General features: G+C 45.2%; 1 protein-coding gene across 1 annotated transcript; it reads right to left on the reverse strand.

Moving 5' to 3' along the window:
* Nucleotides 1-4877: 4877 nt before the first annotated feature.
* Nucleotides 4878-52715, reverse strand: LOC125455591 (sushi domain-containing protein 6-like). Its single transcript, XM_048537749.2, has 6 exons — nt 52501-52715; nt 45632-45777; nt 14074-14271; nt 11542-11680; nt 10729-11144; nt 4878-8547 (listed from the first exon to the last, which is right to left on the reverse strand). Exons 2-6 carry the CDS (start codon nt 45732-45734, stop codon nt 8522-8524), a joined length of 882 nt encoding a protein of 293 aa, XP_048393706.1. The 5' UTR covers nt 45735-45777; nt 52501-52715; the 3' UTR covers nt 4878-8521.
* Between the last annotated feature and the right edge of the window lie 19374 nt (nt 52716-72089).

Here is a 72089-nt window from a genome sequence, read left to right on the forward strand (position 1 = left end):
GGAGATAGAAACGGGCCGTGCGGGGTTGGGGAACAATGAGGTTGGAGGCTGTGGGTGGGAGGTCCCCTGAGGTGATGAGCTCATGAATGGTGTTGGAGATGATGGTTTGGTGCTCGGGTGTGGGGTCATGATTGAGGGGGCGGTAGGAGGAGGTGTCGGAGATTTGGTGTCTGGCCTTGGCGATGTAGAGGTCAATGCGCCATACTACCACCGCACCACCCTTGTCTGTGGGTTTGATGGTGAGGTTGGGGTTGGAGTGGAGGGCTGCCCGTTCTGTGGGGGAGAGATTGGAGTGGGTGAGAGGGGTGCAGAGGGAACCCCGCCCACGGCTGACGACCTCATATCTCCGCCCACAACCTCCACAGCCAGCAACCCCAGAGAAGACAAGTCACACTGAACCCTGCTGCATCTTCACCATCCCCCCAGACCTCCCACTAATGGAGGACGAACGGTCAGTCCTTAGTAAGGGGCTCACCTTTGTCCGCCTGCAACCACACATCAACGAATACCAGTCATGATTGGACATAGAACACTTTTTCCGCCGCCTTTGCCTCCACGCCTACTTCTTCAACCGGGAACCTAACCCTCCCTCCACTGACCCCTTCACCCGCTTCCAACACCAGTCCTCCTCCTGGACACCACCCCTAGGCCTCCTACCCTCCCTCAACCTCTTCATCTCTAACTGCCGTCAAGACATTAACCGCCTCAACCTCTCCATCCCTCTCACCCGCTCCAACCTCTCCCCCGCAGAACAGGCAGCCCTCCACTCCAACCCCAACCTCACCATCAAACCCGCAGACAAGGGTGGCGCAGTGGTAGTATGGCACACTGACATCTACATCGCCGAGGCCAGACGGCAATTCTCCGACACCACCTCCTACTGCCCCCTCGATCTTGACCTCACACCCGAGCACCAAACCATCATCTCCAACACCGTTCGTGAGCTCATCACCTCAGGGGACCTCCCACCCACAGCCTCCAACCTCATTGTTCCCCAACCCCGCACAGCCCGTTTCTATCTCCTTCCCAAAATCCACAAACCTGCCTGCCCTGGCCGACCCATTGTCTCAGCCTGCTCCTGCCCCACCGAACTCATCTCCACCTATCTGGACTCCATATTCTCCCCTTTGGTCCAGGAACTCCCTACCTATGTCCGTGACACCACCCACACCCTCCACCTCCTCCCAGGACTTCCAATTCCCTGGCCCCCAACACCTCATTTTCACCATGGACGTCCAATCCCTATACACCTGCATTCCGAATGCAGATGGCCTCAAGGCCCTCCGCTTCTTCCTGTCCTGCAGGCCCGACCAGTCCCCCTCCACCGACACCCTCATCTGCCTAGCTGAACTCGTCCTCACCCTCAACAACTTCTCTTTCGATTCCTCCCACTTCCTACAGATGAAGGGGGTGGCCACGGGCACCCGCATGGGCCCCAGCTATGCCTGTCTCTCTGTAGGTTACGTGGAACAGTCCCTCTTCCGCACCTACACAGGCCCCAAACCCCACCTCTTCCTCCGTTACATTGATGACTGTATCGGCGCCGCCTCTTGCTCCCTAGAGGAGCTCAAACAGTTCATCCACTTCAACACCTTCCACCCCAACCTTCAGTTCACCTGGGCCATCTCCAGCACATCCCTCACCTTCCTGGATCTCTCAGTCTCCATCTCAGGCAACCAGATTGTAACTGATGTCCATTTCAAACCCACCGACTCCCACAGCTACCTAGAATACACCTCCTCCTACCCACCCTCCTGCCAAAATTCCATCCCCTATTCCCAATTCCTCCGCCTCCGCCGCATCTGCTCCCACGATGAGGCATTCCACTCCCGCACATCCCAGATGTCCAAGTTCTTCAAGGACCGCAACTTTCCCCCCACAGTGGTCGAGAACGCCCTTGACCGCGTCTCCCGCATTTCCCGCAACACATCCCTCACACCCCACCCCTGCCACAACCGCCCAAAGAGGATCCCTCTCGTTCTCACACCACCCCACCAACCTCCGGATACAACGCATCATCCTCCGACACTTCCGCCATCTACAATCCGACCCCACCACGCAAGACACTTTTCCATCCCCACCCCTGTCTGCTTTCCGGAGAGACCACTCTCTCCATGACTCCCTTGTTCGCTCCACACTGCCCTCCAACCCCACCACACCCGGCACCTTCCCCTGCAACCGCAGGAAATGCTACACTTGTCCCCACACCTACTCCCTCACCCCTATCCCAGGCCCCAAGATGACTTTCCACATTGGCAGATGTGCAGGTGAACCTCTGCTTAATGTGGTATACTGCATCCACTGTACCCGGTGTGGCTTCCTCTACATTGGGGAAACCAAGCGGAGGCTTGGGGACAGCTTTGCAGAACACCTCCGCTCGGTTCGCAGTAAACAACTGCACCTCCCAGTCGCAAACCATTTCCACTCACCCTCCCATTCTTTAGATGACATGTCCATCATGGGCCCCCTGCAGTGCCACAATGATGCTACCCGAAGGTTGCAGGAACAGCAACTCATATTCCGCTTGGGAACCCTGCAGCCCAATGGTATTGATGTGGACTTCACCAGCTTCAAAATCTCCCCTTCCCCCACCGCATCCCAAAACCAGCCCAGTTTGTCCCCTCCCCCCACTGCACCACACAACCAGCCCAGCTCTTCCCCTCCACCCACTGCCCTCCCAAAACCAGTCCAAACTGTCTCTGCCTCCCTAACCTGCTCTTCCTCACCCACCCCTTCCTCCCACCCCAAGCCGCACCTCCATCTCCTACCTACTAACCTCATCCCACCTCCTTGACCTGTCTGTCTTCCCTGGACTGACCTATGCCCTCCCTACCTCCCCACCTATCTTCTTTTCTCTCCATCTTTGGTCCGCCTCCCCCTCTCTCCCTGTTTATTCTAGAACCCTCACCCCATCCCCCTCTCTGATGAAGGGTCTAGGCCCGAAATGTCAGCTTTTGTGCTCCTGAGATGCTGCTGGGCCTGCTGTGTTCATCCACCCTCATTTTTTTTTTGCATTAGGCCTGTTTTTTTTTTGAAATCTACTTTTCAACTTCAATTGCTCATTGTCATGTATAATTAATTGTCAACAACTAATCCTTAGTAAACTGGTTTAAAGATATCATTTTAAGCTTAATAATACAACAGTATAACAACTGTCCTCATACATTCAAACCTCCTATAAGCAGGCTTTTTAACTTCAACTTTTCAGCAGAGGTGTTTTTGTCTCAATCTGTCCTGCTTTGCTTTACTACTTCACATGTTACCTATATATCTTTACTTTCTTCCAAATGTATTTAACCAACTTTCCCTTGAATGCATTTTATATTGTTTTTGTCTCAGATTCTCTATCTTTAACATTCTCCCCACTTGAATACAGAATTAAGGAGACTAGATTGATTTTTGAATTCCACAGTCTATGTTGCAGATGGCAGTTGTGGCTTTAGTTAAATTATTAAAATTGAGGATGCATATGAGACCAGAGGTGGAAGAGTGTAGTACGTAAGAATGTAGCCACTACAAAGACGGGATGTTATGTATATACACCTCTTTTATACACTTAACAACAAAGCGTAGTCCCAGAGGTCAGAAGTGTCCACACAGCCTTCCAGTTACTGTTATTTATGATTGCATTGTGAAGATGCCACAGCCAATATGACAAATGATTTTTTGTATTGAAATTGCATAAAGTAAAAAATTTATTGAAACATGAAAATTAGTTTATTATTAAAACTTCACTTTAGTTTATAATCATGTCATGGGAAGACGGGCCTAGTGGTATTATCACTGGACTGTTAATCCAGAGACTTGGGTTTGAATCCTATCGTGGCAGATGGTGGAATTTGAATCCAATAAAAAAAAATCCTAGAATTAAAAGTCAAATGCCCTTTAGGGAAAGAAACTGCTGTCTGGGCAATAAAAATGGACAAAAGTGCTGAACGATCCTATTTTTTAGATTAGATTACTTAGTGTGGAAACACACCCTCTTGTCCTGTGCATTTTTTAAAAAATTCTCATTAATATAGCTTTTCAGTCATTACATTGATGTAAAATAGTCTGTTGGTAATTTAACTTCTTGCGTATGGACACTCCCTCTCTCTTTAAACCACAAAATGAACTTTTCTGAGCTAATATGCTCTCCCAATGGAGGTCAAATCCATTGTTTTTTTTGTGGGCAGAGCCTGATTCCATTGAATGTACAAGACTGAGAAACTCGCGTATAAATGAGTATGTTGAAAAGCCTATTCAAAATTCCCCAACCTTTTTAGCAGTTTCATCTGCTTCAACTTGGGTTACATAAAGGTAACAAACTGGACAGGACTTTTAGAACAGGAGAGTTTCCTGTGTAGTAATGACCTGAAGAGGTAGGAGATCACCGGTGAATATGGAAAAGTAACAACATCAATGCCAACAGGCTGCACAGAAGATTGTAGTGATGATAACTGATGCACAAAATTGTCGTTTTTACTGAGGAAACATATCCCAAGAGCTAATGTCTTGATTATCAAGGATTACAGGGAGAATGCAGGAGAATGGGGTTGAGGAACTTATCAGCCATGATTGAATGGCGGAGCAGAATTGATGGGCCAAATGGCCTCATTTCTGCTCTTATGTCTTATGCATCTATTATAATAATAATAATTTCTACAACCTCCACAGGGCCCTCCTCTAATTGGATATTCTCACTCATCTGATCATTTTTCTTCTATTTTGCTTTTCCCACACCCCTGAGCCCCTACTCCCTCCACGTCTTGGTGTTGTAAAGATCCCATCTGATGCACTTTTGCCCCTTCTAGTAAAGGAAATCCACGATCCCTGCTTGGTCTGGCTTCTGTGTGGTTACACATAAAAATTGAATAAGAAAATTAAACACTTGATCATTAACTCACTTAGAGTAAATTTTATTTAGAAATGCAGTTATATACATAAGACAATTAAACTTAAATTAACTTTGTACAAATATTAAAATACTATCTTCACACCAATTGCAATATACAGGATTCCAAAGAAATGTGAAAGCAAAAGCCAAAGGTGCACAGGTTGAGTGACCCTGACATTCCACAGCTCTACTCAATTATACTAACAGCCAAGTCACAAGAAACCATGCTCTTGCCTCTGCATCAACAGCAGGATGGCTGTACAACAGCATCCCATTCCTCACTTAGGAAACACCAGAGAATTTTTTTTTATTTACAATGAAACCTAATCATTGACACATGCCTCCCCAGTACAGCCAACAGCCCAAGAAACAGTGATTACAAAAAAATGCACGGGCTAATCCAAGTACACGATTTGGAACACGTTCATTCAACATCTTAGCACGGGCACACACGAAGCTGCAAGGATAGGAAGGTGGAAATCCCAGTAACATGGTTGTGTCATGCTGCTGCTTAGATTCAGTAGCTGTGGATCTGATTGTTAGCTTGCAGCAAGGGTGGACTCATTTCACCTCAAAGAGCTCAGCTAGAAAGTGGCACTCAACACCACAGGGTTGGTTATGGCAAAGAAATATGCATTTAAAGGGAACACTAGAGGTGCGAGACAGGAAACAATAGAAAATTATGTTGCTTTATTGAAATGGTTCATATGAAGTACTATTATAGACTAGGTGGACTGGTGGACTTACAGCTGTAATTTGTTTGTTATTCCTGTGTCTCAGCTGTTTTATCAGAGTCCATTTCTGGTTAGAGATCCATGCCAGTCCTACCCCTGAGAGCTCCTGGGGTGTTGGATAGAGAGAGAGAGAGATTTTCTAGATTTTTTTCCTTAATCATCCTAGTTTTGGCTCTCTAAGAATGTCATTTGGTTGCGGTGTTGTGGCATATTGTGTACTGCAGCACACAAAGCCTCAGGGTTGGTTGGTTGGCTGGCTGGCTGGCTCAGGCTTTAATTAACTCATGTTCAGTCATCCTAAAGGTAACAACTGGGGAGCATCCTCACTTTGACAAAATATATGTTCAGTTCAGGGCAAGGAACAAACCTGGGAAACACCCAACTCATCGCTAAGCCTTTACTGGATCACTGTTGTAGAAAGGGGGAAATGTACAGTTAGTGTTGAAAGTATGGAAGGGATACCCGATGTGAATGTTTTGCTATCTATATGTTCCAATCTCTCCAGCCCCTAGCCTTCTGTGTTGTATCAACGTGCTTGCAATGCTTAGATGTTAAGATTTACTTCTCTGTATTCAAACACCTTAAGACTAGCATCCCTCTTGCTATCCACATTTCCAGCTGTGTTCCTATCCTTTAATACACTAACATCTCACAGAGCTCAGTGTCAAAGTATCTGATAAATTTTACTGTGACAGTTCACTAATTTAAAAAGCTTTATAAATGAAAGTGCTGTTGATTTAATTTGGCCAAGCCTAGTTTTCATTTTTTTGGAAATGTATACACATCACCTTATTAATCTAACCATTGAAGCCGTACCCTGGAATTGCACTTTTCCAGACCTCTCAATAAACTAGATGAAAACAGGAAAATACAGACATATACACGCACACTCGTACACACCCCTTAAACCCACCCATACATACACATCACTCGCATCAGCAAGGCAAAAAAAGAAAGAAAAATTCCACCTCGCCTTTCTGAAGTTTACATCAAGGAGGGGAACAGCCACCAGTATTTGGTATTCCAGCTATGGAGGACTGCAAGCAATGCAGGGTGAATTTCAGATAGTGTAAAGGTTGCAGCCTTTCTATCAGCTTACGTGGATAGATTTTACAGAATCATTGCTGACCCATAGTGAGCCAAATTAGAATGCTGCGAGTTCAAGCCACCCTTCTGAGAGTTGAGTACAAATTCTAGGCTAGCACTGACACAAAGGGAGTGCTGCACTCAGAGGTGCTAATCCAACCTTAAACTACCCCTCTGATCACCATTTTCTGAAGAAGGGTCTCAACCCAAAACGTCAAACTTTCCTGATCCTCTGATGCTACTTGCCTTGCTCTGTTCATCCAGCTTCACACAGTGTTACCTATGATCACCCTCCCTGGTGGATGTGAAAGATCCCATGGCACTTTTTCGAAGATTAAGGGACTTCTCTCCTGGATCTAGGCCAAATAGTTATCCCTCAAGCAATGTCAGTAAAACAGAATCTCTAGTCACATAACTGTCAGACTTTGTTGTGTGCAAATTGCCAGCCATACAACAGTAACTGCACTCCAAAGCTACTTCATTGGCTGTAAAGCATTTTGAGACGCTCTAAAATTGTAAAAGGTGCAATATCAATAAAAGCTATTTCTTTCTTTCCTCTTCATTCACTTCAGCAGCTACCACTAGTGTTTCCTGGTCACAGATGTAAGAGTTGGGGGAAGCCTAGCTTATGTCTGAGACAAGGTAGTTCAGCGGTCAACACTGCTACCTCACAGAACTAGGGATCCGGGTTCAATTCCAGCCTTGAGGACCTGTTTGTGTAGAGTTTGTACGTTTCTTCCCGTGTCTACTTGAGTTTCCTCCCACAGTCCAAAGATGTGCAGGTTAGGTGGATTCGCCAAGGCAAATTGCCCATAGTGTCGAGGGCTATGTGGGCTAGATGATTAGCCGTAGGGAATGCAGGGATAGAAGAGGGAAGTGGATCTGGGTGCTGTTCAGACGGTCAACGTGGACTTGATGGGCTGAATGTCACCTGTTACAGTGTGGAAACTGGCTGCAGAATCCCTAATTTGCCACAGTTAATTTCTCAAAACAAAGTAGTTTGCATGGAAGACAAAGGAGGACCTGGCCCCAATCAGCTTTCTGCAGCAGTTAGCTTTTGAACAATGCATCCCAATTTGTCTCCCATGGCAGATTACATGACTTTCGCCAACGTGTTCCTGCCTGATCCCACCTCAGAGATATATTAGGAGAGCAGCACACCTTATTGACCAAAAATAATCTTTTCTATTATACATGTCTTAGAAAGACCAACAGGCAACTAGTGGCAATGACCTGGAAACCTGCTGCACCCAGTTTAAATAGAATAAAAGGGGCAAATTGTTCATTCTGATGTTGAACTTACTCAGTTGATATTCCAAGCTGGCTTTTTGGCTTCAGATCTGAAGTCTGCACGGTCTGCCAGGTCTGGGGGAATGGATTAAGTAGTAGCCGGAGCCTTCTAACCCATCATAAACTGGACTAGGCAGTGGTGACAGACAGCGGGAACAGGAAATACACTGAAGACCAAAACAGGGTTGGGGAAAGGCAGTTAAGATGTACAGGTCGGGGCACAACCGCCACTCGGCATCTAGTCTATATCCTGTGTCGTGAAGGATGTCAGGTTTATCTGTTACTCACTAGAGGGTGATCATTCCCAGCATTACCCTCCTTATGAAGGCAGTATCTCCATAGCTAGAATGTGCCCAGTGCAGGCTGTAGATGCAACCGAGTCACAGAGTCATGTCCATACCAAGCTTCAGCAGAATGAGGGGAATGTTTTTACTGCAGCTCCTGTTATAGGATTCGAGTCAATTAATTGGAGATGGAGAGCCAAGTGTTGAAGAGGAGGCCGAGGAAGAGAAGAAGAAAGCCACAGGAGGTCCACCTAAGCATCCTTGAGCAGAGGAATATCTGAAACAGAAAGGGAACCGGCCTTGAGTTAAAAATCAACAGGTTAAAAGAGTCAGCTTTAATTCACAGCCTTCTTCGAGCACAGTGACAGCAGCAAGCCCATCTAGAATCTTTAAAATTAATAATAGCTTTCCCCTGCTTATCTCTCCAACTTCCTCCAGCCCAACATTCATCCAAGAGTGCAGTCCTTGAAACAAACTTTTTTTTTGTCACCCGCTCTAGTTCTACTTCTTCCTCTATGTCTAGAAGTTCTCTTACACACAACTGAATACTTTTTCTCCCTTCCAAACCATACTTCTTTTCATCTGTTAAACACCACCATTAAGTCACGGATGTTTCCAATTGAATAATTTATATGCAAAGTCCATTAAGGGTAATGCAAACCATCAAAGGTGGGATAGAGAGGTAGGGTCTAATATTTTGTCTCTAATCTTATGTGGGACATCTTTGGTCATTTTAAAGGTGTTACAGAAATTCAAGTTGTTCTAGTAAGAACATCATATTCCCTCAGAATTTTTCATTTATTCCTCTGGTCTGGAACAGGGACAGCCAGGTAGTGAAGCGTGCAGCATCCTTGGCTTAGTCAGTAAGGGCATAGAGTACAAAAGGAAGGAAGTGAAGTTCAATCTATGGGTATACAAATGTTGAATGTCCAGCTCTGGTCACCATACTTTCAGATGGACGTGAAAACATTAGAGAGGGTGAAGAATAGGTTAACAAGCATGATTCCAGGAATAAAGATCTTTGGGGTGGTATGGGGGTTAGCACTGCTGCTACAGAGCATCAGGGATCCAGGTTTGATTCCAGTCTGTGTGGAGTTTGCACGTTCTCTCTGTGTCTGCATGGGTTTCCTCGGGGAGCTCCAGTTCCTTTCAGAATCCAAAGATATGCAGGTTAGGTGTGTGTGTGTGTGTGTGTGTGTGTGTGTGTGATGCTATTCAGAGGACTGTAAGGATTTTATGAATATGACAATAGATTGGAGAACAGAAGGGTAGAAGAAGATTTGGTAGAGTTCTTCGAACCATTTGAAAGTCTGAGACAGAGAAAACAATCTCCCATTGGCGGAAAGACAGTATACACTTAAGGTAATTGGAAAGAGAACCAATTGTAATAGGAGGAAAATACTTTTCACACAGGGTTCAGGATCTGGAATGCAGTGCCTGGGAGTGTGGTAGAGGCAGACACAAGTGCAGCATTAGGAGGGAATTGGATTATTATCTATGAGGGAAGAACATGCAGCATCAAGGGGAGTTTAGGCAGGAATGGCACTAAATGAATCGCCCCATTCAGACAGCTAGCACAGATTATGGCAGGCTGAATGATCTTCTTCTGGGTTGTAGCCATTCTAAGTAGACACTTCAGCAGTATTCAATTCTGAGTTGCAATTGATAAAGGTAACAAATGGAATGAATTTCCTGAGGAAGTGGTGGATGCGGACACAGTTACAATGTTTAAAAGACACTTAGAGAAGTACATGAATGGGAAAGGTTTACACGGATATGGGCCAGGAGCAGGCAGGTGGGACTAGTTTAGTTTGGGATTAAGTTCAGCATGGACTGGTTAGACTGAAGGCTCTGTTTCTGTGCTGTATGACTCAATGACTCCAAGTGACAGAAATGATAAGGTACAACATTGAGAACCTGCTCTCAGGAGACCAAAGGGTTAAGTCTGCATTGCTGACCTTCCTGTGACGAGTCTCTCTCTCTGTGAACGGGAGATTGGAGATTCTGGGCCATGCTTTTGTCTGGTTTGAAGTCATTGCCCTGCTTCCAACCCAATGGGACAGGGAATTGCTGCTTAAAGAAGAACTCTTTGCCAAAAGGCCCAAACACAAACAAAATCATACAATAGTTACATCTCAGTCTGCTGTGTTGAGGCTAGCTCTCTGCATGCACAATCCATTTGGCCCCACTCCATAATTCTGTTCCTGTCCCTGTAACTCTGAAAATGCCTCTCTTCAGTAATTATTGTTTGAGCAAATGAGACAGAAGGTACAAGTGCGTGTGCAGTGAGGACTGAAAACTGAGGTACAAGGAAGGAAACAGATATATATTTACATGCAAATGTATGCTGCAATGCAAACCCATCCCATTCTAGGAATCCCCACATTGCAAGTTGAATTATACACTTTGTCAGTCAAAGACCTACAAAACATCAAGCCCTGTAGGAGGCACTGCTTACCATCAGTAGATCCCACAGGGGAGGAGAGAGATAGAAGACTCTGGACGTCACTGCTCTCGGAGTCTTGAGTATCAGAAGACAAAGACAGCCTCATCACCAAACTATGGGGGTGTGCGGGGGACGAGAAGGCGGGCTGATGAATCAGAACAGTCTCTGAGCGGTTTCCACTGCCATGGGCCTCAGAGTCACCAGGACCTTCTGGGCAGTCATCAGCACCTCTGGTGCAGTGGGCACCTTCCTCTGGGGCGTCCTCACCTGGGACTGGTCCTTCCGCCATGACGATCTGTACTCGTGAGCCAGAAGGCGGGATGGCAGCTCCTGAGCTGCCGTACACGGCTTCCTCATAGGATGGCAGAGATACAGGAACCCCATCCACTACGATGGACACCTGTTCCCCCGACACTCCCTGATCTCGCCTGGGGACAGATACATACATGTGGTTAAACATAATGTGACTAGCTCATTGGCTCAAACCTCAGGAGACTGTGAGGAAAATGAAGAACAGAAAGGGGCCATTGTTATCCCCTCAAGTCTATTTAAACATACAATTAGATCCTGGATGACCTGCATCAATCACACCTCTCCTATAATCACAACCCCCATAGTGCACAGTTACAAGGTCCCAAAGCGAATCAACCCCCCCAAGCCACCTTGTCCTAGACTGACCATGTCCTTGCCTCCTAGCCACAGACACAGCTCCCAGAGATGCAGTTGCCCCACCTCCAGTTTCCCAGACAGACACACGACGCAACCCACCCCGACACACACACACACACACACACACAAAATCTGCTTTGATCATTCTTTACCCACCTACTGTGGTGAAATGACTTCAACTTTGGTTGCAACAAAACAAATAAAACTACCAGGAGGAGGATCAAAGCAACAGAGCTTGCAGTCGATGCAACTATCGATAGTGTTGGAACTCCAATTGTTGCCCTTGTGTCTTTATCTAAATCGAAGAAATTAAACAGAATGAGCCTCAACATCAATAAATTGCATTAATTCTTTCAATAATCTGAGATACTCACAGCCATTACTGAAATTGCCAACACACCTGTTGTATACTTTATATAACTCAGAGAGGTGCATGGCTGTGAGTGTATAAGAAAGATTATTCGGTGCGTTAAAATGTCTGCTCCATACTTTCAGTTCTAGCTTCCAGTAACTTATACAATTTACTTATTCCTTCCAAGTTCACATTCAGGCTTAATGAATGAAACATAATGAGCATCAATACTAAACAGGTTCTCATAACCAAAGATAATTGAACACTATAATAACCAATGCAGAGATAGAAAAAGTGTGGTTTCTGAGCATCTAAAATACTCAGAACATAAATACCACCCTTGCCTCCAATGTGTTTTATAGGAAATTGATTCCATCACAGCAAAAGCCTAGAAATCCGGAACTGCCTGTTTTTGACATCACGTGGGGTTAGCATGAAGAGGGCAGATGGAAACAGAGCGGCAGACAGACAGAAACACAGATTGAGAGATACAGAGAAAGAGAGATATGTGTACACAGAAATAGAGGAAAAGAGAGAAAGACACGGACAGAGAAGCAGAGGGACAGAAACAAATACAGATGCACAACTGGAATCAGAGAAGGCACACATACAATGACAAAACAGGGAGAAGGAGAGAGAGAGAGAGACAAATACAGAGCTACAGTGAGAGACAGCAGGAGACACAAAGAAAGAGTGAGGCTTCTGCATGCAGAGGAAGAAAGAGAAGTTTTTATTTAGAAGGTCAATTTAAAACAAAGTCACCTAGAACAGTTCATAACCAAAAAGAATGAGACTTCATACCTTTAATTGTTAATTTTCTGAGCCAGAGAGGTTGCTTGGTAATCATTAACAATTATCATGCTATTAAATAGGTACTTGTATTATTACATATCAGGCATAGAATTCTGTGGCAAGGTTAATGCGTAAATGAAGGAATTTTGTGGAACTCACTAGTGCCCTGTCCTGTGCTGCCCTCATGCAATTGCAATCCCACACCAAAATGACTGCTTCCCTGAACACCATAAGACCATAAAGAACAGGAACAGGAGTAGGCTGTTTGGCTTCACAACGGTTTTTCTAGCCCTTTCTGTAACCCTTGAGTCCACTTCTTATCAAGAGTCTATCTCAGCCTTAGATGCATACAAGGACTCTGTCCCCACAGCTCTCTGTGGCAAGGACTTCCAAAGACTCTCAGCTGTCTGACAGAAGAAATTCCTCTCCATCTCAGTCTTAAATTTACCCCTATTTACTCTGAAACCATGTCCTCTGTTACGAGACTTTCCCACAAAGGGAAACATCTCTAATAATTTAAACATCTTAAGAATCCTGTACGTCCCAATGAGATCACCTCTCATTCTTCTTTATATTACAATGAGGAAAGTCCTAAACTGTTTAACCTTTGCTTATAAGACAATACTTGCATACCAGGACTCATCCTAATGAACCTTCTCTGGGCTGCCTCCAATAAAATGACATCTTTCCTTAAACAAGGGGATCAAAACTGCCATCGGTATTCCAGGTATGATCTTACCAGCACCGTGTACAATCGCAGTAAGAATTTCCTACTCTTACACTCCAACCCCCTTGAAATAAGGGGTAATATTCCATTAGCCTTCCTGATTACCTGCTGCACTTGTTTGCTAGCTTTCTGTGTTTCATGCGCAAGTCCACATAAGCCCCCTTTATGTTGCAGCTTCCTGCAGTTTTCCACCATTTAAATAAAGCTCTGTTCTCCCTTCCCAAATTAACAACACATTTCCCACATTGTACTCCATTTGCCAACTTTCTGCCCACTTACTGAACCTTTCAATATCTCTCTGTTTGTATCCCTCTCAAAACTTTTCATTTTTTTTTGGTGTCATCTGTCAACTTGGAGGAGTCCTAACTCTGTCCAGTGCACTTGGGCGGCTGAGGACAAGCAGTAAATATTGGACTGTCCAGCAAAGTCCAAGATCAACTGAGGAAAATGTCTCCCCTCTAAACCCAACACCAGCACCGGGGGTTCAAGCCCCTGAGTTCTGAAGGCATGGACACAGTTCAACCTAACAGTCCTGATGCAACACCAAGTGAATGCTGCATTGCCAGGGGTGGTATTAAAAAAAAGAGACTGTCTTCCACCAAACAGGTGAGTGTAAAAATTCCAATGCACAATAGAGTTCAAAAGATTAAGGGTGTTCTGCCCTGTGCCTCATTTATGTTTGGTAGAGCTTACTGTCCACAAATTGACTGCCTCATTCCTTTCACGACTTTTATAAAAACATTTATTTGCTCTGAGTAATCCAATGGCCATGAAAGGCACACGATGAATGCAATTCCAGGTTCCAACACACACTGACCAGGGTTCAGCCTGCAGCTGATCTCCATCGCGGGTTTCCATTCTCCATTCTCACAGGTCAGGTACTTGTAGTCTCCCTTCAGAGTGTAGCCTTCATCACAGAAGTACTCGATGACCGTGCTGGGCACAAAGCTGGCACATGGTGAGGGGTGGCACGCAAAGCCTCCATTTTCGGGTTGCAGTGGTTGCTGGCAGACTGCTGGGAGTAGAAACAAAGAGTCACAGATTCAGAGAGATGTACGGCACAGAAACAGGCCCTTCTGTCCAACTCGTCCATGCTGACCTGATTTTCTAGTTAAATCTAGACCCGTTTGCCATCATTTTCCCCATACCTATTCACATACCCATCCAGATGTCTTTTAAATGTTGTAATTGTACCAGCCTCCACCACTTCCTCTGGCAGCTCATTTCATACACGTGCCACCCTCTTTTACATGATTTTATAAGGTCACCCCTCAGCCTCAGGTGCTCCGGGGAAAAACAGCCCCAAGTCCATACAGCCTCTCCCTACAGGTCAAAACCTCCAACCCTTGGCAACATTCCTGTAAATCTTTTCTGAACCCTTTCATGTTTCACAACATCTTTCCTACAGCAGGGAGACCGGAATGACACGCAGTATTCCAACAGTGGCCTAATCAAGATTCTGTACAGCCACAAAATGACCTCACAACTCCTATCCTCAATGCACTTATCAATAAAGACAAGCGTACCAAAAGCCTTTTTCATTATCCTATCAACCTTAAAATTTGCTTTCAAGGACTATGAACCTGCACTCGAAGGTCTCTTTATTCAGCAACACTCCCCAGGACCTTGCCATTAAACGTATAAGCCTTGCTCTAATTTGCCTTTCCAAAATACAGCACCTCATATTTATCCAAATTAAAGTCCATCTGCCATTCCTCAGCCCATTGGCCCTTCTGATCAAGATCCTGTTGTACTCTGAGGTAACCTTCTTTGCTGTCCACTACACCTCCAATTTTAGTGTCACCTGCAAACTTACTAAACATACCTCCAATGTTCACACACAAATCATTTATATAAATGATGAAAAGCAGTGGACCCAGCACCGATCCTTGTGGCACACTGCTGGTCACAGGCCTCCACTCTGAAAAACAACCCTCCACCATCACCACTTTTTGTCTCCTATTTTCGAGACAGTTATGTACCCAAACGGCTAGTTCTCCCTGTATTTCATTTGATCTAACCTTGCTACTATGTGGAACCTTATTGAACACCTTACTGAAGTCCATACAGATCATGTCCACTGCTCTGTCCTCATCAATCTTCTTCATTACTTCTTCAAAAAAAAAACCCAATGAAGTTAATGAGACACGATTTCCCATGCACAGAGTCATGCTGACTATCCCTAATCGGTCTCTGCCTTTCCAAATACATGTAAATCGTGTCCATCAGGATTCTCTCCAACAACTTGCCCACCACTGATGTCAGGCTCACCGGTCTGCAGTTCCCTGGCTTTTCCTTAACACTTTTCTTAAAGTGTTAGCCAACACCAGTCTTCTGGCACCTCACCTATGGCTATCGATGTTACAAATATCTCAGTGAGGGGCCTATCAATCACTTCCCCAGCTTCCCACAGAGTTCTAGGGTACACCTGATCAGGTCTCAGGGATTTATACAACTTTATGCGTTTTAAAACATTCAACGCCTCTTCCTCTGTGATACGCACATTTTGCAAGATGTCATTATATATTTCTCCACGCTTTATCTTCTATATCCTTCTCCAAAGTAAACACTGATACAAAATACTTTCCTCTATCTCTTGCCATTCCACACATAGGCAACCTTGCTGATTTATAAGGGGCCCTATTCTCTCCCTAGTTACTCTTTTGTCCTTAATGTATTTGTAGAATTCCTCATTGTTATGAGCGATCGCTGCACTTCTCCAATTGTGAGTTTGGTGTTTCCCTGATTTGGAATCCTCCACCATTGGCAACAATGCATTCAGAGGCTTTGGCCCAAAGTTCTGACCATCTAAAGTTCTGACCATCTAAACTTCTTCTCCTCTCTACCACACTCTCCTCCTTTTAAGTTGCTCCATAAAACCCCCCATGTCTGACCACACTCTCGCTCACATACACCTCCTGGGTGGCAGTCAGGTAGGCAGCTCACCACCACCTTCTTGAGGGGACTTTGAGATGGCCAGTAAACACTAGGCCAGCCAGCAATGCCCGCTACATTCCATGAATGATGTTTTAAACAAAAACATCAAAGGAAGGCAATAAAAATTGTCTGATTCAGGAAAGATTGAGAACATGTGGACAAAGAAGTGGGTTTTACAGAGTGGTTTTAAAAGGGCAAGAGAACAACAAACAGCGGTGGTTTTTTTTGAGTGAATTTTTACCCAAGCTAATAGTACTATACAAATGCAAGTTGTTGTTGATGCAAGTGTGCATAAACTACTGTAGCTTTGATGCTCAACTTTCACCTTCAGATGATCAACTCACACAATGAGCTAAAATCCTGTTTGGCCAGCTGACGTGGAAGATGTATTTAAACAAGCAACAGTTGTGTTTTCATAGGTGCCCAATGCATCAAAATAGCTACAAAAGGCCACAAAATTGATGACTCCAATAAGGATTTATGGTGTTGGCCACATTGATGGGACACAGCAGAGTCAACCTTGCCACAGATATACTAGTGGTCAGGGAACTAGTGGAATTTGACATATTGAGAGGGAAGAATGGTTCTGAAGTTCAGAGCTAACACACCTTCGCCTTGGTGATAATACCATCAACTAAAGAAATACAACTGCTTTTGGGTCAGACGTATGGTAGATCCTTCATGAAGCTCTGAGCTATGCAGTCAGATAACTAAGCAAAGAGGGACATTAAGTTGCGTTGATGGGAGCAGGAATTACAAAGTTACGTTAATACTATGTAGCACACGCCAACCTGAAAGAGGCTTGCTGTGGACTACGGAAAGCCCCTCTATTCCTGCTCCAACAGATTGGTCCAACTCAACAAGCGATTTGGGGTCCTACAATTTAAACAGGACTCTGGCTGCCAGTACAAGTCGGAGCAGTTGACGCTTGTAGCGTCTTTACTCCAACCAATCCCAGGAAACAGTGGAATTAATGATGCAACAGCAATAAATTTGGGAATAATTTTTGACAGTCTTGGGGGGAAAAGAGTAAACAGCTGCCTACCCAGTGACAGCAACCTGTCCAACTGAAACCTCCCTGCACGGCTTGTTCCATTACCCTGGAAGATGATGGCGGCATGAATCAGCCTTGGTGGTTCTCTGTAGACCACCCACACCATCTGAGGACAAGGCCAGATCCTCGGATTCATCAGAGTCAACTAATGGGCTCCCCCTGAGTCAAGTGCCGTGGACCCAGCTGACAAGTCAAACTGTTGTGCAGAGCAGGGGGATGAAACGGTTCCGGGAGATTACGGACACGAGGGGAGATCTGCCAGGATTTCCCAACCAGTCCTCCCATCAAAACCAGGGCTCAACTTTGAAGGAAAATAGGAACATTCTTTGCAATGTCCTGGCCACCATCTCCACCACAACGAGGTGACGTGGCTGGCATCCAGTTGTTGTTGAGGGAGCTTTCTGTGTGCAAATTAACTCCTGTGTTTCCTTCAATACAGCTTCAAAATTAGTGCACTTGACTGTCAAGTGCTTTTGGGAATCCTGAGGATGCAAACAGCACAATATGATCGAGAGCCCCGTCACACTGCAGATAGTAATCAGCAAAAGCAGTCATGGTGGCAACAGCCAATAAACTCATGCTGCTCTGGTATTGTTCAATTGTGTCAGCAATCCAATGGTATTCATTAAGCATCAAGAAACTAATCCTCACTCCACCCACAGGACAATTGTGTTCAACACTAAAAGGCAGCAAGAGCTGCAGGGGCAGGAAAGTCAATGTTTCAGGCTTAGATCCTTCACTGGCAATGGAAAGTGGGGGGAAGGGAACTGGGAAATAAAGAGTGGGAGGAGGGTGGGGCTGGGGGGAAGGTTGAATGGTGATAGGTGGATGCAGGTAGGGAGTGGTGTGAAGGGTGGGGCAGATAGGTAAGGAAGGAGATGTAGGGGTTGTGTCAGATCAAGGAGGAAGGGCTGAGGCAGAGGGTTGCACATGGCATGAGGCCGGGGGTGGGGAGATTTTGAATCTGGTGAATTCTAGTTTAGGCCATCAGGCCGTAAGCTCCTAAGGCGGAACACGAGGTGTTGGTCCTCCAGTTTGAGGGTAGCGTCATTGTGGCACTGGAGGAGGCACAGGATAGACATGTCACCCAGGGAGTGGGAGGGGGAGTTAAAATGGCCCACGACTGGATGGGTTTGTTGATTATAGCATACAGAGCGCAGATGCTCCATGAAATGGTGGTTTTGGAGCCTCCGCTTGGTCTCATTGATGTAGAAGCCACGTCGGGAACAGCGGATACAATAGGAATCTAATCTAATCTAAAATCTAACCACATTAGCAGATGTGCAGGTCAACCCCTGTTTGACATGGAAGGTGTTTTTGGTTCCTTGGATGGGGGTGAAGGGGGGTGGTGGTGGTGTAAGGGCAGGGGTGGCACTTCCTGCAGTTGCAGGGAAAGATGCCCGGGGTGGTGGGGAGTGTGGAGTGGACGAGGGAGTCACGGAGAGAGCGGTCCCTATGAAAGGCAGATGATACGGGTGGGGAATGAAATTTCTCTTTGGTGGTGGGGTTGGATTGCAGGTGCTTTTGTTTTTTTATTTCTGTTGGGGGGGGGGGGGAGGGAGACAGAATCTCCCTTGTCCTCACACACCATCCCACCAACCTCAGTATCCAACATATCACTCTCCGCCACTTCCACCACCTATAGTCCGACTACACGACCAAAGAGATATTCCCCTCCTCACCTCGATTTGCCTTTCATAGGTACCGCTCACTCTGCAATTCCCTCATCCGCTCCACACACCCCCGGCATCTTTCCCTTCAACCGCAGGAGGTGCTATACTTGCCCCTACACCTCCTCCCTCAGCCCCATCCCAGGCTCCAACAATCTTTCCAAATCTGATAGGGATCCACCTCCAACCTGGTCAACTGTATCCACTGCTCCCGATGTGGTCTCCTCTACATCAGTGAGACCAAGCACAGACTCGGGGACAGATTTGTGGAGCATCTGCGCTCTGTATGCTATATTCAACAACACTTTCCAAACGTAAATCATTTTAACTCCCTGGGTGACATGTGTATGCTGGATCTCCTCCAGTACCACTATGATGCCACCCACAAACTGCAGGAGCTGTACCTTATATTCCACCTTGGGAGCCTACAGCCCAATGTGGATTTTACTAGTTCCAAAATCACCCCACCCCTGGCCTCATCCCCACCTCGTCGACCTGACACAACAGTTCCATCTTTTTCCCCACCTATCCACCCCATCCTTCCCACTGACCAATCTCCACATCATCTACCTGCATCCACCTGTCACCATCCCACCTCCCCATTCCCAGCCCCACCCTCCTCCCTCTATTTATTTGCCAGTTTCCTTGCCCCACTCCAGTCCTAATCAAGGGTCCAGGCCCGAAATGTCTCCTGCTCCTCCACACTGCCTGACCTCCAGCTCCACACTGTATCATTATATTCAACAGTAGTATCAATAATGAAGCATTAATTGTGTTAACGCTGATTTATTGGAAATGATCTTCACAGAGAGCACCAACCAATGACCAGCTGAACCTCTCTGGTGCCACACACTGACCGTGATCCTCCTCAGGTTTTCTCAAACAGCACCCAGTGCCATTTTAATCCAGCTCCCTCACACTGTCACTCAGTAACCCCTCTCCCCCAGCCCCCTGTGTTACTGGCTGTATCTCTCCCGATGTTAATCCAGCTCCCTCACTCTGTCACTCAGTAACCCCTCTCCCCCAGCACCCTGTGTTACTGACTGTATCTCTCCCAATGTTAATCCAGCTCACTCACACTGTCGCTCACTTACCCCTGCCCCTCTGATCCTGTGAGATTTTGATTATTTGTATTAATCTTGTTCAGGTACACCTGTAGATCAGGTGACCCGGGGCCTCCTAGCTCAGTAGTAGGGTCATGACCACTGTATCACAATAGTCCTCCTGTGAGACACTATGATTAAGTTTATTCCCAACAGAAAAAGCACTGTTGGCAGGCAGTGCAAATTGCTTACTCCCTTGTCCCAATCCTCATTCTGTACATACACACACTCACTCGCTCACATATACACACATACATACACACACACACACACACAGCTCATACATGGTGGAAACCCTGGGGCAGTCTCATTATGTTCATGGTCATTTCAGAGGCAGAAACACACTCAGACTGGACAAATCTTTCCTCCCCATTTCCTCCTTGGGTTCCTATGAACCCTTGGCCAACATTTCCATCTCACTGTTGATACAACTCTGTCCTGCTTGGCCACATCACAGTAGCGTGTTTGTCTTCACATGTAGACCAGACTGGATAAAGGATGACAGATTTCTCACCAGAGTACACTCAAGGAGCTTTCCCTGGGCTTTCCCTACAGCTCAACACCCCTAAGATTCTCAGTCAATTTAACCTATTGATTTTAAAGTTTTACAGTTACCACTGGCTGGCTTCCCCCAGAAGTTGGGATCTCCAAATTACTCAATCAGCAGCATTGTAGCTATGGTGCTTGTTGCAGACAATACAACAGTAATCTCAGGCAGCTGCCTGAACACTTTCTGAGTGCCAGAGCGGTTATTAATAGCAGCAACAGTAGAAATGCAGACAGCTGCTACATTCCTCTCCAGTTTCTGCCCTTAGCGGAATGTCCATTGTTACAGGAATGATCAGAACGGACAAACCATTGTTAACAACAGAACTCACCCTGATTTTAGGGGTAAGCGTGTTTGGGAAAAGATGCAGAAGAAAGACTGAACAATGAGAAAAGGAGCGTGAGAAAGAAAACACAGAATTGTGACAGACGCAGATTTATACACATGGGAAGGGCAGGACATGGACATAAAATAGACAGAGGCAGGGCAGAGAAAGTGTAGGAGACTTTTAGACGTGCGCAAACGCAGACACCGACACTCACACACACATATATACACATACACACACCCCTAGGTGGCAAGAATGTGATGGAGAAAGAGACAAATACAAAGGAGAGATTTACAAGACCAAGGTACAGGATGAAAGACTGAGCATGACAAAGGGTGAAAAGAGATAAAAACCAAAAGAACTGAGGACGTTGAAAATCAGAAACAAAAATAGAAATTGTTGGGAAGTCTCAGCAGATCTGGGAACACGGCTCAGAAACAGCCTAGTTGCTTCACATCCAATTCTGAAGCACAGTTACTGTTGCAACATAAACATAAGGGAGAGATAATGGGAACTGCAGATGCTGGAGATTCCAAGATAATAAAATGTGAGGCTGGATGAACACAGCAGGCCAAGCAGCATCTCAGGAGCACAAAAGCTGACGTTTCGGGCCTAGACCCTTCATCAGACCCTCTGATGAAGGGTCTAGGCCCGAAACGTCAGCTTTTGTGCTCCTGAGATGCTGCTTGGCCTGCTGTGTTCATCCAGCCTCACATTTTATTACCATAAACATAAGGGAGACAATTTGTATTGAGCAATACCCCACAAACACGAACATGAAAATGATCAGATAGCCCGCATTTTGATAACATTGGTCAGGGGTTAACCATTGACAGGATGTCAGGGAGAGTCTCCTTGTTTTTTTAAAATATAAAGTCACATATCACGCAGAAGGCAGGCAAGCGGCAGCTACACACCAGGGGCACTGACCCCAGCCAGAGTGAATGAGAACAACAATACAAAACTGTCGTTTGGTTAGTTTTGTGACTTGCATCATCTGAGGATTACACAAACGACTTTGTCATGAAATAATGGAAGTGGCTGGATTACTACATTGTGTAAGGATAATCAGCTCTTTGTACTGGCTACACAGGGATCGCAATCGCTTCCACCATTTAAACCCAACTTCAGTAAAGTCGGAGAGAACAGAGAAGAATGGGCTAGGAAGCAGAGATCCTGTGGCAGAGAAGCAAGCCATTTATTTCCCCCAGGAAGAGTTTCAGTAAGAAGAAAAGGCTGTCTGGGAGTAATAGAGTCGAACAGCATAGAAACAGACCCTTTGGTCCAACCAGTCTGTGCCAACCATAATCCCAAACTAAACTAGTCCCACCTGCCTGTGCTTGGCCCATATCCTTCCAAACATTTCTTATTCATGAACTTATCCAGATGTCTTTTAAACATTGTAACTCTACCCACATCCACCACTTCCTCTGGCAGTTCATTCCAGGCATGAACCACTCTCATTTTTTTTAAATTAAAAAAAGTTGTCCCTCATGTCCTTTTTAAATTGTTTGCCTCTCACATTAAAAAATATGCCGCCGGTCTCTAAATCTCCCAATCTAGGGAAATCAAAATCTGCTATTCACCTTATCTATACACCTCAGTAAAGGTCACCGCTGTCCAGTCTCTCTAAAAACTCAAACCTTCTATTCCCGACAACGTTCTGGTAAATCTTTTCTGAACCCTCTCCGGTTTAATAATATCCTTTCTGTAACAGGGAGACCAGAATTGAGGCAAGTAGACACTAACTCCCATTTAAAAGCAAAATACTGGAACAAAACCCCTGACATTCCACTACAATATGAAGGCCCAATGGGAAATAAGGCAGCTTTAAGTTTTCCAGCCTGTTCTCCTTCCAGCCCCCACCACTGAAAGACTCAAAGGGGCATCATGTCCTTATGGAAGGAAAGGATCCGTCAAGGCAGGAAGCTGAGAAATAGTGAAAGCAGATAAGCACCAAGTATCAGACAACAGCAGAAACAATAACCAATTACATTTACATAGCACCCTGAACTTCACAACATCGTCTCAAGGGTCAACATGGTATTCACAGCAAAGTTCAATCTTGAGACACAACAGCTTGGGCAGAGGCTAGGGTTTTGACTTTTGATAAATACCACGACATGATCAGCTCATAATTAAGACATGTAGTCAGAATACAAGCAGGAGAATGGACAGCAAGCAGGCTACACTAGAAAACAGAGAGATCAAGTCAGGGCAAAGGATTTTTCATCTTAATCAATTAGATTTAAATTTAAACACACTAAGACATTTTCAAAAGCACTTGGCTTAAACTCGTCATTCCAGCTAGTGGAATTCACAGAGCTAGGAAGTGAAAGACTATTGCCTTAAAAGGCGAGGGGGAATGGATGAGTTTAGGAAGGAAATTCCATAACTTAGGTCCTCCCACTGCTGAAGGCATGGTCAGTGAAAATTACCAAAAAGGTGAGAAATAGACTCGGAATGTTCTGAGTTTCAGAGATCTGCAGGGATAGAAGTACAGATCTATTTGGGAGCCAGCTACAGGCTGGAATACAAATCTCACATTCTTAACTTCCAAGCCTGGCATCTGTCGAAAACTTCAGAAATTCTGAGTCAGTGCCAAGGGTAAGTCTCCTGCAGGCCTGTGCGGATCCCTCTGCGGATTAAGCCGCTCGAGTGAGTACATCAGGCCCACTTTAGGACAAGAGTTCACCTGGCCCACCATCCTGTTTGCATTTTGTGCCAGAATTGCCACGGCAAAAGTGGCGACACATCAAAGCAATCCATCTGGTGCCCAAGGCATCCCCCAACATGAAAGACACAAAATAAGTTTGCAACTTCTCTCTCTTTTAACTCTCCCTCAGACTCCTGGCTTCGAAGCACAGTTTTAAACAGACTCAGCCCCACTTCATTCTCAACAGCAGACAGAAGCACAGGAACTACAGAGGCCATTCAGCCCTTGAGGTCTGCTCTAGCTTTCAATCAGATGATCTGTACCAAAGCTCCATTATCCTAACCCTTCAATAGCCTCATTGAACAAAAATCAAACACATGAACTACCTGTCTCACCTCTGCCATTTTCAATAACTTAGCTTCAGATTTTCTGTCAACCTTTGAGTGAAACGAAAAATTAATCCTAGGATCCGGCACATCCATTCATTTATTGCAAATCCTGCTTCCCGCCAACCCTAATGCATCCCCCTGTTTTAAAGTTCCAGCCCCACCAGCCTCCAGAAGAAATTGAGGAGATAGGGAGCAATTATCAAATACTCTAATGCTTTTAAACACCTCGATTATCTCACTCGCCAATCTCTGGATCTGTCTACTCACACATGTTAACTGCTTACTGAGCATGCTCACATTATTAAACAGAGTTTTGTAAATTAAAAGTGCTGTACTTTTGTTTGATAGTTTATTTCACTATATATTGACTCATCAAAATTGTATCATTAATTAGTATTTGTTACTATTTATTTTAAATATCACTATTAACGCCTTTCAGCCTTAATCTTTTATACTGAAAGAAATACAAAGCTAGTCTTGATGAACCTGACCTTATAATTTAAGATATTTATGAAGGTATAGGATTTATGGATCTCTGGTTCTAGACTTCAGTCAAACACATGCAGAATTGACACATGAACTATGGTCACTTGGTACGAACGTATCAAATAAAAACGGTGCTGCTCATTGGGAGATATATAACTGGGAAATATCAGGGTGTACTATCCACAAAATACAGTGCTGCAACATAGTCAGGCATTTTGACAGCACTTGGCTTAAACTCATCATTCCAGTCAGCACAAGAACAGGAAGTGAAATGGAACACCAGCACCTCAAAGTCACACACCATCCTGTCATAGGAACGTACACTCCTCCTCAACGCTCTGCAATCTAACCCTCCTTTTCAAAACTTCCCCACTCTTTCACACCCATCTGATCTCTGGAACCTCCTGCAGTCTCACAGCTCTGCGAGATCTCGGTTTTTCGTTAACTCTGGCATCTTGCGCGTTGCTGGTTTTAATCACTCCACCCTTGGTGGCCATGCCATCAGTGGTTTAGTCTATAAACTTTAGATCACCCTCGGCTTCTCTATCTCTATTCTTCTGTTAAAATGCTCCTCATAACATGCCTCCTTGACCGAGCAATATCTCCTTATGAGGCACATTTTATTCTATAAATGCATTGTGACACTCGTCGGAATTTTTTCCCCTATTTCCTAGCTGCCCTTGAGAGGGTGAGCTACCTTCTTGAACACCTGCAGTTCTGGGTGCTGGAGGCAGATCCACAATGCCATGAGGGAGGGAATTCTGGGATTTGGACAGTGAAGGAACAGCAATATGTTTCCAAGTTGGGCTGGCGAGAGATCTAGTGGGGCACTCGGAAGGTGGTGGCTTTCCCATGTACATGCTGCCCTTGTCCTTCTAGCTGGAAGTGGTCGTGGACAAAAACAGGAAAGTTGTTGGAAAAGCTCAGCATGTCTGGCAGCATCTGTGAAGAAAATAATTAGGGTTGACGTTTCGGGTCCAGTGACCATTCCTCAATGCCCTTGGGTTTGGAAGGTGCCGAGGATTTTGGGTGAATTTCTGCAATGCATCTTATAGATGGTACACGCTGATGCTCTTTGAACATCGGTGATAGGAGGTGCTGGATGTTTATAGATGCGGTGCCGATCAAGCAGGCTGTTTTGTCCTAGATGGTGTCAAGCTTGCTGAGTGCTGTTGGAGCTGCACTCATCCAGGGCAAGTGAGGAGTATTCCATCACACTCCTGGCTTGTGCCTGGGCAGGCTCTGGGGAGTCAGGAGTTAAGTAAAAGTGCTACCCGAATATAAGTTGTTTGGTCAAAATGTGGTTCTCCCACCAGCCACCATTGCAGAGGTATCTAACCCCCGCAGTCTGTGTGCTGTAAACAGGCAGCTCACCATCACCTTCTCAAGGGCAACTGGGGAAAAGAGAACTGTACAGGCCCTTCAAGCCACAATGCTGTGTGGAACTTTTACCCTGAAAAGCGTAATAAATGCTGATCTTGCCAGCAATGTAGCATCAACATCCTGAGATCTATTTAAAAAAATAAATCTATACTTATGGGTTGTTTCCCACAAATTCAAGGAGTCCCATAGTTATTTACAGAAGTGCAGGTTCAACGTGTGGTCGCCTTTGTACGTTGAGAGGCTTAGAAACCATCTCAACGCGCAAGGCTGAACCTCTCATGAGCGAATTATAGCTCCTCACCCTCAGCGGTGTATCGTCCAGAGTAACATGTTTCAACCATTCCTCAAACGAAGAAGGGAGGGGGCTGCCCGAACTGCTCCCGAGTGAGGAAAGCACCAGGGAAGCCCCATGGCAACTCAGGCCTCGGGCCTGGTGAACAGATGAGGAAGCAAATTCAAAGCTGAGCTCACAGCTTTCACAATGACGAACGACAACAGAATCCCATGCCAACTGAGAAGCAGATGGAGCACTTCCAGCCTCATTAAATGATAAAAGATTCATTTCAGATGTGTTGGGTGGGGGCGTGTTTGGAAGAGCTGCACTTGGCTGCAGTCTATCAATTATTAATCAAGTTGCAACGAATTAAAGCCAAGCTTCAGTCACAGTTCACATTGCCATCTGCACACTTTCTAAGTTGGGCTCAGGGGCAGCCCTCTTATAAATGACAGAATGTGTGTCCAGGCTGAAAGGTCTGAGCATTGGTGCAATCCGGAAGGTTATGCGCTGGCAGCTCACCAGGCTGTCTCCTTTATAAACGTATGCCACAGCGATAAAGAACACATCTCACTCAGCAACAGGGGAGTCGGCACTGAAGGGTTGCTAAAGTGTCGGGGTTTGGGAGGGGTTGCCATTTAGGAGACTGTAAACTGGGGTCTAGCCTGCTCTAACAAGTAAAAGATCCCAGAGCATCATTCGAAGCAGAACAGGAATATCCCACCCAGTGTCCTGGCCAACATTCTGCACCCCCCACCGCTGTATCAAAATCGTGGAAACAGATCATCACATCTGGGATCCTGCTGTGCACAAACTGGTTGCTGCCTTTCTCACCTTACCACAGTGACGAACCTTTGACAAGTGGTTTATTGACTGCTTTGCATTTGGCGTGATCTGATGTTCTGGGAAGGGTTCTGTACAAACACATATTTTTTCATTAACCCTCTCCCCACCTCGATACGATACAACACTGCATAGTTTGACTTCAAATTTATTAGCGGCACGTCTTCAGGCCCCACTCACAGGGGCCTGTGTAATGGAAGCAGGAGGGTGCAGAGTCAGTCACTGTCATTCACTCATCACCTTAGGACAAGTGAACCTTCTGTTCAGTGACGGTTTGAACAGCTTGCATCAACTAACGTGAACCAAAAGGCAACATCCTAATGACCCTCGACCTCCAACTTCTGACATTCTCATAGCAACTGCTGACAAATGTTGGATGACAGGCTGGGAAATTAAATTCAAGCCGGGAATGGCAGGTTGGTCAGCATTGGGGACTGGGGCACAGGCAGCAGTGAAAGTTTTGATGTTTGCTTTAGAAGAATGGAAGCATATAAAATTAGGAAGGAAACAGATAAAACAGAAGCAACGAGGATGTTTGCGCTGGCTGGTGAAACTACAGCGAGGGGGCACAGCCTCAAAATAAGGGGGAGCAGATTCAGGTCTGAGTTGAGGAGGAACTTCTTCACCCAAAGGGTTACGAGTCTGTGGAATCCCCTGCCCAGTGAAGTAGTTGAGGCTACCTCGTTGAATGTTTTTAAAGCTAAGATTGATTTTTTTTTAAACAGTAAAGGAATTATGGGTTATGGTGAGAGGGTGGGTGAGTGGAGCTGAGGCCACAAGAAAGATCAGCCATAAATTGAATGGCACAGCGTGTTCGACAGGACAGACAGCCTACTCCTGCTTCTATGTTTTACAGCTGTTCTAATCGCATCACAGGTCTTTTCAAGTTCTGGAAATATCAGGATGGAGTGTGCATCCCATGAGCAGGCCTGGTGACGTTCCCAATCTGATAAGTCATGGCCAGACTGAGTCAGATTACAGTAAACGGAATGAGGGAACTGTCTGGAATGTTGTATTTGGAAATAATGGGGAAGAAAGGTCAAACACTAAATGGCAGTTTGAATTTTGGAAGCATGAGAAGGAAAAAGACAGTGCAATAGAAAAAGAGAAAGCGAGAGAAAGTATTTTTAAAAAAGCAAGAGAAAGTTTTTTTAAAAAGCGAGAGAGAAAGAAGAGAGTGTGAGAGAAAGAGAAAAAGAAAACAGGGAAAAAGAAAAGGATAAAAAGGGAAAGAAAGAGAGACAGAGAGAATTTTCTTATTTTGTTCACTCAGCGTGACAATGTCCTATCTCTACAGAATTTGATCCCCTTATCATGCAGGCAGTTATGATGTTGGGATGTGAGTGACACTGTTACTTTCCTCACTCAGCAGCCAAGAGCAGCTCTTTGCTGAACAAGGTGCCCCACAGAGAACGAGGATTGGGGGAAAGAGTTGATTTGTACTTTGAATCTCGGCCGGAGCGGAAGCCTAGGTTAATGATATTTCACTCCCCGGTTTCAGTTGCGTCATTAACCAAAAGGTCTGTATGTGGGAGCAACAAAAGGTCTCACACCAGGGCAGACAAAGCCACATCCTGTCAGCAGTTGCTGCAGGCCTGAGATACGGCCTACTCCCCCAAATCCCTACTCCTCCAGCCTTCACAGAAGGAAAAAAGGGCCAGCAGCTGGTGCCAAAGGCAGGCTTACAGCTCTAGGCTGGGGATTACACCCAGCTGCCCCATGGCAGATGGACCTTCCCTTCAGACTCTTGACAGCCGTCCTATTATATAGCTGTGCCCCTTCACACATGGCATGTGCCCAGTCCAGCCAAGGTGGGGGATAGCATGGATCAAGGAGACTGATGTAGAATGCTCAAAGGCAAAAAGCACTCTCACTAACCCAGTGTATAAGAGACTACCCACCAGCCTTGTCCTACACAGGGAAGGTTGCACTGCCATCTCATTGGCACAATGCCAATCCTAACTCTTCCTGCAGCAGGATCCTGGGTGGTTATTTTGAAGGACACATGGTCAGTTCGCTCACGTGGGTACAATATTTATCCCTCAACCAAACCTCTAGGAATGAAAATGGTCATCGTGGTGGTGATGTTTGTGGGACCTTGCTATGCACGTTTCTTCAAAAATAAAAATCTCACAAAACCCCCCCAAAAAATTACTCAATAGGATAGACAGGGCTGGGGATGTGGAACCAGGTGCACAATTGAAAAATAAGGGGGATGCCAAGTAGGCAGATGGTCTGGTAGTGGTTCATTGGTCTTGGGGTATGATTCTCAAAGAGGGTGCTGTACATTGTAGACGTGCGAGAGGTCCTAAGTTCAGATCCCGGCTGAGTCCAGATTTCTTAGGGCAGCCTGGTGGCTCAGTGGTTAACACTGCTGCCTCACAGCGCCAGGAACCTGGGTTCTATTCCACCCTCAGGCGACTGTCTGCGTGGAGTTTGCACATTCTCCCTGTGTCTGCGTGGGTTTCCTCTGGGTGCTCTGGTTTCCTCTCACAGCCCAAAGACATGCAGGTTAGATGAACTGTAATGTCAGATGGCCCACAGTGTCCCGTCTAGGTACATTAGCTGTGGAAAATGCAGGGTTACAAGGATAGGGTGGGTCTGGCTCGGATGCTCTTTGGAGGGTTGGCGAAGACTCCATGGGCCGAATGGCCTGCTTCCTCATTGAGGATTCTAGGACTGAAATAAGGAAGTTTCTTTTTTGTAACTGAGTTTTGAAGCTTTAGAATTGTCTACTCCAATGATTTGTGGGAGCTCAGTCTAGGAGATTGTTAAACGTCAGTTTACTAACAGTGTAAAAGCTTGTGTGGATAAGGGACAATAATGTGCTCAATCAGTCGTGATCCTGTTGACTGGGTGGAAAAACAGGCTCGATGGGCTGAATAGCGTCCTCCTGTTGCTACATCACAATAGTAACGAATCGTATAGGAGCCAGAGTGACGTGGGCTACGGCCACGCTAGTTAGAGAATCGGTCAGGCCTCTCTCAACCCTGCAGGCAGCTCGCTGCATTTTTTTTTTCTTTTGCCAATATAAAAAAAAAGCAAGTTTCTCACTGGGTGGCAATAAGTTGCCCATTTAATACTGCTTGTAGACCATTTAGCAAACATTGCCTTGCATCGCAGGGTATACCAGAAACCAGCACCATGACATGACTGCAAAGGGCACTGTGCACACAGTGACAAGCTCCCCTGCTCACATCTCAGAGCTGCTTGCTCATTTAGTGCCAACTGGCATGATCTCAGCACCCCTGCCGTACCATGCCAGTCCACACTTTATCACTTCAGTCACAAGTGAAGTCCAATGAAGCCATATTGATGTACTGTTTTGCACAGATGCACTGTTATCATCAGAGATCTGCCCCAGGCAGAGAGGTTTGTTTACGAAAAGCAAAGAGACATCAATCTAATACTTCCAGCAGATGACAGCTGCCCACATAGCAAACACACTGCACCTTCGCTCAACCAAATGGTCTTGCTGGAAACTGAGCAGTGGGGTGGGGGGCACTTGATTTGGTCAGGCAGGGGCCCTGGTACTGTCTGCATGGGTGCACAGTCCACACACACACACACACACACACACACACACACGGTCAGTTGCCAGTTTGGGCCACTCACGGTCAGAGCAACAGGCCCAGTACAGTCCGGCAAGCAGGTCACGGTCAGTCCTGCAGAACCGGTAAAAGGAAGTGCACATCATCACTGGGGAGCTGCAAACACAGTGGTCAGGTGTCTGGTCAGTTATGTCTAAGGGCTTCTTGTCAACATAAGTCAGAGTATGGACAAATACTGTCCTGGATGGCTGTCCATTGAAAGTCTAGGAGGTCCAGTAGGGGGGCAGCAGGGAGCTCATTGTTGACTGGGTATTACAGGCAGAGTAGCAATGACGGAGAGGGTGTTCACAACAGGATATAACTGTGAGCAGGTAAAGCATCAGGGTACAACGGGGAGAGGGCTGGGGATTAAACAGTAACTGGAATCAGAGAAAGGTGGGTACACGAGTGAAGGGAGTCATCCATGTGTCCTAAGCAGTGTGGAGGTTTTGGCTGCTAATTAAGGTGCCAATGGTGGATTGCCCACAATTCTCGGGTGCATAGCAGTCTTTCAATGATGGCAAGGGATGCCAGTCTTTCAGCAGATACCATCTGAGGGCAGACCGCGTCAGGAGATGGTGTGTGGATGGAACCAGGCCGTAGAAATGGGTTAGGTAATGGTGAGTTTGGTGAGTTTGGGGAGGTACGGTGAGAAAATTGTACTGAGCCTCACAGTGAAAAACCCTTCAAAATAAAAACTCAATGCAACTTGCACTTAGCTGAAAAAAAAACACATGGGGTGGGGGGAGATTCAATGCAATGTTTTGAGAGGTAATTAAGTGGCTGTGAAGAGCATTGGGACATCTGGAGATCTGGAACCACACAAATGCAAAGATGGTGTCCTATTTTCTTGAGAGACAATAAACTTGTGGATTTCATTAGGGGTGCAGAGGGGAGGATTGGTTTGTTGACAGTACACCAGCTTTGTGGGAAAGGAACACTGACAGACAGAGGAAGTTGTGGGTAGTGAGGGGAGTGAGTTGATGCAGTGGGAACTCTGCATTATTATTATGTCTGCTTGTTTTTTTTTGTTATCCTGTCAGCAGCTCAGGCTCCTTAGGTAAACGCTGTCTGTTTTGTGTCAGGTCGTGGTTTCAAGTCTCACTCCAGGCACACACAGATGTAATCTAAACTCACACTTTCAAATGGTGACATGAGGCCATCTGATGATTTTTAAAAAATTATAGATACGCAACAGTGTGGAAGCAGGCCATTCGGTCCATCGACACACACACACACCCTTATCCCTTGCACATCCCTGGCCACTGTGGGCAATTTAAAATTACCAATCCATCAAAGCTGCACATCTTTGGACAGAGGGAGGAAACTGGATCACCCGGAGAAAACCCACGCAGACACGGGGAGAACATGCAAACACCACACAGTCACCCAAGGATGGAATCAAACCCGGGCCCATGTGGCGCAGCTGCGCTGACCACTGAACCACTCCAATTATATTTCTTAAAAGAATGAATAATATTAACCAATAAAAGACCAACTCCTTAAGCCTGGTGGATGAGTAAGCTGGCATTGAACCTGCCATTGCACTGCCATCTGGTACCCACATCCAGTGCCGACCATGCTCAAATCCAGCCAGACAGTACCAGTCATATTAACCTCAAGGACTCAATCTAGGGCCATCCAGAATTTGGGGTTGGGAACAGCATTTGCGTAGCTTCAACAGGCAGACCTCTAGTCATTTATCAAGACTTTCAGGCAAGGCCAGGTCACCTCAATGCGGGAGGGCCAAGTAAAAACGGCTGAAGAAAAAAAAAAGCTGAAAGTAGCTTCCGTGTTACAGCATGGAGGTTATTGGAAAGCAAACATGAAATTCTGTCCATCACACTCTCCAACTCAGCAGCCAGGAGATTGCGTGGATTGGGAGGGGAGGGCATGAGGTGTGCGGGTTGGCAAATTCCAGACATTTGCCAATTGACAGCAATTTAGCAACAGCGATGTTAGGAGTTGGCATGTTATGATGAGGCTATGCAGGATGTTGGTGAAGCCTCTTCTGGAGTACTGTGTGCAGTTCTGGTTGCCCTGTTTTCGTAAGAATATTATTAAACTGGAGAAGGTTCAGAGGAGACTTATCAGAACGTTGCTGGGAATGGAGGGTGTGAGTTATAAAGATAGGCCAGGACTCCCCCCGTGCCCCGCCCCCCACACACGAGCACAGGAGGTTGAGGAGTGACCATGAGGAGCATACACAGGGTGAATGGAAAGGTGTCCTCTCCCTAGGGTGGGGAATTTCAAGACTGGAGATATTTTTAAGGTGAGAGCAGAAAGATTGAAAGAAAGGGCTTGAGGAGCTTTTTTTTTTGTTTCCACAGCATGGTTTGTGTGTGGAATAAACTGCCAGAGGAAGTGGTGGATGTGGGTACAGTTACAATGTTTTTAAAAAAGTGTGATAAGTACATGAATAGGAAGATTTGGAGGGACATGGGTCAAGCAGAGGCAAATGGACTACTTTAGTTTACGATTATGGTGGGTGCAGACTGGTTGGACAGAAGGGTCTGTTTCCGCACTGCATAAGATGTCAGTCAGCCTCTTTAATCATGATCACGAACTGATTGGAGAACAGCAGATGATAAAATCCTCAACCACACTGGGTCTGTCATCGCGTTATAACATTCAGAGCGGGTGTGAGCATCTATGTGTAACCCGAGGAGAGAGAGAGAGAGAGAGAGAGAGAGAGAGAGAGAGAGAAGAGAGAGAGAGAGAGAGAGAGAGAGAGAGAGAGAGAGAGAGAGAGAGAGAGAGAGAGAGAGAGAGAGAGAGAGAGAGAGAGAGAGAGAGAGAAGAGAGGAGAGAGAGAGAGAGAGAGAGAGAGAGAAGAGAGAGAGAGAGGAGGAGAGAGAGAGAGAGAGAAGAGAGAGAGAGAGAGAGAGAGAGAGAGAGAGAGAGAGAGAGCGCGGCAGTGGAAGGCCTACATTTACAGTCGAGCAAAACTGACCTCTCTCCAAATGCATCAGCCCATGCTTGGAAAGATACAGTTTTACGGCACTGTTTAACGTAGCAGAAATGTCCCAAGACACTTCCACAGGAAGGAGCAAAATGAGCCGTAATTGACTCAGCCACATGCAAAGTAGAGAGGGAGTAGGTGGGGTGGTGGGGAGACAGAGGATCTAACAAGAGGCAGCTCTCATCTTAATTAAGGCAACTATGTACAAGTTAAACTGGTATGATAGACATTGTTGAGTATTGCTGGAAAACAACACCTTTTGATGAAATTTATCATCTTACATTCATCATAGGGACAATCACAAGAATCCTGATGTCAAAAGACAAAGAAGGTGCATGTGAAGAATTATGCTGACAACTCAATTATGATCAGTCAAGCTCGCAGTGTAGTGCACTTACACATGCATTAATACATAAGGGCTCTGCTCTTACAAACAGAAACTGTGCCTATTTTAACTCAACAAAATAGGTGACAAATATTTATTCAAGAGATAGATGGACAATGAAAGGCAAATCGCCTTGTTGGAAATTAGCCTGGAAACAAAGCTTAGAAATTAACTGCCGATAATCATTAACTGCTGTATTCTCTATAGCAACATCAGTCCACTTTCCTCTCATAACAGTATAAATCTTAATTTCCCAATAGAAGCGATCCTCCATGGATTAAACGACTGATTGCTGAGCATCAGATGGTTAATGTGGATGTTACCGTGACTACCAGGCCCAGCCATCAGAGGGTCAAGGACCTGTGAACTGAAAGGAAAAAATGGTTTTTTTCTGAAGAAGGGTCTCGACCCAAAACATCAACTTTTCTGCTCCTCTGATGCTGCTTGGCCTGCTGTGTTCAACCAGCTTCACACCGTGTTATCTTTATTACCAGGGTGTTGCCTGGATTGTAGTGTATTAACTGTAAAGGGGGGTTGGACAAATTTAGATTGCTCTGGTGAAAATATTGGAGACGAAGGACAGACCTAATGTAATTATATAAATTTATCAGAACTGTAGACAGGGTGAAGTTATCAAATACTACGTGGCACTGGTTTAAGGTGAGAGGAGAAAGTTTAAAGGAGATACGTGAGGCAGTTTTATTTTAAACACAACTTGAACATGCTGTCTGGGGAGCAGGTAGAGCAGATACAATAGCAATGTTTAAAAGGCATTTAGACATACACACGCACAGAGAGGGAACAGAGGGATAGGGACCAGGTGTAGGCAGATGGAATTAGTTTGAAATGGCATCATCAGCTCAGGCACAGTGGGCTGAACGGCCTGTTTCTGTGCTATACTGTTCTGTGTTCTCACCTATTTTTTTGTGTCAGTCCATAAATGCCACAATAAAGGGTCTGTATTATGGCCCAAGGTGATTGTACAGGCACCTGGGTTAATACATGCACATATGCAGATGCGGCTTGAGAAAAGGAGCTGGTTTGTGATATCAGACACACATGCTGTTGGCACTCTGAAGAAGGGTCATTGGACATAAAACATTAACTCTGTTTGGTTTCTCTGTCTGCAGATTCTGCCAGATTGCTGGGTTTCTCCAGCAATTTCTGTTTGTGTTTCAGTCACTGTTGGGAGCACTGTTCTTGGGTCAGGGCTGGTGACTTCTGTTCCTACCCCTCCCTGCTCAGGGAGGAGGGTGCGGCCCTATGTTCCATTGTCCAAACTCTGGGCTGTCTTGTTTATGCACAAACAGTCTGAAGTCCTGGATAGTGTTTTCTCTCTGCCTGTGGATCTCATCCGGGGCAGGGGCTCAAGACAGAGTGGATGTTTGGGGGGGGGGGGGGGGGTTAGTGAGTCAGACAGAAAGTGACAGAAGACAGAGAGCGCGACACAGGAGCGAGAGAGAACAGAGAGAGACCGCGCACGAGAGAGAGCGAGCGTGCAGAAGATAGAGAGAAGAGAGAGCGCGCGCAAGAGAGACAGAGAGAGAGAGCAAGACAGTGAGAGAGAGTGTGAGTGAGAGAGAAGCGAGAGAGAGAGAGAGAGAGAGAGAGAGAGAGAGAGAAGCAAGAGAGAGAGAGAGAGAGCGCAAGAGAAAACTCCCACCCAGTTTACCATGCTCACAGGCAGTCGTCTGACTTCCTCATTCCCAGCCTGCCCCATGCTGCAGTGTCAGTGCGGAAGATTAGAAAGCAGCCAGGGAGGAGGACATCTAAAGTATTGTCACACTCACTGTGCACATACGCACACATAATACACACTCGCAGAGAGGGTGAGAGCAGACAGACAAATGATCTAATTTCCTTAGGACCCAGCTGCCTCTCTCCTAATGGAAACAAGGCTCAGTCAAGGCCGGGTCGTAACATACAAACACTTACAGGAATCCGGCCCACGTCACAAGCAACATCCCATGATGAAAAGCTCCCCCTCCTGACCCTTGTACTTTTTGTTATAAAGAAAAGGTTTCACCAAGTTAGGCAGTGCCTGATGGGCCAATGTGACAACATCAAAAACGGTCAATGGAAACATACAGGGATGCGACAGGAATACACCAAAAATAATTAACTAAAATCACAGCACTGGAGTAATGAGGCACCCCAGCTCCTGTAGTGCCCACTGGTCACTAAAGATGTCCATGGTGCTAGTGGGCACCACATACTCAATAGGCACCTGACCATATGAAGAGGGACAGACAGGTGGATACTCTGATCCCGTGGTCCACTGCCCTGACACATTGATGGCCACTTTGGGTAGGCCCTGTAACCAACCCCCCCCTCAACCACCTTCCCAACACACACACACACACACACACACAAAACGAGTGATGAACGAGCGATGTGGGTGGGTCAGTTTACACATAGGTCCACCACACGTCCGTGTGCTGGATCTCACTGATGCCCCTTCAGCCAATTATAGAATCCATACAGTGCAGAAAGAGGCCATTCAGCCCTTCAGGGTCTACACCATCCCGCCGAGACCCAGACCCTTGCCCTATCCCCGTAGCATCGCTGTTATACAGTTCTTCCCCCCTCACACCCCATCCACCGGATATCGTGCTGACAAAGAAACCAGTTTCGAAGCAACAGCTGCCTTATGGCAGCTGCCACTCCCTGCAATACAATGTCCCAAGGCACTTTAGAAGCGGCGTCACTGTTGTAATGCAGGAAACTCAGAGCTGGTTGTGCGCACGGTAAGCGACCACAAACAGCAACCAAATCACAATGAGGAAACCTGTCTTAGTGATCTTGATTGAGGGAGAAGTATTGATTAGGTCATGAACATGACCTCTCATGCTATTCGTCAAAACGGCGCCCCGAAATCTTGTATGTTGACCACTAGGGCCTCAATCTAACTCCTGATACTCAGTGCCTTGTGTGCCCCAGTCCATTTATTTTTGGTGGGGGGCTTATGGTGAGGGGTGAGGAGTGAGGAGGGGTGAGGAGTGAGGTGGGATGGGGGTGGGGGAAAAGACATTCAACACCACTGGCATTTTGTTCACTGGATTCAGTTCTCAAGTCCAACACATTTAAATATTGTTTCTAATCCCACTCTCCTGACTCCGCTGGGATAGATAAAAACGTAAGAAATAGGAGCAGAAGTAGGCCATCTGACCCCTCAAGCCTGCTCTGCCATTCAATAAGATCACGGCCGATCTTTTCGTGAGCTCAGCTTTCATGAACTCAGAAGGAAATCTGCCACCTTCACCTGGTCTGGCCTACACGTGACTCCAGACCAGCAGCAACATGTTTGACTCTTTACTGCGCTCTGCAATGGCCTCGTGAGCCTGGAGCTCAATTCAACAGCAATTGGGGATGATTGTCAGAGTCCGCTCTCACTCACATCTCAGAAAAGTACAGCCAGAAAGAAAGAAAAAAACTCGACCAGCACCAGTTGAGACAGCAGATCGCTGAAGCAGCGAGCTGGCACCTTGCCCATCGCCTTTCAATTCCCCTCCAGAAACACACGCAGTTCTTTCTCTAAGCCATTCATACTGCCTGCTTCAGTATTCTTTTCAGTCTTCAATTTTGTAATCCAGATTCTCATAAACTAAGTCCCAGCAACTTCTCCCTCTTTATTCACAACTTCCTTGAGAAGTTCAAGATGTAGGCTGATCCTGAATTCTTCAGCCAATCATTCTAAAAGGGAACCTTCCAACTTCTGCACCGTCGGGCCAATGGCTGAGACTTGCTCCAGACGACAAACCAGGGCCAAACTATTTGGTAAATGTCGGAGAAGTGTTGAGCAGTAAAGTCTGTACGTGAGAGACACAGACAGACCGAAAGAAAGCAGGAAACACTCAGATACTGAAAAGGCAGAGACCAAACTTGAGAAAGATAGAGAAAGAAAGAGAGAGATTGACAGAGACCAACAAAGCCTTAGAAGAAAAGCTCTATATTTTGTGGTGAGCCTGCCCAACTCTTTGTCACAGAAAAGCAGTTCGAACACCATTAACAGAGAGAGAGCGCGAGAGAGCGAGAGACATGGGGTGGGGGTGGTGGGGTTGGGGGGCGTGGAGGGGAAACAGGCATGTACAAGCAGAACATGTCAGGTAGAGGTTTTCAGCCAGATCAAAAATTATGTATAGTCTTTTAAGACATGTTCGGTCCTGACTGCAAACTGATTTTGCACCAGTCTGAAACCATTTTGCTCTCCACATCATTCTGCACTCAAAAAAATTCACCCACAGAATCACACTGCAGTTAACATCCCCATTACACGGGGAACTAGGCACATCTCACCGTCTGGAGGAAACAAATGCAGTGACTTGGAGCCTCAACCACCATCACCACAGCCCTCTGTCTGTAACCTGCAGGCCCTGACAATGGATCCTCCTGCGTCCGTCATTTCACAACTGCAGGCATGGGTGGGGGGAGGAAGCTGGGCTAGAAAAATGTCACCAGTTTCCCCTGGTTGTTGTTGTTTGGTGTCCCCTTGGCCTCCACCAGCAAGTATATGTCAATCAAAATGGAGAGTGTAGCACAGTCTGAGGGATGTCACAGCTGACCAGCCCACCGACTCTCTTTACAGAGGCATGTATCAGTGAAAACTGATTACTCAAGTGAAACTTATGGCAACGCAGCCAACAATTTATCAGCTATATGAAAGCAAACAAAAACCAGGGTGAAAACAGCATTCAAGACGATTTGAAAGAAACTCAATAATAACGGCAAAACAAAACAAAAACACGCACAGGTCTTTGTAGCAAACTGGTTTAGCCACTCTTGGTCTCAGCCTAGGTATCAATATCAGCTCACACAGAAACAGATTCAAACTAATGGTTTCAGCTTCCCTTCAGGGAGCAGTGATTACAGACAGCGCTTTCTTGCCAAGGATAAAATTCGTCAGAGCAAAAACTGTGGAATTATAAAGCAGTAATGTTAAATTGGACTTGGGTATGTTGGTCAGACCGAAAGCTTTCACTCTTGTCATGTCCTTCCATCAGTAAAAGATGCAGAAGCACTTCCGAGGAGCACAATCAGGTACAAATTTGACACCACACAAACAAAGTGGTACAACAATTATTTCTGCTCTGTGTTCCGAGGAAGGGTCACCAGATCCGAAACATTAACTCTGTTTATTCCTTCACAGATGCTGCCAGACCTGCTGAGCCTCTCCAGCAATTTTGTTTTTGTTCCTGATTTATGGCATCCGCAGTTCTTTCGGTTTTTATTAACTATTTCTGCTCCTCTGTCTTATGCAGTTATGGGTCACTGCATTGAGTACAGGACTTGGGAGGTCATGTAACAGCTGAAGAGGACAGTGGTTAGGCCACTTTTTAATACTGCATGCAATTCCAGTCTCCCTGCTATAGGAAAGGGGTTGTGAAACTAGAAAGGGCTCAGAAAAGATTTACAAGGATGGTGCCAGGGTTGGAGAGTTTGAGCTATAGGGAGAGGCTGAATAGACTGGGGCTATTTTCCCTGGGGCGAGGGATGCCCTTATAGAGATTTATAAAATCATGCGGGGCATGGATAGGGTGAGCAGGCAAGGTCTTTTCCCAGGGGTTGGGGGGAGTCAAGAGCTAGAATAGCTTTAAGATGAGAGGGGAAAGAAATGAAAGGGACCCAAGGGGCAACCTTTTCATACAGAAAGTGATGTATGTATGGAATGAGCTGCCAGAGGAAGTAGTGGAGGCTAGTACAATTAGAACAATTAAAAAGGTGTCTGGATGGGTACATGAATAGCAATGGTTTATAGAGATATGGGCCAAATGCTGGTAAGTGGGATTAGATTAATTTAGAATATCTGGTCGGCGTGGATGAGTTGGACTGAAGGGTGTTTTCCCGTGCTTATTGCTCTAACTGACCAAAAGGTTACAAGTGGGGAGTCAGAGAAGAATTAGAAAGGAAACTTTAAATTCTAGGACCTATTTAAAGGAAGGAATGACTGCCATTGGTGAAAGTCATCCTTTGAGATTTATGGCTACAGCAAGGATGTACAGGCAACAGAAGGAGGAGGGTGCCATTATGGAGAGGATGGTGGGATCAGCAATGATAGGACTGTCTGGAAATCTGTTTGAGATACATGAAGAGGGAAGTGACTCAGCAGCAATGTTTAAAAGAGATCAAAAATTGGGCAGGCACAGAGATGATGTTTCCACTGTGGGGGAAAGCCAGACTTAGGAGGCTGTTAAGTCTAAGATAGACGTTAATAAACCAAGGAGGAACTCAGGAGAAATGTCTTCACACAGACTGGTCAGAATGCAGAAACTCATTGTGACAAAGTAGCTGAGGGAGTCATGTAAGCTACCTTATCTTTAAATGGAATTACTTCGAATTTACATGCCATTGCGGTCATTTGGTTTATTCCGGTATTTCTGGTGGTCCTCATACACAACAAACCCTGGTATCCCTTTCTGTTTATCTGGCTTCCCTTGGAATGATCCTCTGACAGTCGGCTCAATGTCGCCATGGGAAAGTTGGAGGATGAAACTCTGATGGGGGTTAAATCCTGGTTACAAACAAGGCCTTGCATGGAGTGAAACTGGAATGGACTTGGATTTTTGCCATCACAGTAATGACTTCCTTCAGTTCCTTCTGGGGTCGTGGACAACATTGATTGTTCAATCCTAGTTGCTTTCAATTCGTGGGTGAGCAGTATTGTCATGAAACACCAGTCTGAGTGCTCCAATAGCGCATTACCATTTTAAAAATTTATCTTTTTCCACCAATGCACTAATCGTTCATAGTATCAGTACCATAACCACATCCTCACCTGGAACCACACACACACCAAAAAAATAGAGGTCCCAGTTGGATATTTGCATGGCTCAAACACACTGTTGTTGTGTTAGTCAAGGACCGCAGTTTCCTGTCTACACCCAACCCAACGAAAAACATCGCAGACATCTGTAATCTCTCAAAGGGCCCAAACATGGCACGGATTCTATCTCCACTCCCCCTCACCCCATTTTATTATCAGCAGTTCCGTTCTCTTTCAACAACAACCTGCAACTTAATCAACTTGAAATGTAGCAAAACAGCCCAAGGTGCATCACAGGCTGAGGCAAACATTTGTTGCTGAACCACAACTGGAGAGACAGTCAAAGCCTAGGTCAAAGTGCAGGTTTTTAAAAACAGTGCCTAAGAGGGTAGGGAGAGGGGCAGAGCAATTTGGGGTGTGTGGGAGAGGTCACTGAAACTCTGACTGATAACTGCAGGGCAAACAAAACCAGGGACATAGAAAGACACCATTATTGGAGGAGCACAAAGGGCTGTGGAGCTTAGAAATAAGGACAACATCAGGCAGAGATGTGGATGAGAATTCTAAGCTGCAGGTATCAATGGAGCAGTAGGTGAGTGAGTAAGTGGTGAAGAGGGCTCATTGACTCAGGATCTGTAACAGAGACTGAAGGAGACAACAAGGTGTATAGCTAGATGAACACAGCAGGCCAAGAAGCATCAGAGGAGCAGGAAAGCTGACATTTCGGGTCTAGACGAAAGAGTTCAGGTTTACGGGCTGTAGGAGATGCTAACCAACAAGAGGGTTGGAAACGTCAAGTCTAGAGGCAACAAAAGCCAGGACAAGTGTCTTAGAGCAGCGCAGTTGAAGGACCGGCACAGAAAATGTTACAAGCTGCAAAGTATTATATGTTGGTTTACCAAATACATTGTTGCTTTTTTTTAAAAAAATGCCAGGGACAGGAAACCTTCCTAAAGAATGATAGGTATGCAAACCTTGATAACACAATGGTTGCTAGCTATTCAGTGAAGTTTAGTCTTCCTGGACTTTAAAATATATTCAGGAAACTATCAGCTGCCTATTTGTTTTACCCTGTGCTGTTCTGTCATGTGGAGAGACTAGAGCAGCTGGGCTTGTTCACCTTGTAGTACTGGAGGACAAGGGGGATGGAATAAAAGTGCTCAAATTATACAATGTTTGAAGAGAGTCAATATAGAGAAACTAGCACTGGCACAGTGGCTCAGCAACTAGCACCGCTGCCTCACAGCACCAGGAACTTGGGTTCGATTCCAGCCTCAGGCAACTGTCTTTGTGCAGTTTGCACCTTGTCCCTGTGTTTCCTCCCACAGTCCAAAGATGTGCAGGTTGGGTGTATTAGCCATGGTAAACATGGGGCCCTGGGGATAAGATAGTGGGTTGGATCTGGGTGGAATGCTCTTTGGAGGATTGGTATTGATTTGATGGGCCTCCTTCCACACTGCAGAGATTCCATGTTTCATTTCCAGTGACAGGATGGTTAGCAACCAGCGGAAATATGATTCAAGATAATTGGCAAAGGAACAAAAGGGTAGTGAAAGGTTGCATTTAACAGCAAGTTATAATAATTTGCACTGTACTGCTTAAAAGAGTAATCGATGCACATTCAAGAGCAATATTCAAAAAAAGGGCCTGGATACATGCTTGGAAGAAAAAGGACAGGTTCAAACAGCAGACAGAACAAGGGACATATGAGATAGAGTTGTTAAAAGAGCTAGCACAGGTAAATGGGCTGACTGGCTGTCCACTGTGCTACATGGTTCAACTGTTTTAAACAAACCCATCAAATGACTACACCAAATGTAGAGATAACAAAAGTAACATCAATAGGTAAAGGCTTTTGGGTCTGGAAGTTGATCACATGACAGATGCCACATCATTCAGATGTTCAACAGGTAGATTTTACAACCCGTTATATCACCATTCAATACCTTCCATAGTGAATCTTTTTAACAATTCTGTCATTCTAGAACCTTCCTTTTTCGTTTATTGGTGTTGTCTGTCCCTTCAGTTCCCAGAACCACCCTCCTCTTAGTGTTTTTTTCAGCGAGATTATCCAATTCCAACTAAACTAAAAATAAAAGAGAGAGGTCCGACAATCTTTCGCCTCAAAACATGAGTAGTATGTGACGAGGGTAAGTCTTGTTCAGGGATCAGAGTTTAAACTAAAGTACAGCTCCCTGATTAAACCAGATTCTGTGAACTGAACGGCATGTGCTTTTGTCAGTCAATACACTATGTGGGTATTAAACATACTGAACTTTGGGACACTCAATCAAGGAATAGAAGAACTCGTTCTAATTACTGATTCATTTCAGCAATGGGAAGTCATCGTCACATCTGACAGTGTCCAATTCTCGGCAGAAATATCTGCACTTCCCTTCAGAGTTCCTGTTTTCTCAGCCTGGATTGCACAACATGCTTCTGGTCACCAAGTGCCTCATTTGGTGGCAGTGCCACATTGCATCGCAATAGTAAGTACCCAGGCAGCAGATCTGGCCCACTCCAGGAACTGAAGCACCTGATCCTTGATAACTCACCCGGTGCAGTGCTGAGGGAGTACAGCACTGTCTTGCACTTCTTTTTTTCAGGTGCACTGTTAAACACCAGGCCCATGTGCCCTTTCAAGTTGCCAGAAAAAGATGCCACAATGCCATATAAAAGTATCGATGGAACCCTGGACAAAATTCATCAACACCAAATCATTCTGCAATTACCACTGTTTCTGGGACCTAGCTGTGCAGCTACTTTTTGCAACATCATGACAGTGACTGCATTTAAAACTGTATTTCATTCGTCGTCCAGCACTTCATGTTATCATAACATTGCAAAAAAGGTGCCTGATGTTAATCTTTGATTTATTTTTACACTGTGGACACTCTCCAACCAATACCTAGAATAGAGGATGCACAGCATATTTTCTTAACTTGATCCAGAATTCCTCTCGCATCAAACTGCTTTCTTAGTTGTACATTTGCCCAGCGGTGTTCTGAAAGAGTCAACTGATACAGCACAAACTAAAAGCCAGCAGCCAGATAAACCAAATCGCTCTGAAACAATAATGGAAGTTAAGCATCTGCAAAGACAATTAATCACTTTCCCTTAGGCTGCTAACTCTCCAGGAAGGCAAATTAATCCCCAGGACACTCATGAGATTGTAAGAGAGAAGTCTGTTAATTACAACAGCATTATCAATGGGGGCAAATGACCATTTGACTGGTGTCTGCCAGCGGAATAACGAGGAGGGCGGTTTTGATTTCCATCAACATGCGGGAATGGACGTGTCAGGTGAACATTAGGGAAGAGTGTGGGGGTAGCTGGTCAGGTCAAATTCAGCCAAACTGGACTTCCCAGCCTGATAGGCTGGCTTTATAACATGGGTAGTATGTGACCAAGGGTAAGCCTTCTTCAGGGATCAGAGTTTAACCTAAAGTGGAGCTCCCTGAATGAAGCATATTCTCTGAATTGAACGGCAAGCGCTTCTATCAGTCAAAACACTCAGGAAGTGTTTAACAAAAAAAAAAGCCTCTGTTTGCCCTATAAAACCAGCAGCATCACGACAACGGAGAAGGCAGAGCCCTCGCACAGGAGTCACGTGGCCTGAAGGGCTGCTTGTGTGATGATAGGCGGCAATGCAAGACGTCTGCAAAGATAAACAGGGCTCGACTGTGCAACCCATCTCCTAGCAACGGCAACCAGGCTCATCCTCTGAAGTAAATTCTGGGTATTCAGGGCAGATCGAATCACAGCTTCACCAGCACAGCTTGCTGGTGGGCATTGAGGGGGGTGTGTGAAAGCTGACACCCCTTCCCCAGTTGTAAATCCGTGTAACTGTGAAAACAGCCCAGCAGTTGAAAGGTTTATGCAAGACTGACTGAAACATTCCGTGCCATCAGCACAGCGAACAAGTCACCACGGAGATTCCTTCAGGTGTAACCAAGCCTGCTGCAGGCCATCCCTTTTCCCTACGGAGCACCCAGCCAGAGCTATTCTGTCAAAGGAAGAGGCCGAAGTGCACTCTGAACCACTGTCTCCTTGTAATCTAGCCAGTCACCTCAGTGCTGCACGCACAAGGCTTGTAGCAGCCCAAATCTGTAGCAAAGCCAGCCTATAGTCGAAATGATCTTTCCCATCTATTGTTGAAAATAAATTATCATACAGACGCCAAGTAAAGGCCACAATTTCTTCCTTTGGCAGATGTCTCGTATCAATTAACACTGAAAAAATTGGGAGGAGCCATGCTCAATGGAAGGGGAGATTTCACCAATATAAAAGTGAAGTGATACTAGACATACTTTGGCTTAAGCTGAGCTTCCAGCTATTTGTTTTTGGTCTTTCTGAAGCAGAGAGATGTTGGGGCTTGAGGTGGCCCCTGGGCTTTAGCTGTTTCTCAAAAGGTAACAGACTCAAAAGGTTTGGCATACGACCTCAGATTTTGTTGTCCCTGGATGTTTTAGCTCTGTGTTAAGATTCACCTTAAACTGACTGAGACTCCCCGATTAATGGGCACACATCTCCCTCCTCCTTTCCTCCACAACATACACTCATGTTTGGGCCAAATCTCAGTGGGTAGGGAAACCACTCCTATTGCAGTCCCCAAAGGGGTGGGCACTTCAACATGTCCCTTGCCCACCACACCACCCTGGCGTAGGCACATTCCAAACAATGTCCAGCTCACCACTGATCCAAACTGGCCAGTTCTGAGGAAGGGTCACCGGAACAGAAATGTTAACTCTGTTTTCTCCTTCCCAGATGCTGCCAGACTTGCTGAGCTTTTTTCCAGCAACTTTGTTTTTGTTCTTGATTTACAGCATCCGCAGTTCTTTTGGTTTTTATACCATTAACCTCGTCGACCCAGGCTGGCGTTGTCTTGAAAAACTCACATGGAAATAAATAAAATGCACATTCTTGTTCTGGATCCAATGTCACTCCTACAGGAAGAGGCTCAGAATGACTGCCTGGCCCCAAAAGATGACGAGATCTCAAGACTTACCAGTTGACGCCAATCCTTTGGATATGCAAGTGAAGAAGACCAGCAAAAGCAATGTTACTTGGTATGGCCTGCAAATCTTCCACCCAACCATCCCATTGCACATTTTTCAGCCCAAGTGACTATGGCGATTCTCCAGAAGTTTCAAACTGTGCCAGGAAGGGATGGGAGAAAGAAAACAGAAAAGTTTAAAGTACCAGTTAAGTCCAAAACCAAAAGGAAGAAAAATATAATCATATCTGACTTTACAAGACTATGGTATGTCCCAAAGCCAAATCAGAAGTGTAATCACTGCTACAAAGCCACAAAATAAAACAGCAAATCAATCAGCAGACAGAAAATTCTTACATACAGCCACACAATCACGACTAGACAATCTGTTTTGGTTGTTTATCAGCTTATGTCATAAATATTCGTCAAACCTCTGTAGTTTTTTTTTCACAAAATAGTGCCTGGAATTCTTGATGCCCACTTGAGAGAACAGATGGAGCCTCAGCTGAATGTATGACAACACCTCCAAACAAATGCAGTCCTCGCTCAGAATTGCTTTGGGAGGTCAGCTACATTAAATACTTAAGTATCTGGTGTGTGACCTGCATCCAGTGTGCTACCACTGAGCTACAGCTGGCTCATACAGCAACAGCCTCTGATTTCAACTGTCACTTTGTTCAGGACTCACGGAGCTACAGTGAGCGAATATTCAAATATTTATATGCAGCTGGATGACCAGAAAACCAACAAGCTGCACTAACATCACAACCCCAACGTTATCTCATGACTGGTCCCACTCATCCATCACCTCTCAACTTAATGCCTTTCCTTAGCTCCCAGTCCTGAAACACCTGCTTATAAAGCTCTCACTCGCATTCAAATCCATCCACAGGCACATGCCACATATCACTGCACCCTCCTTCAGTTCAGTGGTTGCCCAAAAAGGTCTCTTTTTCACCCCCATCTCCTTAGCCTCAGTGCTGGCTACTGTGCCTTCAACTGCCTAGGTCCTAAGCTTTGCAATTCCTCTCTAAACCTCTTTTTGGAAGAGACAATTAGCATTTCAATTCCAGACATTTCATCAGAACTGATAAGAGCTGGACGCAGCAGAGTTGACAAGAAAAGCAAGGAATAAAGAGGAAGTTGGTGATAGTGCGGAGGTAGGACTGATTAAATAAGAAGTGAGGATGATAATGGTCAAGAAATTAAAGTTGAGGGTAGGACATTGTTAAGGTGGACTCTAAAAATATCAAGAGGTGGCTATAGGGTGTTTGTTTGCGATAAGGGTTGGTGATATTGCAGAGGTGACAAAAGGACTCACTATTATGCCAATCAGAACCTCAAATGTTTCCAGTCTTAGACTCACCTCCTGTTACCTCCCACATCACATTGATAGCCCCACCTGTGAGTTCATTGCTGCCCTCTTTGAGGCAAACACACACATACAGCACAATGAATCTAACTGTTATAACTGAGTTTGTGGAGCGCACATTTAAGGGTTGTGAATTCTCCAGAACTGTGCTGGAGTTTCCAAAAATGAAAGCTGAATCCTTTATGCTACAAAGAGCCTGTATGTAAATAAAGCAGTCATTTAATAAAAACACCAAATGACTTTGCTTTCTTTGAATGCTTTTGGTCATGCTGGTTATACAAAAATTGAAGATTTGTTATATAAAAAAAAAAGACCAAATTAACAGAGTCTACACAACCAGCCAATGGGAAGGCAGGATGCATTTCAGATGAACATGAGAGATAACCACTGGCAGGAAAGCAGGACTGGGACGATTGAAGACAGCAGACCATGTGATAAAGTTGCCAGGATTGCATCAACCAGGGCTGATAGCCCTATGTCGTCCCTTAACCAAGCAGTGTTAATATCAGCCGTAGGACCCAACTATTTAATCCAGACATCCAGGTTGAAGTTCCAGATACCAAGGTTCAAATCCGATCACTGCAAATGGTGAAAATTTAATTCAACGAAAATCTGAAATGGAGTGTAATGATGATGATGAAACTATTGTCAATTGTTAGGAAAAACAAACATCTGGTTCACTAAGATAACAGCAGGCCAAGCAGCATCAGAGGAGCAGGAAGGCTGAAGTTTCAGGCTTAGACCCTTAGGCCCGAAACATCAACCTTCCTGCTCCTCTGCTGCTTGGCCTGCTGTGTTCACCCAGCTCTACATCTTGCTATCTCAGTATCTGCAGTTCGTACTATGTCTGGTTCACTAATGTCCTTTAGGGAAGGAAATTTTCCATCTTGTTTGGTCTGGCTACATGTGACTCCAGCAACTACAATTAGGGATGGGCTTACATCCCATGAATTGAGTTAAAGGCAATTAAGTTTTCTGTTGTGCAAACCTCCAAATCTTTATCTTAATTGCCAATCTTTGTTCAGGCAACAACACTGAGTCAGAAGGCTGTAGGTACAAAAGTCATGTTGAAAGGCAACTCATTATCCAATCACTTCAGTACAGTAACCGAGGGAGTGTCACATTAAACTGACACACTCCGCGCTCTCAGGTGGGCAGAAGAGATTCCACGGCATTGTTCGAAGTGCAGGCAAAGCTTTCAAGGCACTCCAGCCAATGTTCAATCCTCAAACAATTCAAAAATTACATAAGTGGCAATACAGCATATCAGGACATTGTGAAAAGCAACACTTAAAATACTTCCTTACTTTGAACAAGCACAGCCACAAGATTGGGGTGTAGGAGGGCAAAAAACACACAGTAAAAGCTCCAAAATTGGTGCCTAGGGAACAGCTGCTTTTACACAACAAAAATTCAAGGAGGATTTCACAGACATAAAAAAAAAGGTTGCAACATGCAAGAACCAGGAATAGAGGGAGGGATGGTGATTAAGACACAATTAGATATGACGTGGGCACAACTACAGCCTACACAAAGTATGAGTAACCACTTGAAGTGAAACTGTCTGTTCTGCTTTGTAAATCTCAGAGGCTTCCCACGGCACAGCCCAGCCGGGGTTTAGCTGGGGAATTTCTTTTCTGTTAAAATTTATAAAAACGAACAATCCAACTTATTTTCCTAAGAATCGAAATCACTTTCACCAAAACGCAAAATTAATTCCAATAGGAGACTAAACTCGACCCACCCAGGGACAGATTGGGCTCTGACGAGCCAGGTTCCTCAGTGAGATTCCCTCAGCATGACATTCAAATAAAAATGTAAGGCAGAACCAGAAGGTAGAATTGGATAAACATTGCGAGAAAATCTAAGCTCTGTTACTAGTAATGCTGATCCCTAGGACACACAAATCCTAATTCAGCATACATTTGTGCCAAATTGTTAGCATCAGAAAGCATCTAAAGACAGGTCAGAGGCTGACTGTATTGAATTCATGATGCATCTGACCTGGGAATGATGTGACGGTATAGATGCTGCTTAGTGTCTAACTTGTGCGGTCTCAGAAGTTTGATGGAGTATTCAATGGGTCTGTGTCAATTAATGGAAGCTTCACTCTATATCTAATCCATGCAATAACTGTCCTGGGGTGTGTTTGATGTTAAAATTAGAGCATTATGCCAAAACAGTGACAGGAAACAGGTGTTATGGCTGCATCAATTTCTCAAGATGCCCTTGAAAAGAAAAATTGGAAACTTTACTGCTGCGTGTCATAAAGGAGTTCACCGCAAAGACCAGAAGATTTTACAGACTGCCAGCATTGGGAAGCCAGATCCAACCAGCCACTGAACTAACTCAGTGGGTGAATATCCTGTGGTTGGAGTACTAAGCAATACTAATTCAGTAAATCTGCAGGCTTGACCAGCCTCTGAATTCAATGGCATCAACCTTATCAGAGTTTGGCACTATCAGTGACACTGGTCAAAGGCTTCCAGCAAAAAGTGGGCATGAGAAAGGCTTCAGTCTTCCAGAGCTGCGGGAAAAGAAAAATCAACTGCACTTCTCACTACTGACAGTGAGTCATGGTGAAAAACATTTGTACAATAAAGCATGTAACAAATAGAAAGTACATGAAAATAGACAATTCTTACAATACCTTCCGTGTTAGCACTTGGGCCCCACATCAGTGCTAATCCTATCCTTTTCACATTTCTTTATGCATTTTGCATTTTGCATTGAATCTGACGTCCCCTTATTCTTGAACTAGCTACTGGAAAGGGTCTGTTTTATTTACCTTAGAGTCATGGAATCTTACAGCATTGGAAAAAACTAAGAGGTCCTTTGGTCCAGTGTGGCCCCACTGGTCATTAAGCACTTAGTCACTCTAGTCTAGGTACTAATCCATCATAATGTTAAATGCCTCTGTGCTCCTGATCTGCATCATTGAAAAAGTTCCATTTCCTCAACTTTGCCCCAACATACAAAGTCATTCTTCCTCAAATAATACAGCACTTCCTCCAACCCAAGAAATCACATTCTCTGTTCGGTGTGACCACCTCGATATCGCAGAAACTTGCGGCAAATTAAATGACAGCTTTCAACAATCAGCACTGTGCAAATCTGACCGAACCTCAGTGTCACTCGCCACTCCCGTTCTGCCATTCTGGTGAAGAGTTTACACCCATTCCACAGGCACACACCGGTTTAATGAGAGGCTCCAGCCTTGGTTCTGTAGGTGAAACACTCACCTCAAAGCTGTATGTTCCCAGAGATGGACAGTTTGAGCTACAGGGAAAGGCTGAATAGGCTGGGGCTATTCTCCCTGGAGCATCAGAGGTTGAGGAGTGTGGAGGTTTATAAAATCATGAAGGGTACGTATCGGATGAATAGCCAAGCTCTTTTTCCTCAGGGTATGGGTGTCCAAAACTAGAGGGCATAGGTTTATGGTGAGAAAGATTTAATAGGGACTGAAGCAGCAACTTTTTCACACAGAGGGTGGTGTGTTTATCAAATGAGCTGCCGGGAGGAAGTGGTGGAGGCTGGTACGATTACAACATTCAAAAGGATCTAGACGGGTGCATGAATAGGGAAGGTTTAGACGGATATGGGCCAAATGCTGACAAATGGGACTCGATTAATTTAGGATATTTAGTCGACGTGGATGAGTTGGACCGAAGGGTTTGATTCCATGCTGTATCTCTCTGTAGTTCTATGTTGGGTGTCCAGTGAGTTAAGCCCCTAAATTCACTAACTCTCGCAATGCAGTACTGAGCAAATGCTGTACTGGCAGAGGTGCCACGTTTCAGGTGTGAAGTTAAACTGAGCTTCTTACTGATGCTGGCAGGGGGGCGGGGTCATTGGAGCCAAGCCGTAAACTCTATCTTCTATTCACAGATGCTGCGAGAGCCTGCTGAGTTTCTCCAGCAAATTCTGGTTTTGGTCCTTGTTGATCTCTTAGGTAGATGTGAGAGATCCCAAAAGGACAGGAATGCATTGCCAGATTGCTTGAACAACATTTACCAGATTATCTGATCACCACTACGTTGATGTTAGCCTGAGTGTGTGCAAATTGGCTGCTGTTCCAACATTAAAGACCTCACAACTATGTGTTTGTGAAGCCAAGAGATCTTCAAAGATGTTGGATAAATACAACTTGTTATTCTCCTGACTCCTCTCTGACTAACTGTGAGGATTTTCCACTTAGAAACTGTTCTACTTTGTTCTGTTTTAAAAAAAAGACCCAGTTTAACAGCTCTGAATCGGAGATTTCAACAAGATTCTTTAACCTGAAAATGGCTGTAGATTCTGTCAGTCCGTGGGTGGGTGGATCCTGAAGGCGTTCATGTGACCCTCTTTCCACAGAATTATTGGCCTATTGCCTTTAAAAGGATCAACACCCTCCAATACTGACAGCCAACCCAGTTTGAGAGCTGGCGCATTGGACGGGGCCTGTGTTGTCTCAGGGCACCCACAATATGTGGGCTTTAGTGATCTCTAGCAGGCTCTTCGTCTTCCTCTGGCACTGGCAACCTCGTCTAAAACTTAGGCAAAAGCTTTTGGTGCAAGCAGGGAAGTTTGGCGAAGATTCCCCCCCCCCCCCGGAAAGTTTTTTTTTTAATCGTCTCTGGCGAAAAACACACATACCGTTAGCTGTCAAAATACTCCCAGGTTTGGTAGGGAGATATCTCGTTTAGTCTCCCTCCTCCCAACCCCACCCCAAACACCAAAGTTCGCCCCCGGCCCAATCAGCAGAGTAGACAAGTGAATCAGGAGGCGAAGGCTGGTCATTTTTTTTTCTTGTTGTTACATTTTGTTTGATGGGGGGGGGGGGGGGGGGGGGGGGAAGAGGAAGTTTAAGAAAGCGACTGGGTACCAAGACAATAAGAGTTGCAGGCGGACAGGGCACAACCTAAGAGCGTATCTCAAACTCCCTGAGCAACTGAATCCTTTGAGCTAGCCTGAGGTTGAGGAACCCTTTTCAAGCACACAAAAGGTGGTAATCAGGCTCCCTATTCGAACGCAATTTTGGAAATTGAGAACAGATCCGATCGCCATTTAAAAATGGTTGTTAAAGTATGTGTGCTATGATCTGGATCGAAACATTGCCCTGGTTGCGAAATAATAAAAAAAACTTTCTCTCACCGAGGTGATATTACTCAATGTAGTTTTGATTTTACTGATTTTTGCCTGAAACACCCAGGAGGGTTTGTTTGCAATAACACTGACAGGCTCTCCAGATTAATCTATCCAGGCACACTCGGCTGGTTTTAATTCAGTCTCCTCCTCTCCACCGTCCCCTCTGTTGCAGTGACCCGGAAAAGGGCCAGCAGCAATCAAATGGCAACTGAAACCGAGCTAAAAATTGACCATCCTGAAACTGCCTAGGTTCCCGCAAAAACAGGCCGAGCTCAAACTAATCAGCCGATGCAATCCGGATTTCATGTTGAAATTGACTGTCCTGAAATTGACCAGGCCCAGCTGAAAGTGACAAAGAAAAGCCAGGATTGAAACTTACCTCCGTGTGAAGCGATCGCCCGATTAGCAGCACAGACCGACATTCACATTGTATCCATGGCAGACACAGGGGAGTATCCGAAGAGAAGGTCGTGTATCAGAATTCCAAAATGTATCCGGCCGCCAGTGGAGCTAAGCAGGGGCCGTGTATCCAATCGCACCTTCACTCCGCACTTCCTCCTCCAAACATCTCTCTGCAACATGCAGTCGTCACAGCTTCCACCAATGAGAACGCAGGGTCAATTCGGTCATGTGTTTTGGGTTTGCAAATTCTTAAACGAACAAATCCCACGCCGTGGGATGAAGGGTCTAGGCCCGAAACGTCAGCTTTTGTGCTCCTGAGATGCTGCTTGGCCTGCTGTGTTCATCCAGCCTCACATTTTATCATCTTGAAATCCCACGCCGTCTTTTTCGGCTACTTATCACAGGCACATTGTCACTTTGCAACGATGACGTTAACACAAAAAGACTTTTGAATTTTAGGAGTAAGGCGCATTCTAGCTTAAATCCCGACGGCTTCATCTGTCACTCCGAATCAACAGGCTAGTTGCTGCTGTTTAACCTATACTGTTCCGGTTGCTTTGTGATTCAGTGGTGGCCTTCTGTCTTCATGGATTCGATCCGTTTCTGCACAAGTTTGAGCAGACCCACCAGACTGTCACACCTAGTGCAGTACTGACAGACTGCCAGAGAGGTCTTGCACATGAAACCTGGACTTAAAAGATCCCTTCTCTAAAGATTATCCTCAGGTGTTGATCCCTCTCTCCCCGTTCAGTTAAAAACAGATGATCTAGCTCAGACCACATAGTATAGGAGTCGGGACTTCAGGTTGTGGTTGTCCAGGACATTGCTGAGGCCTTATATGGAGTGTGGAGCTGGAGGAACACAGCAGGCCAGGCAGCATTAGAGGAGCAGGAAATCTGACCCTTCTTCAGAACGGGTGCCAACCCGAAAAGTCAGCTTTCCTGCTCCTCTACATGCTGCCTGGCCTCCTGTGTTCCTCCAGCTCCACACTATGTTATCTCTGACTGCAGCATCGGCAGTTCTTACTGTCTCTGCTACCCCTTATATGGAATACTGTGTACAGTTTTGGTCACCCTGTTCTAGGAAGAATATTATTAAATTGGAGAGGGTTCAGAAAAGATTTCCTGGTATGTTGCCAAGGCTGGTGGGTTTTGAGCTATAAAGATAGGCTGGGACTTTTTTTTCCACTGGGGTGTAAAAGGTTGAGGGGTGACCTTACATAGGTTTATTAAATCATGAGGGATATAGACATGGTGAATAGCAAAGGTCTTTTCCTAGGGTGGGGAGTTCAAAAGTAGAGGACATATTTTTAAGGTGAGTGGAGAAAGATTTAAAAGGCACCTGAGAGGCAAATGTTTCACACAGGGGGTGGTTGGTACATGGAATGAACTGCCCGAGGAAGTAATAATTGCAGGTTTAGTTACAACATTTAAAAGATATTTGAATAGGAAATGTTTAGAGGGATATAGACCAAATGCAGGCAAATGGGACTAGTTTAGTTTGGGAAACTTGGGCAGCATGGATGAGTTAGATGGAATGGTTTATGTCTGTGCTGCACAACTAATTTTTTGTGGGATCTTGCTGAGCATTAATTGTATCCCAGCAGTGTGGAAACAGACCATTCGGCCCAACAGGTCCACACTGACTCTCCATAAAGAGTATTCTACCTAGAGGGCTGCATTTCTCATGGCAAATTCACCTAACATACATCTCTATGCAAACTATGGGCAATTTAGTATGGCCAATTCACCTAACCTGCACATCTTTGGACTGTGGGAGGAAACTGGAGCACCTGGAGAAAATCCACGCAGTTACGGGGAGACTATGCAAACTCCAAACATACAGTTGCCTAAGGCTGGAATTTAACGTGGGTCCCTGACGCTGTGAAGCAGCAGTGCTAACCACTGAGCCACCATGCCATGCTATTTGTACTGCTTTCTTCTATTACTATAACCTTTGAATCCTAAAGACTTTTACCTCTCACTTTGGAAGCTGTATTTGGAAGACTTCACCCTGCTGGGAAGTGGCAACCTCAGAATTCTAGGCCCGAAATGTCAGCTTTTGTGCTCCTAAGATACTGCTTGGCCTGCTGTGTTCGTCCAGCTCCACACTTTGTTATCTCAGAGTTTCAACAAGTTGTTTCCTAAGCAGAAATTTAATTTTCTTTGCCCTGGAGAACATTGTCCATTTACACTGCAAATTTTGAAGGGCTATTCAATTACAGGGTCATCAGAGATTACCAATGCTGATTGCTACGGCCAGTCCCTGGGAAGAGGGTTCACCAACTTATTACAGTTCCAGACTGGATACCTCAAATTGTCAAGTCTCCAGCTGCAGGAGGATACACTGGGTATCCAGCCTCAGATTGGCCGCAACAAGGGGTTAATCTGAAAAGGCTCCCTTCCTTTGTGGATGCTGGAACCAAATGAAAATAAGTTTTAAAAAACATTATATGTTTTAAATTTAAACAGGCTTTCTTCAGTCACCAAAAAATGTGCTGATTAGTTACTGAATGAAAAAAGGAATAAAACCACAACACACATACACACTTCCAGACAAAAAAAACTGCAGATGCTGGAATTCAAGGTAGACACACAGCAGGCTGGAAGAACACAGCAAGCCAGGCAGCATCTGAGGAAAGGAGCAGTCAATGTTTCGGGTATTACCCTTCTTCAGGACCGAGTTCTGGTTTCTTTGATTGCTCCTTTCTTCCAGATGCTGCCTAGTTTGCTGTGTTCTTCCAGCCTCCCGTTTGTCTACCACACATACACACAGATTAGAAATGAGTTGAAACCGATCAATCTCTGAGTTCCATGAACAGTAGACAATGGGACACTGTGGCTGTACATATGATGATAACGTGTTTGCATGTGAGTGACTGATCTTGAGATGCGTGGCTTTGTTGGTCAGTCAGAAGGTTGTGTACTGTTTCCTTTTGACTCCAGTTTTGCCTGTTTTCTGTTTCCCAACAAAAACAGAGAGAGACTTAATTTTTTTAGCTGCAGTGCAGGGATGGCCAGAGATGTTCTCAAATTGTGACCCTCACAGCACGCACCTTCATCCAGCACTAAACATTAGTTTTTAACCCCTGTTGTGTAATCTTGTGTATTCTCTCACACACGCACACACACACACACACACACACTTTCATAGAACATAGAACATTACAGCACAGTACAGGCCCTTCGGCCCTCGATGTTGTGCTGATCTGTCATACCAATTTGAAGCCCATCTAACCTACACTTTTCCATGTACATCCATATGCTTGTCCAACTTTCTCCCATCTTCAGTTTGAAGCTTCCTTGATGTGTGTCAGGGTTTTCCCTGAGGCTAAGGATAATCCATACAGACCTGATAGTTGGTCTCTGAATTACAGAACATAGAACATTACAGCACAGTACAGGCACTTCGGCCCTCGATGTTGTGCCGACCTGTCACTTATGTCCACTTTTCTAAAAAAAAATCAAATACGTTGTAATTAAAAATTCAATATGCCCACAGGTCATCCAGCGCTATGATCCATGGTCATAACCTAATACATTTCCCCATATTATGAACATGTTATTAATAACATGAGAAACCATTATCTTCTGCAGTTATCAGACATGAATGGACCTCTTTAGTGGTAATTCTGATCTCTCTTTGCACATTCTCAGTAGCTGTAACATTGTACACTCTGTTCTGTTACCCTGATGCATTTATATAGTATGATCTGCCTGTAAAGCATAAAAGATAACACTTTTCACCGTATCTCGGTACATGTGACCGTAATAAATAAAATCCAGTCAGTCTCCAAACTCTGTTTACATATCTGCTCCTCTATTTCCATTGGACTGTCAGGAGGCTTACAGTACACTCCCAGCAATGTGATTGCTCCTTTTGTGGTTTTTAAGTTCTGTCCACATGGCTTCATTTGAGGAGCTCTCTAAGATGTCATCCTTCCTTACAGCTGTAACTGTTCTCTGATCAATACACCACACGTCCTTCTTTTTTATCTCCCTTCCTTTCTCACCTGAAGACCATGTATCCTGGAATTTTGAGCTGTCAATTCTGCCTGTTCTCAATCATTGACAGCAATGACATCATGCCCCCAATGTTTAAATTTACATCCTCAACTCATCTGCCTTGTTCATCCGACTCCTTGCATTAAAATCAATAATGATCCAACCTTGCCAAACTCTCTTGCATTTTCACTGGCCTGTCATAGCTATGCCTTCCTGACCTCCTTTTTGTTTCTTCAAATTTTAGCTGTTCATATCCTTTCTAATAAATGATTCCCACATTTTCCCAATGACTGATGCTGGTCTTACTGGCTGATAATTTCCTGGTCCCTTGAAATATAAACATAGTTACATTGACTGGCGATCAGAAGTATAATAGGATCATCATGGTATCACCTCTGAGTTCCCATCCATGTCACGCACAATTCTAGCTTGTACCTACTGTCCCTTCATCTTTCTTATGGGTCATTTGGAATTCCCTTCCATCAGTAAGAATGACATCACTGCAAAGACTACAGCAGGTCAATAAGAAAGCCACAAACACAATCTCATCACAACTAAGGATCAGCATTAGCCTCTCAGATGGGTATAAAAATATACATTGTTCTATTTTATTTCAAAGAAAAGCTGAGGAATTATCTCTGGTACCGTGGCCAATATTTATCCCTCAAATGACATTACAAAGACAGATTATCAGGTAATTTATTGTTCATTATCACATTGCTCTATGTTGGAGCTTGTTCCCCATAATTGCCTGCCACAAATCCTACCTTGCAGGGCTACTACACTTAAAAAGTATTTAATTAATGCACAAAGCAGAAATTTCTGGAGAAACTAGGTCTGGCAGCAAAAGCGGAGAGAAAGAAGAGTTAACGTTTCAAGTTCAGTGACCTTTCTTTAGTGTCATCAGACCCAAATCATTAACTCTACTTTCTCTCCCCACAGATGCTGCCAGACCTGCTGGAGTTTTACCAGCAATTTCTGTTTTTGTTTCAGATTCCCACTGTGCGCAGTCCTTTGTTTCATCTCAATTAATTCTAAACTGCTTTGTAATGTCCTGAAGTCATGACGGGTGCTCTGTAAGTGCAAGACAAGAAGGAATTTCTCTGAGAATTGTTAGTCTTTGGGAATTCTGTCCTCCTGTGAGCAGTGAGCATGGGCTATTGAATATAATTAAGGCTGGTTTGGATGGACTTTTTGTTTGATTGGTGAGTCAAAATTTATGGGGACATTAAAGTAGTCACAACAAGGTCTGCATAATCTTATCAGATTATAGTAGACTAAAATCAACCAATTGGCTTTCTGTTTCCATTGCTTATGAATTTAACACCTTTTTTTTCCTCCAGGTACAGCATTTTAGAAGGTACTGCAGAAAAATGATTCCCAGATTTTGCCACCATTTTTCCAGACAGGAGCTATTAGTTGTGATTCTGTTATTGAAACTTAGATCACCTTTGGATGCATTGCTTACTGTTATTTGCCTCATTACTACTTTGTTGTTATTTGATGAATCCTGCCTCAAGCCCTGTAACAGAACTTCCCACTTGTTACTTAGTCTCTCCTGTACATTTTTGTGTGCCAAAACCTATTGAGTTTGATTTTTTTCCAGGAAAGGGGAAATGTTTCTCTCTTCACAGCTGCTGTTGGACTAATGATTATTTCTAGCAGTTTTAATTCTTATTAGAGAGCATTTAAGGGAGATGATCCTGTAGCGGTAATATCACTGGGCTAGTAACCTAGATGGCCAGATCAGTGGTCTGGGAGTCACAGGTTCAAATCCCACCATGGCAGCTGGTGAAATTTAAAGTCAATCTGGAACATGAAGCTGTTCTCAGTCATGGTCACCAAGAAAGTATAATTGATTATCTGTAAAAATCCACATCCTTTTGGGAAGGAAATCCACTGTTTTTATCTGGACTATGATGTGGAGGTGCCGGTGTCAGACTGGGGTGGACAAAATCAGAAATCACGTGAAACCAGATTATAATCTGACAGGTTTATTTGAAAACACAAGTTTTCGGAGTAACACCTGAAGAATGACTGAGGCTCCGAAAGCTGTGTTTTCAAATAAACCATTTTCTGAAGAAGGGTCTAAGCCTGAAATTCAGCCTTCCTCCTCCTCTGATGCTGCTTGGCCTGCTGTGTTCATCCAGCTCCACACCTTGTTATCTCTGTTGGACTATAACCTGGTGTTATGTGATTTCTGATTTTATTTGCATGTGATTCCAAATCTACAGCAGCAATGTAGATAAATCTGAATTACCCTCTGCAATGGCCTAACAAGCCATTCAGTTCAGGGGCAATTAGGAATGGATAACAATCCCATGCAAGAATTTTTTCAAACTGCATTTATCTTCCAAGTCCAGGCCCCCAGAACAGAGATAATGGGAACTGCAGATGCTGGAGAATCCAAGATAATTTTTTGATGACGGGTCTAGGCCTGAAACGTCGGCTTTTGTGTTCCTAAGATGCTGCTTGGCCTGCTGTGTTCATCCAGCCCCACACTTTGTTACCCCAGAACAAGTTATTGGGTTAATGCATTGTGCTGTGAAGCAATTTGCAATGGTGAAATGCTGGACTCAGTCTCCAGTTTCCGTTTGTAGCAGTTTGGATGTGTTCTTTCCTCTTTAGTTTCTGTGTGGGAGATGAAGGAGCTTGAGTAGAAGACAGACAGATAACCCACGGATGAGTGCTGTCTAGCAGAAGTCATTGATAAGCTATGGGTGCAGCTAGGCTTTAGGTACATGCACGAATTTTCACAGAAAGCCTCTACAGACAAAGCAGATGTTGTAACTGACATTTGTGTATTCACTCAAACAAATATCTAACAGGATTCAGTAACCAAGGAAGTTAATAAGTCACAACAATCACAAAGGCTCACACATTCTACATTTCACTATCACATTACATCAAATCAAGAAAAAGAGTGGCAAAGGGAAAGTGAAAGTAAGGCAACATAAGAATTAATTTTGTTTATCTTAATCAAACAAATGCTATCTATTAAAACGGCCGTGAGAAATTTGATCTCAAATGCATTTAGCGCACAGACAATCGCATAGTTAACAGACTTGTCAATCCTACAGAGAGGCATTTACAGAAGAAGGCACAGAGAGAGACAATGAGATAAATCCTTAAGTCAGATTCATAAATACAAATATTGAGAGAGCAAATAGAGAGAGAGAGACAATTGTAGAGGTTTAACACAGTTGGATATGGGTGTACAAATACATATATGTTGACAGACTGCAAAGTGGACAAACACATGCTGACAGACCCAAAAAACAGAGAGAGAGAAATGAAGCTATCAATGGTTTAAACTGTGAGCCCTCCTTTTGTTTTCTGAAATCTAGCCAATTCTCTTTAGGGACTGCATACGGTCCTTGCAACAGAATCTCCCTAAACATCTTCTGTCACATCTCGTTTTTCAGAGCAAAGGGAGGTGGAGAGAAGGGGTGGGTCAAGCTTAACGAACCCTTTCTGTTGAGGGTCAGCTTTCTTCAGAGAAAATCCTGCAGGCAGCCTTCCCTCCATATGGCGAACTGTATCACCCATCTGTTGTGTTCTGGTACACACACAAGCTCTGCAGGGTATAGCCCATGGACCAGTTCCATTTCCTGTATATGAAACAGAGAAGGAAATAGCTTGTTCCAATAGCTCATTGTAGTGAAATCAAGTGAAAGCTCTTTAATTAAACAAAAATCTTTAAGATGAAGTTTAAAAGTGGTTTTGGTGGAAATTTATACTGTAAATAAAGTTAGGGCCAATAACACGCTACGTACATATTAGATGTAAAAACAAAGGCCTACAACAAATGAATGTTTCTTTGTTTTTCTTATCTGTGTCATTCTAAATGCAGAGATGAAAGTTATTCTACAGCTCTATGGAATTCTGCTTAAACACTGTCTGGAACGTTGTGTTCACTCCTGGGCACTAGACTTCCAAAAGGACATAATTGAAAGAGGGGTGAATGAGCAGGTGCAGATTATCATAATAATTTCATGGTTGAAAAGGTTTCAATTTAAAATGCATCAATGTAAATAGACAAAGTATGATAAATAATTGCTTAGCTGCAGGAGCAGGCAAGGCCTGGGGCTTTAGAAAGGGCAGCACTGGGTACTAATTCTTTGGAATAGGTGGCCGTATTGATTAATTCAAATATTCTGTTTGGGAAAAAATGAGTTGCCCTGAAGGGACAGAAACTACACTTTAAATCCTGCTGTGCACCAGAAAGGCTTCAGGAACAGTTGTCCAAGTAATGTTGAGGTAACAAAGTGTGAAGCTGGATGAACACAGCAGGCCAAGCAGCATCTCAGGAGCACAAAAGCTGACGTTTCGGGCCTAGACCCTTCATCAGAGAGGGGGATGGGGAGAGGGTTCTGAAATAAATAGGGAGGGGGAAGTGGACCGAAGATGGATAGAGGAGAAGATAGGTGGAGAGGGGAGTATAGGTGGGGAGGGGAATAGGTCAGTCTGGGGAGGATGGACAGGTCAAGCAAGCGGGATGAGGTTAGTAGGTGGGAAATGGAGGTGTGGCTAGGGGGATAGGTGAGAGAAAGAACAGATTAGGGAGGCGGGGACGGGCTGGGCTGGTTTTGGGAAGCAGTGGGAGAAGGGGAGATTTTGAAGCTTGTGAAGTCCACATTGATACCTGTATCAGGGCTGCAGAGTTCCCAAGCGGAATATGAGTTGCTGTTCCTGCAACCTTCAGGTGGCATCATTGTGGCACTGCAGGAGGCCCACGATGGACATGTTGTCTAAGGAATGGGAAGTTAAAATGGTTCGTGACTGGGAGGTGCAGTTGTTTATTGCGAACCGAGTGGAGGTGTTCTGCAAAGCGGTCCCCAAGCCTCCACTTGGTTTCCCCAATGTAGAGGTAGCCACAACGGGTACAGTGAATACAGTATACCACATTGGCAGATGTGCAGGTGAACTTCTGCTTAATATGAAAAGTCATCTTGGGGCCTGGGATGCGGGTGAGAGAGGAGGTGTGGGGGCAAGTGTAGCACTTCCTGCGGTTGCAGGGAAACGTGCCGGGTGTGGTGGGGTTGGACAGGAGTGTGGATCGGACAAGGGAGTCACAGAGAGAGTGATCTCTCCGGAAGGCAGACAAGGGTGGGGATGGAAAAGTGTCTTGGGTGGTGGGGTCGGATTGTAGGTGGCAGAAGTGTCGGAGGATGATGCGTTGTATCCGGAGGTTGGTGGGGTGGTATGTGAGGATGAGGGGTATTCTCTTAGGGCAGTTATTGTGGGGGCAGGGTGTGAGGGATTTGTTGCGGGAAATGCGAGAGACACGATCAAGGGCGTACTCGACCACTGCGGGGGGGATGTTGCGGTCCTTAAAGAACACGGACATCTGGGATGTGCGGGAGTGGAACGCCTCATCCTGGGAGCAGATGCAAAGGAATTGGGAATAGGGGATGGCATTTTTGTAGGAGGGTGGGTGGGAGGAGGTGTATTCTAGGTAGCTGTGGGAGTCAATGGGCTTGAAATGGACTTCAGTTTCTAGATGGTTGCCTGAGATGGAGACAGAGAGGTCCAGGAAGGTGAGGGCTGTGTTGCAGATGGCCCAGGTGAACTTGAGATTGGGGTGGAACGTATTGGTGAAGTAGATGAATTGTTTGAGCTCCTCTTGGGAGCAAGACGCGGTGCCAATACAGTCAACAATGTAACGGAGGAAGAGGTGGGGTTTGGGGCCAGTGTAGGTGCGGAAGAGGGACTGTTCCACGTAACCTACAAAGAGCCAGGCATAGCTCCATTTCAAGCCCACCGACCGCAACTCCCGCCCCGCAGTGGTCGAGAATGCCCTTGACCGTGTCTCCCGCATTTCCCGCAATACATTCCCCACACCTCGCCCCCGTAATAACCACCCTTGAGAATCCCCCTCGTCCTCACATACCACCCCACCAACCTCCGGATACAACGCATCATCCTCCGACACTTCCGCCATCTACAATCTGACCCCACCACCCAAGACATTTTTCCATCCCCACCCTTGTCTGCCTTCTGGAGAGATCACTCTCTCCGTGACTCCCTTGTCCGGTCCACACTCCCCTCCAACCCCACCACACCCGGCACCTTCCCCTGCAACCACAGGAAGTGCTGCACTTGCCCCCACACCTCCTCTCTCACCCCCATTCCAGGCCCCAAGGTGACTTTCCATATTAAGCAGATGTTCACCTGCACAGCTGCCAATGTGGTATACTGAATCCACTGTACCCGTTGTGGCTTCCTCTACATTGGGGAAACCAAGTGGAGGCTTGTGGACCGCTTTGCAGAACACCTCCACTCGGTTCGCAATAAACAACTGCACCTCCCAGTCGCGAACCATTATAACTTCCCTTCCCATTCCTTAGATGACATGTCCATCATGGGCCTCCTGCAGTGCCACAATTATGCCACCTGAAGGTTGCAGGAACAACAACTCATATACTGCTTGGGAACCCTGCAGCCCTGATACAGGTATCAATGTGGACTTCACAAGCTTCAAAATCTCCCCTTCTCCCACTGCATCTCAAAACCAGCCCAGCTCGTCCCCTCCCCCCACTGCTTCCCAAAACCAGCCCAGCCCATCCCCGCCTCCCTAACCTGTTCCTCCTCTCACCTATCCCCTCCTCCCACCTCAAACCATACCTCCATTTCCCACCTACCAACCTCATCCCGCCTCCTTGACCTGTCCGTCCTCCCCGGACTGACCTATCCCCTCCCCACCTATCTTCTCCTCTGTCCATCTTTGGTCCGCCTCCCCCTCCCTATTTATTTCAGAACCCTCTCCCCATCCCCCTCTCTAAGGGTCTAGGCCTGAAATGTCAGCTTTTGTGCTCCTGAGATGCTGCTGGGCCTGCTGTGTTCATCCAGCTCCATACTTTGTTATCTTGGATTCTCCAGCATCTGCAGTTCCCATTGTCTCCAAGTAATGTTGATCTTGCTTTGTCTACCTCCTGTGCAGCCGTAATCTTGTAAGCCTTGATGAACACAGCAGGCCAAGCAGCATCTCAGGAGCACAAAAGCTTTTGTGCTCCTGAGATGCTGCTTGGCCTGCTGTGTTCATCCAGCCTCACATTTTATTATCTTGGAATTCTCCAGCATCTGCAGTTCCCATTATCTCTGATCTTGTAAGCCTTGCTTTGTCTAAGTACCCTGTGATCTGCCCGTACTGTTCGCAAAACAGAACTTTTTCCTGCACTTAGGTACAGTAAATCAGATCAAATCAAAACAAATGTACTTGGTCCACATGCAGCTGCTTATACCCACTCAGCAGAACATCTGAATAACGAGGCTGTGGCGAGTCTGTACATTACAGTGCTGGGTTGTCGAATATCAAGTTGCCATCTGCCTTGTGGATGAATATAAGACCATAAGACATAGGAGTGGAAGTAAGGCCATTCAGCCCATCGAGTTCACTCCGCCATTTAATCATGGCTGATGGGCATTTCAACTCCACTTACCTGCACTCTACCCATAGCCCTTAATTCCTTGCGAGATCAAGAAATTATTAATCTCTGCCTTGAAGACATTTAGCGTCCTGGACTCCACTGCGCTCCATGGCATGAATTACACAGGCCCACCACTCTCTGGCTGAAGAAGTGTCTCCTCATTTCTGTTTTAAATTTACCCCCTCTAATTCTAAGCCTGTTCCTATGGGTCCTAGTCTCCCCACCCAAAGGAAACAACCTCCCAGCGTCCACCCTTTCTAAGCCATGCATTATTTTGTATGTTTCTATTAGATCTCCCCTCAACCTTCTAAACTCTAATGAATACAATCCCAGGATCCTCAGCTGTTCATCATATGTTAGGCCTACCATTCCAGGGATCATCCGTGTGACTCTCTGCTGGGCATGCTCCATATGCACCGGCTGACATCCATTGCCTTGCCAGAGATTTTCTAACGAGTCACTCCATTACGTTCCAACATTCACTTTGAGTGCCCACAGATCGTCCTTCTCAAACTGTGCACATCAGCCAGCAATGCAGACATCATACTCAGAATGATACACTTTCTATTGCACGCAAATAAAGTGAACTGCTCCTTTGCTTTAATTTTGAACTGTTCCATTTATGTTATCTCTTTGGTCAGGGAGTTGCTGTTTGGTTAGGGTTTCTAAAAAAAAAATACAGGTATCATCAGACCACCAAATAGCAGGAAAGATACAGAGGTGCAAAAACTACAGAGAAGCGATAATAGGATTGGCCATTGGAAATACAGGGATAGGGCGGGGTTTGGTTCTGAGGGTTGGTCTGAGCTTAAGTGTATGCATTCTGTCTACACAATGGACTTTCTGGTTGGTTAGTATGAGGTCTACTGCTTTTCTTGAATTTACTAATAGACAAGATGTGTGTGTACAGGGTGATAGGATAGGTTCATCAGCAAAGTTCCAAATCATGAATAAAAGGGACAGTGTTAGGAGGGATACAAATTTGACCGGATGGTAGGATATGGAAGGAAAATGTTTTTTTTCTGAATTGGCGGTATAGGAAAATTAGGGATAAGTGTTAGGATGATTACTATTCTACCTTTCCAACTAAAGATAGTTAAGGTATGGAAGTGGAACTAGCCACATTATTCTTGCAGGAAGCTGGTAGGGACTTAAAAGGCTGAATGGCCTTTTTTGATGTAACTAACCTAAAATTCTATGATTCTAACCACAAAGATAGAGCACATAGGCTAAGCTTGTATTCCCTGGAATAAAGATGATTAATGCATAATTGAATTCAAGTATTCAAAGTGATTAATGAAGTTGATAATGATCCTGTAGAGATGCCAGTGTGGGTAGACAAGGTCAAAAATCACACGACCCCCAGCTACAGTCCAACAGGTTTATTTAAAAACACTTTTTGGAACTCAGGCCTGAGGAGGAGCTGAGATATGAAAGCTTGCATTTTCAAATAAACCTGTTGGACTGTAACCTGGGGTCATGTGATTTTTGAACTTGAAGTCGATAAGGTAGTTTGAAAGAAAGTATTTCATCTAGAATCTGGGACAAAGGGCTCATCCTGAAAATTAGAGACAAGTGATTCAGAGATAATCTAAGAGAAAATTTCTTCTGTAAAAAGGGTTATGGAAATCTGAAACTCTCTCTGCTCAAAAAGCAATTGAGGTTGGAGGAGGAGGGAATCAATTTAACAATTCGCAACAAAGATTTTTAGGTTAGACAAGGGTATTAAAAATGTTGACACCAAGGTGGCTAATTGGACAAAGATATAACAATGAACTAACTCAATGTCACAATGAGCTGCACCTCTTCCTATATTTAGATACGAGCTGCCTTTTATAATTGCATAATGATTCTCTTTGAGCTGCTTCACCTTGACAACTGCTCAGTCACTCTGTCCTTGGCAACAGGTTCTAGTAACTTGCACCACAGTCTGACAGCTCTGTCAATCCAAATTTTTTCTATTCCTCATACGTCTTATAGAAGAGTGATATTTGGAAATCTCTCCTCCAAAGGTGCAATTCTGAATATGGAGAAAGAATTGGGAAAGGAAGGGTAACATTGAAAAAGATGATCTATGGTGAACAGATGAGTGCTGATAACAGGTTGTTAACCTTAAATATTAACAGTGTCTCTCTGACTGGAGCTGCTTCCTGATCACTTGAGTTTTTCCAGACTAGTTTTGTTCTTATTTCATATTGTCAGCATCTGCAATGTTTTGTTCTTGTCAAGATACTCTTAATTGGTTATATCCCAATTTTGTACAGGGTCAGTGCATCACCATAAGGCGCAATGCCAGTCTGTATATTATTGATTGTAAAACAGATTCTTTCGTGTTTCTCCTGACATGCCTCTTTGGGGTGTGTCCCTAACTGAATAGCAAAGGCATGCAGTTTCTTACCAGCCTGTCCTGTCTCTTTATTTAGGTCATCTATAGCCTTTCTGTGATCTCCTCAGACTTGTTTTGTTACCACTGCACTATGGCCCATCCCAAAAGTAATTATTGTTTGTTCTAATCGAGCAACAAACAGGACATTGACTGTGATTGTTACGAATTGGCTTGGCAACAGACAACTAGCCATGGAAATGGTGGTGGGGGTGTGGAAGAACTTTTCTGTAAATGTGATTGGAATGGGCGCCGAGCGGGGAAAATAGTGGAGCGGCAATGGCAGGGATTTATGGGCATAATTCAAAAGGCATAGCAGAAATTCATCCCGAGCAAGAAGAAACATATTAAATGGAGAATGAGGCGACCATGCTTGATAAGGGAAGTCAGAGACAGTATAAAACTAAGTAAAAAACATACAATGTGGTGAAGATTAGTGGGAAGCCTTTAAAAATCAGCAGAGGATAACTACGAAAGCAAGAATGGAGTTGAAATATTACCGTAAACTAGCCAGTAATATGAAAGAAGATTACAAGACATCCTTTAGACATTTAAAAGGTAACAGCGGACATTGGACCACTGGAAAATGAGGCTGGAGAAGTAGTAATGTGAAACAAAGAAATAGTGGATGAACTGAATAGGCACTTTGCATCAGTTTTTAGACACCAGCAGCAAACCAGAACTTCAAGATAGTCAGGTGGAGATGCAAGTGTAGTAGCCATTGAAAACGAGAAGGTGCTGGAGAAGTTCAAAGGTCTAAGGTAGATTAATTACCCAGATCAGACGAGCTATACCCAGAATTCTGAAGGAGATAGCTGAGGAAATTCCTCGAGGCACTGACGATGATCTTTCAGGAATCTCTGGAGTCAGGGAGGGTCTCAGAGGATTGGACAATGGCTGATATAACAGAGATAATGGGAACTGCAGATGCTGGAGAATCCAAGATAATAAAATGTGAGGCTGGATGAACACAGCAGGCCAAGCAGCATCTCAGGAGCACAAAAGCTGACGTTTCGGGCCTAGACCCTTCATCAGAGAGGGGGATGGGGTGAGGGTTCTGGAATAAATAGGGAGAGAGGGGGAGGCGGACCGAAGATGGAGAGAAAAGAAGATAGGTGGAGAGAGTATAGGTGGGGAGGGAGGGAGGGGATAGGTCAGTCCAGGGAAGACGGACAGGTCAAGGAGGTGGGACGAGGTTAGTAGGTAGAGGGGGTGCGGCTTGGGATGGGAGGAAGGGATGGGTGAGAGGAAGAACAGGTTAGGGAGGCAGAGACAGGTTGGACTGGTTTTGGGATGCAGTGGGTGGAGGGGAAGAGCTGGGCTGGTTGTGTGGTGCAGTGGGGGGAGGGGACGAACTGGGCTGGTTTAGGGATGCAACTTGAATTCCCCAACTGGGCTGGTTTAGGGATGCAGTTGGGGAAGGGGAGATTTTGAAACTGGTGAAGTCCACATTGATACCATTAGGCTGCAGGGTTCCCAGGCGGAATATGAGTTGCTGTTCCTGCAACCTTCGGGTGGCATCATTGTGGCACTGCAGGAGGCCCATGATGGACATGTCATCTAAAGAATGGGAGGGGGAGTGGAAATGGTTTGCGACTGGGAGGTGCAGTTGTTTGTTGCGAACTGAGCGGAGGTGTTCTGCAAAGTGGTCTCCAAGCCTCCGCTTGGTTTCCCCAATGTAGAGGAAGATGAAGCTTGAAATCAAGCCAACCGACTCCCACAGCTACCTAGAATACACCACCTCCCACCCACCCTCCTGCAAAAATTCCATCCCCTATTCCCAATTCCTCCGCCTCCGCCGCATCTGCTCCCACGATAAGACATTCCACTCCCGCGCATCCCAGATGTCCAAGTTCTTCAAGGGCCGCAACTTTCCCCCCACAGTGATCGAGAACGCCCTTGACCGCGTCTCCCGTATTTCCCGCAACACATCCCTCACACCCTGCCCCCGCCACAACCGCCCAAAGAGGATCCCCCTCGTTGTCACACACCACCCCACCAACCTCCGGATACAACGCATCATCCTCCGACACTTCCGCCATCTACAATCCGACCCCACCACCCAAGACATTTTTCCATACCCACCCCTGTCTGCTTTCCGGAGAGACCACTCTCTCCGTGACTCCCTTGTTCGCTCCACACTACCCTCCAACCCCACCACACCCGGCACCTTCCCCTGCAACCGCAGGAAATGCTAAACTTGCCCCCACACCTCCTCCCTCACCCCTATCCCAGGCCCCAAGATGACATTCCACATTAAGCAGAGGTTCACCTGCACATCTGCCAATGTGGTATACTGCATCCACTGTACTCGGTGTGGCTTCCTCTACACTGGGGAAACCAAGCGGAGGCTTGGAGACCGCTTTGCAGAACACCTCCGCTCAGTTCGCAACAAACAACTGCACCTCCCAGTCGCAAACCATTTCCACTCCCCCTCCTATTCTTTAGATGACATGTCCATCATGGGCCTCCTGCAGTGCCACAATGATGCCACCCGAAGGTTGCAGGAACAGCAACTCATATTCCGCCTGGGAACCCTGCAGCCTAATGGTATCAATGTGGACTTCACCAGTTTCAAAATCTCCCCTTCCCCAACTGCATCCCTAAACCAGCCCAGTTCGTCCCCTCCCCCCACTGCACCACACAACCAGCCCAGCTCTTCCCCTCCACCCACTGCATCCCCAAACCAGTCCAACCTGTCTCTGCCTCCCTAACCTGTTCTTCCTCTCACCCATCCCTTCCTCCCACCCCAAGCCGCACCCCCATCTACCTACTAACCTCATCCCACCTCCTTGACCTGTCCGTCTTCCCTGGACTGACCTATCCCCTCCCTACCTCCCCACCCATACTCTCTCCATCTATCTTCTTTTTTCTCCATCTTCGGTCCGCCTCCCCCTCTCTCCCTATTTATTCCAGAACCCTCACCCCATCCCCAGGCTGATGTAACAGCCCTGTTTAAGAATGGAGGGAGGCAGAAGACAGGAAACTATAAGCCAGTTAGCCTGATCTCAATTGTTGCTAAGATTTTTGAGTCCATTATTAAGGGTGAGATTGTGGAGTACTCGGAAATGCGTTGTAAAACAGAGCTGAGTCAGCCCAGCTTCTTCAAGGGAAGGTCATGCCTGACAAATTTCTTGGACTTTTTTGAAGAGCTAATCAGCAAGTTAGACAATGAAGAGCCAGTGTAGGTGACTTATTTGGATTGCCAGAAAGCCTCTGGTGCCACACAAGGGGCTGCTCAATAAGGTAACAGACATGACATTAGGGTCAAAGTACTAGCACAGATAGAGGAATAGCAGCCCAACAGAAGGCAGAGAGTGGGAATAAAGGATAGCAACCAGCGCCTGGTGGAGTTTTGCAAAGGTCAATTTTGCGACCACAACTATTCATGTCATACGTGAACAATCTGGACAAAAGAACTGAGGGCTTTGTTGCTAAGTGTGCAGATGACACAATGATAAGTGGAAGGGCAGGTTGTGTTTAGGTGATATGGAGGCTCTAGAAAGACATGCTGGGACTGTAGGCAAGGAAGTGGCACATAGAATGTCAGAAAGTGTGGGTTTCTGCAAGATGTAGAGTATTTTCTAAAGGGGAAAGGCTTTGGAAATCTGAAATACGAAGGGACTTAAGAGATTTCTGAACTAGAATGCCTAAAGGTTAATGTGCAGGTTCACTTGGCAGTGAGGAAAGCAAATCCAATGTTAGCATTCAAGAGCACTAGACTACAGCAGCAGAAATGTACTGCTGAGGTTGTATAAGGCTCTGGTCAAACTGCATTTGGAATATTGTGAACAATTTTGGGCCTTGTGTCTGAGCAAGGATGTGCCGATCTTGGACAAGATCCAGAGATTTACAAGAACGATCCTGGGGATGAAAGGCTGCTTGCATGAAGAGTGGTTGAGGACTCAGACTGTATATGATGGAGTTTAGATTGATGAGGCGGGGGAGTATTTCATCAAAACTTACAGAATACTGAGAGGCCCAGATACAGTGCAAGTGGAGAAAATCTTTCTGTCAGAAGGAGACCAGGACCAGAGACCACAGCCTCAGAGTGAAGGACCCGAGACAAGGAGGAATTTCTTCAGCCAGAGTGCTGACTCTGTGGAACTCATTGCTGCAGAAAGCTGTGGTGGCCAAGTCATTGCATATATTTAATACTGTATATATTTACATATAGACAGAATCATGATTAGTAAGGGGATCAATGGTGATGGGGAGAAGACAACAGAATGGGGCTAAGAAACATATCAGCCACAACTGAATGATAAAGCAGACTCGGTGGACCAAATGGCCTAATTCTGCTCCTGTATCTTATGGCATGACAGCAAACATGTTGATCATTTACATTCTATTCAATAAACTCAATTCCAGACCAAATACATTCTTCATGACTTATTTTTCAGGGAACTTGCATGGATCACTTTGGTGCCTTATGTATACATATGTGGAGGAATTGTGTGGGGTTGTGGAATGTAAGGTAATGGGAAAGAAACGGGTCTTGGCTTAAGCTGTAACTTTATCCAAAAGCCTGTTTTATGCAAATGCTATTTCAATAAAACCTTGCACAACATAAATTAATGGGACTGTAAATATCAGCATATCCCATTTCATAACTCTGATTTACAACTTCCACTCCACTGATGTAACTCCAAATGCAAGTTCAAATTCCCAGTGCAGTATTCAGGATGTGCTGCAGTGTTGGAAGGGCCACTTTTCAGGCAAGGCATTAAAAATATGTTGTTGTTCAAACTGGCAAATTGTACCTCATGTCACTTCTATGGAGAACAGGAGCGTTCATGGTGTCCTGACTGATATTTATTCCTCAACTAGCACCACTATAACCAGATAATCTCCATCTTATTGTTTAACAAAAATCAGGGGATGCTGAAAACCTGAAACAAAAACAAATATTGCTGGAGAAACTCAGTTTATCTGGCAGACTCTGTGTAGAGAGAAACAGAATTAACATTTCAGGTGGAGAGAGCTTGAAGAATTGTCTATGACAACTGACTGTAGTTACATGGCTGTCATGAGGTTAGCCTTTTATTCCAAACTTTTACTGAATTCAAACTTCACGGTGGGATCTGAACCCATGTGCCCAGAAGTGGAGTTCTGGATTATTAGTCCAGTGACATTAGCTTTTTTTAAATTCAGAAATATATTTTATTCATCTTTGTATATATACACATAATCATTAATGCAGTTTGGTTCTGTACAGTAACATGTGAAGATACAAATAAACATTGGAGTATGATTTTATCCAGTAAATAAACTCAAAGCATTTCTTGTTTGTACAAGATTATATTTACATATATTTGGAGGCACCAGAGGGTCCAATAACTGAACAGACTCCCATTTAACTTCAAAGCCTCAAGCTTTGGTGCATCCCTCAGTATATAGTTCTGGACCTCAGAATGCAACAGTCTATAACATTCGGTCAAGACCAACTCATTGCTCTGGAAGACCAACAAGTTTCAGGCAGACCAAACAGCATGTTTCACTGGGTTGATGGTCCACCGAGCACAGTTGATGTTTGTTTTGGTGTATATCCTGGGGACAGACCGTAGACATAACAAATAAACCATTGACTCTCCTAGCAAATGGAGAGCCATATTTCCTGTACATTACAACCAGTAATGTTGACATGTTATAAAGGACTTGAGGTTATGATAGCAGTGACTTCTCCTTGAGAGGTGAGCACTGTTGTTATATAGGCCAACATTTGTTGCTCGTCTTGAATAGATAATTG

The sequence above is a fragment of the Stegostoma tigrinum genome, chromosome 10 (genome assembly GCF_030684315.1).
Source record: "Stegostoma tigrinum isolate sSteTig4 chromosome 10, sSteTig4.hap1, whole genome shotgun sequence".
Taxonomy (NCBI): domain Eukaryota; kingdom Metazoa; phylum Chordata; class Chondrichthyes; order Orectolobiformes; family Stegostomatidae; genus Stegostoma; species Stegostoma tigrinum.

Excerpts from the sequence above, each read along its gene's own strand:
- LOC125455591 (XM_048537749.2), bottom strand. The coding sequence starts at position 45,734 with ATGTGCAATGGGATGGTTGGGTGGAAGATTTGCAGGCCATACCAAGTA. Across the intron at positions 11,145-11,541 it reads AAGTCATTTCACCACAGTAG|GCGAGATCAGGGAGTGTCGG; the intron begins GTGGGTAAAGAA and ends ATCTGTCCCCAG. Across the intron at positions 8,548-10,728 it reads CCCTGTGGGATCTACTGATG|ATATTCCTCTGCTCAAGGAT; the intron begins GTAAGCAGTGCC and ends TTTCTGTTTCAG.